Genomic DNA, 70,663 nt, shown 5'->3' with positions numbered 1-70,663 from the left:
ATTTTTCTTATTCCACCGAAGTAAAAAAATAGTAAAATGAAAAAGTCAGAATATATACACTTCAACGTAGAAGATATTAGAGCGTCTTTAGTGGTTTAGGTGAGGGACTTGCTAATAATTTAAATAAAATTGGAGCTAATAGTTCTACCATTATTTTATGTTATGGTTATTTGCTTGGTAGAGCAAAATAGTTCCAACAAAATCAATGGCCCCCACTATTTTTTCAATAAGTGGGAATTGAATAAAAAATTATATATATATATATATATATATATATATATATATATATAATTGACATGTGGGAAATACTCAAGCAAGAGAGTGATATTTTCTTACCATTGAGATGATTGTTGTTTATATAAGTTCTAACTTAAGAAGCTTATGTGGTAAACGAAGCTAATGTGGTATTAGATTACCATTAAAAATGCTCTAACTCCCCACAAATGGAATGATTGTTTTGTATGAATCCCCGTAAATAGTAGTACATAAAAAGTGTAAGATTTCCATACAACTATGGCCAACCAATATTGATTTGACTCGTTCGAGGGAATAAATAAAGGGAAGATATGATGCATTTTTTTTATGGGGTGTGTAAATAATATGATTTTAGAGCAACTTCAATACTAAGAAATGTTCATTCATAACACATTATCAAAATTAATATATTTTATTAAATATCAATTTTATATTATTAAAGGACAATATTTCCACAAAATACTCCAATCTGAGCATTCCTAAAAGTTGTCCACTATAATATTATTTTGATGCATATATTTCTTTTTTATTTTATTTTTTATATTCACTTTATATTACAGTAGTGAGCAGCTATGCTCTATATATGAGCATCATTGTCCTAATGATTATGTCACTATAAATTGTCCACAATGCAGTAGCAATTTAATGTGCTTTTCACCTAAACTCCTCCTAAACATGAGCAATCCTCATTGGAGTTGCTTTTACGCAACACTGAAAATATATATATATATATATATATATATATATATATATATTTTGTTTAGAACATTGTAAAAAAATGTAGCGTTTTTCTATGACATTGTCAAATATATATATTGACATCACAGCTATCGATCGGCGGGAATCGAGGTTGATGTCGCCGAAGATGGACTTGTAAGCCGGATTAAAGAGCGTTTTTCGGTCAGCGTTTTTGAACGTCATTGGAGCTCTCTTTACCAAGCTCATCTTCACCAAGAAAATTTGTTGGTAGTTACAAATATGGGTTTGAGTTTATATATATATATATATATATATATATATATATATATATATATATAGAGAGAGAGAGAGAGAGAGAGAGAGAGTACACGCAACTGACAGAGCATTGAGCATTTGGATGAACGATATGGAGAAGAGAACCTCGCACGACATTGGAACTGGCTCAGTCGTAGACCTTCTTCCTCACCAATTCTAAATTGTTGTGTCATGGCATCACATAGTTAAATTCCAACCCTAAGATTTTGGTTTCTTTTTGTATAATTTGAAATTTGGTGGCATAAATGCTTGCTTTGCTTGAGAGGAGGAGGACTAGGCCGGAGAGGAGGTTCCTGAGGGTGGTTTGAGACCATTCAAAGCCGTCGGTACGACACAATGCTAGTTGTTTTTCACGTTGACAAAAACGTGTCAATTCAACTGAATGTTGTTAAAATAAAATAAAATAAAAAGACAAAAAGCTAAAATAAAACCAACACCAATTATTACGGGAAAAAGATCAAAATTTTAAAAATCAAGGGAAAAATTTTCATCGCTAACGTATTTTAAGGAACATATATATCATTAATTTTTTTTATATAACCTTAAAAAAAAAGTTTTGTTTGAAGATTTTTTGAGAAAATTTTCATAAATTCAAGATTTTTTTAGTACGTCACGAAATTCATGATTCTTTTATAACATTGTCACAAATTCTTAAAACATATTTAAGTTTCGTTAGAATAATTAGTACAACATTATCAAAACAATTAAAAAATGACAATTTTTTACAATGTTAGTCAAATCTCCGACTCGTTGGAAGATTTTTTTTTTTTTTTTCACATTATTTTCAATAAATACTACGAGTATGAAAAAAACCCACATCCAAGAAAAAACAAAACTGAATGTCCAAAATATCTTAACCACACCCGTTTCAACTTAGACAAAACAGTAGTTATGTGATTGTCGTTGACCACACTTAGTAACATCTTACTCTATTTTTCAAACATTTAAACATTCCAAAAAATTAAAAATTAACGAAAGTTATTGGCAACCGTTGATGACCAAGATGACCGAGCGAAGACATTTCACAGCGATGGAGCCAGTAGATCTCAGATGAGCTTCAGTGCATGAGAGAGAGAGAGAGAGAGAGAGAGAGAGAGAGAGAGAGAATTCTCGTTGGAAGTTTTTATTGGCAGAAGATTTTTATGTTTGATAACATAAAACAATTTCGTCGATCGAAGTTAAATAAACCAAACCCGTGGCATGAAGAACCTCATTTGTATGTCATTGCTACTTAAAAGTGAAGTAACATGGAAACAGCAAGAAATTAAAACGTGGTTGATAAAGATGTTCACGAACAAAGCTTGCTAAACTCAAAGAACAAAGATAAAAGACGAAATTTCAGCAGGTAGCTAGAGAATGAAACTTTTGAAAAAATATTTTGGATTTTAATTAGTAAATAGATGCTAAATTTTAGAAAATTAGTTAAATTTTATTTTCAAAAATCAATTTGATTACTTTATTGATAAAGTTGTACTATGCACAAATTTTTTTGGACAATTAGGTCACTAGTCCAATAGCCCACATCTTCTAAAAAAAATAGCTAAAATTTCATTTTATTAGTAAAATATTCCATCAAACCGATCAAACCGAACTAAATACTAAATTCAATTTACTATTTTAGTTTATTTAATTTACTTCTACTTGAACTGTTTTTTAAATAAAATGAAACTTTAACTATAATCTTGATTATAAAAGAAGTTATGAGATTTACTAATTGCAACAAATTCTTCTAATAATAATCATAATAAGGGTGTAAATTGTCACATAAAAATGCGAACTAAATTTTCAAAAATAATTTCAGCTCTAAGATTATTGTAAAAACAAAAATGATTTTATGTGAAACTCAAATTCATGTGGAACTAGTTTATTCATCACGATCGACCCAACTACAACTACAAGGTCCAGCCCCAATATTTTTGTTTTTGCAATCAATATCACTTATCTTTAAAATAAAAAATATATATATATATATATATATAATATATATGCACTTTTGTATAGTCCATACTTGAAATACAATGATTTTTTAAAGAAAAAGAAAGAAAGTCTTATGAAAATGGATTTAGCGTGAAAATGAATTCCCAAATTGCTTTTAACTAAAATAGTAATTAAATGTTCGACACATTATTCAATCCCTATATTGTTACAAAAAACAATAATAACATCAGTAGTACATGATGATCTTTAAAAATAAGAGTACTAATTTGCTAGGGTCGTCATATAAAACTTATTGCAGAATCTTTTTAGTTTAAATTTTTTTTATGTAAAAGTGAAGCATTTTTAAAAGGAAAAGATGGAAGAGGCATAAATGCTTCACATTCTCAAAATAGGGGCACAATGCCATGTCACTCATATCTTCATAGTTCAATTATATATATATATATATTATAAAAAAACCCGATACCTTCTATATTGTAGCATTATTTTTGTTCTAAATTAATTAAATAAACAATAACTCAAAACTAAAATTTATGGAAGTGAGAACATGACTGTGTGATACTGATAACACAGAAAGATGACTTCGAGGCTAAATTTCCAAGCTCATTAACCAAAGCTAATTAATCACTCAAAATAAACATCTTATAGAACAAAATATTACAACAAGCTTATCAAAACACGGTACAAAAATAATTGCTATACACACGGAACACTCTAAACCAAAAAATAACAATAATCTCAATTGAAAAAAAAAGCGCTCAAAAAAGCCGACCCGAGTAAAAGTGCTCCAACAAAGAGCAACCAAGAAAGATAAATATATCATGCGGAAACAAAAGCAAGTAACACCGAAAAAATTATGCATAATCACTAAAACTACCAACCAATAAATCATAGCCTCAAATAGTGGTACCTAGGATAACCTAGTGGTAATTCCACATCACCTCCTGTGTGGAGGTCGTGGGTTCAATCCCCTTTGCAGCGAAGCTGCCTTCAAAAAAAAAAAAAAAATCATAGCCTCAAATATACACGCAGTCTTCACAAAATAAAAAAGTTAGAAAATCTAGTAGCATTAAATTATGATAGTACCACATTATATATAATAGAGACCACGATATTAAAATCTGACATTTATACAATTTCTGAATCAAATCACAAGTCAAAACCCAATATTAATCAACATTCATTCGATACATTAGCATGAGCATTTAGACATTTTTTTTGTCACCATCACGAGTCAACACATAAAACCTAGGTACATTCATTCTCGTGGTTCAATCATAGACAAATATCATAACAAAAAAGAACATTGAACTACTACGAAGCCCACCAGAGAAGAATATCTAAAAGGCAAAATAAGTCAGTCTCCCAATAAACTCGGGACAATTCAAATGGTGGCACAGCATATAAAATTGTCATGATAAACATGCAAGTTATAAAGGCCTACATAGCAAAACACAATACATAAATAATTATTTTAAGTTTTAGAAGATAATTGAATTCAAACGACAGCAGATCATAGCTCAGTATATGGACTCATTGACCCTCTAGGAACAAAGAAAAAATTACCTTGATCATGTCGATGTTTCATATTTATCACTTCAAAAAGAGTCACGCGTTAGGATTGGGTATTCTAGAGCATCAGATAGTAAATATGTCATACAAAGAATATAAACTCTCATCCTAAGCATAGGTCACAATCCATGATATTTATAACACAAGATAGAGGTGGGACCCTAGAAAAGAGAGAGTGATTTTTGGGATACCCATCAATGTACATGACCAGTAAATAGGAAAGATAAATTATATAATAATTATGGAAACGAACAAAGCCTGATAGAGAGCAAGTAAATAGATATGAAAGTGCAGAGAATTTAGAGCACAGGGCGGTTGACTTTGAAAAGATAATAACAAATAAAGAATAAGCTGAAATTGGTCCCGAAAGTGAAAGAGTCAGTAAATTAGAAGCTATTGCATGAAAGTTTTAGCGATAGATGACAAGAAGAACCGGTGGAAGCTGTACTATGAATGAACAGCCTAGATGGTTTGGAAAGTTATCTTGCAAGAGAGTATAACAAGTTCTCGTGATTTGCATGGGAATCTTGAGCGAAGTCAAGCGCTCAGAATCAACCCACCAGAACTGTCATTTCCGGAGTTTCTGCGTCAAGTAATTCTACCACTCCACGCTCTACATGAGATAGTACAATTCCCACATATATTATCTCTGTAAAAAGAATACATTGAAGCAGGCATAAAATCTTATCAAATACTATGAAATGTTAAATATAACCGACCTGATATGGAGGATCATATCTCGCCACCAGGTCTTCAATATTCAACCTGGTTGCATGATATATATATATATATATGGGATCATACCTCTATATTGCAGTCGACTGTAAACATCACTTAAAATAAATAAAAGATAAAAAAAAGGTATAAAAAAAGGAAAATAAAATAAATAATGAAACCGAAATAGAAAAGTCAAATAAAAGATTTAGAATATCATACCTCTATGATATTTTATAATGTTCAGACATAAAATATTCATATAACCAAACAATCTACAATGTGACTTGGGTGTTCGAATTCATCACCACCGTCTTCACGCCCAGGATGTTCTGCAAGCTCTCTTAGCTGTCCCAGTTCAACGTCACGATCTACTCAAACAACAATATCTAAACAGCTGGCATAGTAAGACCACCTCATTTCAATTCCTCATTCCCAATTTATTAAAACTTAATAAGCTCCATAAATAACATTGTCCATCATTTAAACCCACCTGAGAGTTTGTTAGTGCTCGCTCGGGTTTTCCTAAGGTCACTCTTGTAGTGATTATGCCAACACCAAAAGTAATTTTGCCATGCTATATTTATTCTTCCAACCAAACAAACTTGGTATAATATTTGTTTGGCGTATCTTGCAAGTAGAGAGACGATGGAAAATGTGAAACTTATGTGCACATAAATAAGATTCATATACATCAATGGCTTGGTATACGAGGTCTGAACAACCCAATTAGCATTTCGGAAGTGTGAAATAATATATTTCAATGGTGAAAACAGAGCACTCAAATGAAACGACAACATATTTTCAAAGACTCCCCTTCAATGCCAACCACTTTGATCACATATCGCAATCACAACGCGCTAATAAAACAACAAAAACCTTCCTACAATTACTATTCCGAAATCCATCAGAACGAGAGTGCCATGAGTTGAAAGGATTTTGCTAGCTTTGGTAAAAGAATCACAAGCCTTGTAAAAACGCTTTATTCAAATTTCATAAAAAGTTGGCCCTAGTAAAATTCAGATTCGGAAGTATGGAAGTAACATATACCTGAACAAAGCAAAACGGATGAGATGAAGAACCAAGCATGGCTGACCAAACCAGAAATATATGTCTGACCCCTAGACAAGTGGAGTCCCTGCACCACGTCAGCCTCTATGATTTTAAGAGCCATCTTTGTCAACATGGACTGATAAATATTATACTCTGAAGGCTAAAGATATTCTGCAATCCATTATATATATCCATGATGTTTTCTTTTCATTTTCTTTTTGAATCATTAGCTTGAACATCTCAAAACCTGTAAAGAGAGAAGGGATTTTGCTTATTTTAAGAAGAGTCAAAGTGCCCAGAATATGCTTGCCATCCTGAAAAGAGAAGCAACAACAATTTGAAATTTCAATCAGATTCTTTTAGCTCAAAACATAGATGAGAATTACATATATATAATTATACCTGTGCCGTTCAGCAGCAGGAAGGTAACGAACGATGGCCAGAGAACAGCACTGCCAATAGTATTGAGAAGCAAATCATGGCACCGATTAAGATCTCAAAGTAAGAAAACAATAATTAAAGCAAGTGCAGATAGAAATGATACACTACCTTACTCCAACAACTAACTCGAAGTCATCTTCCAGTGAACTTTTGATGTACTTTTGGAAGTCAAATCTTGTCCCATGAGATAAGTGAAACTGTAACTGCGGTATCATCAGCCAAGGAAAATTGGACAAACGGCACAAAAAGTTGCGGAAATTTCAACAACCAAAAACTCACCGTTATAAAGCATCCCTGGAAAATATGTAAGCTTCATTGCCTTGCATTATATCAACACAAAATTTATTTAGTTCTTTTCCTTGCACTAACAAAAAATATAGTCAAATTTCTTTTTCCACACTCAACTTTGTATTTTTTTTTAAAAAATGAACTAGTTAAAAATTCTTAAAATGTAGAAGAAGACGAGAATTCTGGTCCAGAAATGTGCCTCACAAATAACATCTCATAAGCAAGTCAGAATCTTGAAGAATCTACGGTGAAAAAGACGTGTTCGTTATTACAAGAACGACACTGCACTTTATTCCCTTATCTAATTCATAATGAAACGAAAAAAAAAAATCGCAATTGGATGACTTACCATCCGTAATTCATAATCATGAGTAGATGTTTCCTGCTCCCATTTCTTCCATCCACAAATCTGAGAAAACAGCAAAACGGTCACTTACTTCTTGTTTTACACAAATATAAGTTTTGTCTGCTAATTGAATAATATATATATATATATATATATATATATATATATATATAAACCATACCTTTATTCTCCCGAGCATCGTTGTAACACCACTGAACATCACATGAAATAACGCTAAGAAGAAAATGAGAATGTACAACTGGTGCAGCCCATTTACAAAAATAAGTGGCGCACATTAATTACAATAATAGCAAAAATCTTCATTCATTTTTTATTTTAGTCAGAGAGTGGACTGTAAGCCTAATCGAGCCATTCAAGTTCACAAGATATTACATGTTTTTTCAATCGATCTCATGAGCGTGTTGGTTTCTTTTTCCAATCAAATAGTAGAGACTTAAATGATTGCAATGTAGGACTAATTGGAAGTCAAGAGCAGCAAAACAAAGCCCAGAATCATCAGCTTTGGGAAATCGAAACACCCAAAATCACATCATCAGAATTCACATAACTCAATATCAGCTCTGAAAAAAGAGAGCAGAACTAAGTGAAATCTACCTGCAGTTACATTCTCGAGAGCTTAACAGAGCTCAATATCAGCTCTGAAAAAAGAGAGAAGAACTCAGTGAAATCTACCTGCTTTTACAAACTCAAGAGCTTCAAACAGAGCTCTCTTATGCCTCTCAATGAACCACTTAAATGAATATAGTTTAACAATAATCTCAAAAAATGATAACAAAACTAAAATATAACCACTACTCATTCGCCAGTTCAATTTTATAGGTCAATATAATACACCCTGTAACCCAAGAGAGCAAATGAGGTTAATTTAATCAGACTTGCTTTTTTTTTTTTAAGTAGTGTAAAATTTAGTCAACTATACTCTTTGTAAGAATATCAAATACACAAAACAAACTAAATTTCCTTTCAAAACAGTAAAAAAAACTAAACAACATCATTTCCCAGCATCAGATAGAAACACAGTAAGAACTTACAGCTCCGATGTTGTGATGGACTTTCTCTAAGACAATGGAGATGATGACAAACCCAAAACCCAAATCATTTCCCAGCATCAGAAAGAAACTAAGAACTTACAGCTCCGATGTTGTGATGGACTTTCTCCAAGACAATGGAGATGATGATTATGACGGCACAAACTTTGGCGACCGCCCAGGTTGGCGTCCAATCGAGCTTCCCCAACTGACCCATCATCTCCGTCTCCGCCGTGGCGTTCCGACCAAACTCCGAGCACAGCAACAAATATGACAATCCATATCCCATTTTAAACAAATATACATCAATGACTGATATTTAAAAAAAAAAAAAAAAATTAACAAAAATACTTACCTTCAATATGCAAAGTTGGAAAATGGTCCGCTGTTTTTTGACCGTCAAACTATGGCCAATTCAGGATTGCATGAACGTTTGCTAGGAGGAGATGTAATTGTGCACCAACACTATAAAATGTTACAACCATCTTTTAGAGAGAATAAAAGTTAATGATAGAGAGAGGGAGAGAGGACCGAGAAAACATAAAAGTAGACTTACAGGAAGCATATCAGATAGTTGATCACGAGGCATCTAATCTGGATTTTGAGAAAGTGGTTAAATAATCAAATTAGAAACATAACCAAACCATATGAATCCATGCTTTCTATCTTCCAATTTAGTGGAGCACACAATATCAGAGCTTGGTTATAAACCAGAGAAGACTCAAATTCGAACAAAAAATTTATAATTTGGAATAATCTATATACACCAATTTTTTCACTGGCGTATCTGAATCCACCGCCACTGTCTCTTTCGGCCCGTGATGATCAGATAGCATGAAATGAAAGTGAAAATAGAAGAAGAAAAACAGACAATCATAAAAACCAAACCTGAGTTGTGCCAAGTTCACTTATTAACGCTTCTTTTTTATTCTCTGTGCGCTATTTCCAACCACTGCCAAACGCCCCTTGTTTCATAAGCCTCCTTTCCAGAAAAATATTTATGTGGTCCAAGAGCCAAGGCAGATCCAGTAAATGGCTAGGACAGCTTGCTGAGGGATATGGAATGAAAGGAACAGTGGCATTTTCCAACAAAAGTTTTTTTACACAAAAAATTTCAACAATATAAGACTTTGAGCCTGTTAGATTTCACATGAGATTGGCTATCTAGATTGTATTTTGTTTTAGTCTAGCTGAAGCTTTCTTTCTCCCTCTTTTTTTACTTCTAATTTAGTTTCTTCGGGAAAAAAATACATTTAAAAAATAAATTCGTAATGCAACAAGATATTTGTGTTCTTTGTACAGTCTTATGGAATTGATAAATTTTTTTCCCATATTTCTCATGCTTTTTATAACTAAACAAACCTGAGCGAGTTGTTCCGTAGCAAGTGTGTATTGAGCTCCATCTCGTTCCTGCCAAATGCTCAACGAGCAGATTGACACGACCAACTTGAATACGCCGAGCTCCCGACCGGGGTCGACACCGGGACTGTAGGCATTAAATTCAAAATAAATTTCCCAAAATAGTTACTTTTTTCTTCGTAAATTCAAACCTTGGAGGTCTGATCATCACCACAATCATGATTGTATAGCCTTCAACTTCATTAAAACCAAGGCGGCGGGTTCCCGCGGAAGCTCTCAGTGAAGAAAAGAGGCCTAGTTCATGATGCCAAGATCTTGATCCTTGTCTCGGTTGCCTCCACAGCCAACAGCGTTCCCTCGTCGTTGACATTAAATCTTGGGCGTAACCTGAAAACACACACAGAAGATCATAGATGACCAGATCTAAGCAAATACATTAGAGGAGGTCTCTACCGGCACCGAATTTACGAATATTGCAACTTTTGAGGGACGGTGATGCGATCCAACTGTTTTAGTTTATATTAAATTATTTATTGGGGTCCTTTTTCTCAACAATTTGCTAGACCCAAATTTTAATCTCCGCTATAGATGTTCTACTTTTCAAAAGACGAATACTAATGTTTTGCAAAAGCTACCACATCACAGTCAGGGTAAGTAACTCAAAGCAAGAAAAGCTGGTGTTGATTACCTGGAGGAGCATTGGAAGAGTGCTTATGAACGACTTGGCCCTTAGAGAACAGATTTTAAGCGCCCACTTGAAAGCCGCTTGGCTTCCATTAATCTTGTCTATTGGAAAGTTAAACGAACTTAACCATCACTTCCAACAAACTTCCTCGCCTATTTGGTTGCACTATCAACCTGAAATCGGTATAACAAAATTATAAAATCAATAAGAATAATTTAATCTTGTTATTGAAAAAACAAAGAAAGAAGGGAAAAGCTTCGCTGGGCGTCGGTGTGGTCGTGGTTGTCTCTTGTCTCTCTTCTCCAGCCACGATCTCGTCGGAACACCGCTACGCCGCCGTGGTTCTCTTGGCTTCACTGTCACCGATCCAACTCATAGGCTCTACGGACGGGTAACCAATACCCGGCCCGCATTAGCAAGAGCTTCTGAGAGGGACGGGCCGAAGATCGGCCGCTATATTCCGGCGACGACGTCGTGGCTTCCCGGCGAACAGAATACCCAAAAACGGAATCAGATAGAGAAAGTTAACTCTCTAGGGTTTTCGTTCGGCTTTCTAGGGTTTATACTCGTTCTTTGAGGGACGCGACGGGACTGGTTTCTTTCCACAGAAAATCGCGCTCTCCACCCGCGCTTTTAGCCCGATCACCGCCGCTCAGTTCTCAGGCGTCTCCATCACCGGAGCCCCGGCAAAGGTTCTCCGATCCAGCAACCGGAGGGGTTGAAACCTGGAGGTGGCGGCGCGACTTGGCCTCGCGGACGAAGCCGCTCATCGACACCACCAACTCCAGGCTCTGCAGAAGATTGAAAAACCCCTACCGGCGAGCTTGTTGCCGGGGTCGGCGATGACGATCGGCCCTGCGACGGCGTCGGGGTTTGGCGACGAGGCAGACAGGGACAGTCTGGGAGCGAGCGGGCAGAGTTAACAAACCCTAGATCGCCATTCTATAACCCTAAATCGCCGTGAAGTGAAGAGAGAGAATCGAATAAGAAATGAGACGCCTTACAAGTTGTTCAGGTGACATTTTATAACAAGGTTAAGACTTGGGGCTCAATTAACTTCATCATTCATCTTATCACCGTTGGATTGTTTTCGGATCCAACGGCTGTGGTTGTCCATTTGTAACCGTTACTTATATAATCGTTTTTGCATTAGTTTCCTTTTCTGTTTTACAGGGTAGCGTATAATTAACGCCGTTCAAAGATAAAAGAAAATATGGAATAAAGACAAGTTTATTAGTGATTAAAATACTTGATATTTTTAATTTGTTACAATTTAATACCTATTTTAAATTGCGAGAAAAATACTCAATATTACAAAATTATATTTTCGTTGCTGTTTAAGACATTAAAATTAGATACAAATACACGTGTAACAACCGGGTATAAAATTTGACAAAAATAAAATAAAAACCTTATATTTGCTATTTTTCAAACTATTAAAGAAATATTAACTCTCCCAATTTCTCCGTTTTTCACAATGTCAAATAATTTTTTAATCAATCAAATTACAAACTTTTTGACGTGGTTCCAAACTCAAATCAACACTTCACACCTCGGCGGAGGTAGATTTGCTTATCTCGTCGTGTGTTGCATATTTGACGGCCATAATGGGTTTCGAAGCTTTTACGTCGAGTCGAAAATTACAATTTCAAGCTTTTGCTGTAATTAAGTGAAACATGTCAACAAAGAGATGACCAAGAGGAGAAGCTGATGGGTTGCACGGAAGGTGTTTGATAAAAGTTCACAAATTAAACCCACAAAAAAAAGTTTGCACATTTCATCTGTCTCTCTCTCTCTCTCATCAGCCGCATATGAGGTTCACGCGGGAGTTGAAGAGCCGTATAGTGTGGACGATCAGCTTCCATGCCCTCTCCGGCATCTACGGCATGGTCTCCAAAACTTTTGTTAAATCAAAGGGCAGACCCACGTAGCCCATGAGGGGTGGACCTCTATAAATACCTCTTTTTATATGTTAATTTCTTAAATACTTATAATTTGTAGAATTTTTTAACTACCTCATTTATTTTTATAAAATTCTAAAATTACATTATTTGTTTTGATTTTAAAATAATTTTGCTGAAACTATAAATTACTAATAAAATAAAATAAAATAAAATGAAACTATAAAGATTATTAAATAAGTCTAATAGTACTATAATTTCAAGATAAAACTATAAAATAATGAGATATGACATTCTTAAAATAAACGATATGAGAAGTGATTTAGTACTTTTTATTATTTTTAAACGTAATAAAAATAATTTTTTATTGTGTTTATTTTGTCAAAATTATCATATTTTTACGCGTGTTTTTGGATCTAACTTTAACGTTTCAAGTAGTAACGTAGATACGATTTCTTAACATTGAGTATTTTTCTTACAATTTTTAAAATATGAGAATTAAACTATTACATATAAAGAATATTGAGTATTTTTGTCACTGTAATAATTCATTAATAATAAGTATTGTGCTTGGGCACTCACACAAAATCTGACACATGTAGATATGGTAAATTAATTCTAGACCATAATCACTTGCGTATATATTAGTTACTTAACCAATATCTACCAACAGTAAATAACTGTTTAGACTAATTGTTGTTTAGAGATACTTTACAATAAATTGTGTGATATACTAGATAGCAATCTTTAATTTTCTATTAATTACAGTATAAGTATATTATACTTTCAATTTGATACATTTAAAGATCACTTTTTTTTTCGATAGCAAATATATCAAACGTTACTTTTAAGACCACTATTAGCATTCTTGTTGTTAAAAAGACACGCGGATGCAGGATTTTATAAGAATGACTATGTCAGTGTATAAACCCAAAAAATAATAATAATAATAATAATAATAATAATAATAAACGAATATTTTAGAGTCTCGGTTTGATATTAAGCCAATTTCTCAAAAAAAATTCCTTTAATCTTTCATATAATCAAACTTTTTTAAACTAATCATCATAATTAAAGTTTGAAAACGCGTTTTAAAATGAAATGATTTAGTTTCATCTCAAGATTTTTGTTAATGAGAGGCTTTGATTCTATCACAAGCCTAAACTACAATTAACCAAAATAAAATCACCATGTTTCAATTTAATTAGTTATAGTTTTCTTGATTGAATAACCAACACAATCTAATTATGAAAAAGAAAAAATATATATTACGAAATTATAAATGAAGAATCTATAACTAGTCAATTTCTTACCTTTTCTTTAAAATAATAAGTATTTGTTGCAACTAGCTAATCCTATATCTCATTTTAAAGATTTAGCTCAAGTTTCATTTTATTAGAGAAATAATTCATCAGACCGAAGTTAATTAAATTAAGTATTCAGTTAATTTAATTAACTTCGGCTTAGTGAGCTATTTTCTTAATAAAATGAAAATTTGACTATTTTTTTAAAGTGAGTTATTGGGTTATTGACCTAATTGTCCCTTAAAGTATTAGCTCAAGTTTCACTTGAGCATACTATACGGCGGAAGTTTTAAAATGAAATCGAAATTATGTTAGCTTAATTCTTAATATGGCGCATCACATTTCATTTTAGTTTTGGGATCAGTTTGATTTTTCGTTATTTTTATTATTTACTCTTTTAAAAAATGGGTCCATTAGGAAAATAGTCAATTTAAGCATTTGACATTACTAAGTAGCCAACGTTTGATAAATCTTAGGTAAATAAACAATTACTTTCAGACGTAAATTTTAGGGTATATTACTACTTTCATATACCAAACGTTGACTATTTATCCAAGATTTATGTCTGAAAAATGACTATTTACCTAAGATTTATCAAACGTTTGCTATTTAGCAATGTCAAATGTTTAAATTGGCTAATATTCTATTAAAAAATCTATATTATCAATGGCCAAGAGGACCATGACTACACATTTAGGGGACAAAGTGTGCTTTAACGAATTTAGAAATTTGGAAAAAAAAAATAATGATTTATAACGAGGCTATTATGCAAAGACGTTAAACGGGGGGTTCGGACGAGCCCCCTTTTTTGAGATGGAAGCGAAGGGTTCGAGCGAGCCTCGCTTTCTGAGATGGAAGCGGGTCGCTTCATGCCCTTCGGTCAAGTGCCCGAGCGTCCCGCTTTGTTTCTTGGGCAGAGCTTCCCGTGCTTCTTCGTTTTTGGGTTGGGCCTTAATGTTTTTTGGACGAGGAAAAATCCCTCACAACACCAACTATGTCAAACTGACACACAAAAATTGGGGAAGCGCTTAAATATTTAATCTATTGCATCTAATTAGCGATTATTCAACTTAGCTATTGACTATAATTTACACGTGTCAAACGAACAACGAGTACAATCCAATCGATTTAAAATTTAAAATAAACAAGTGAATGGATAAGCTCGGACATTGTGCATGAATACAACGAATAAATCTTTCATGTATGGATAATAAAAAACAAGTTAGCGGGCTAATGAGCTTATAATCATCTCGATACACAACAATCCTATACTAGTTACAATAATCATTAATCCATCAACCATTTCGTACTTACTAAGTATGAGGACTAATTATTGGTGTATGGATTCATTATTTTCCAAAGGAGGATTGGGCCTCAAGTTCCCGAATTCTTAGCTCAACATGTGAAAATCGGCTCATGAGCCTGAGCACCAAAGGCTCGATAGGGCTAAATTGATGCGAAGGTCGATTTCTCACATTAATACTATACATACTTAAAAGAGTAATTTTATTCATTCACCGAGTCCCATCATATTTAACTTTTATTTTAATTAACTAATAAATAAATGACTCCGATAAAGCACAATATTTTAAAGTCTTTTTTTATGTCTCGTCTGTAACTCGAATATCAACTTTAGACTGACATTTGTAGATTACTCATCACTTGCACAACTTCACTTGAGCATACTACACGGCGGAAGTTTTAAAATGAAATTTAAACTATGTTAGCTTAAGTCTTAATATGGCGCATCAAATTTCATTTTAGTTTTGAGATCAGTTTGATTTTTCATTATTTTTATTATTTTCTCTTTTAAAAATGGATCCATTAGAAAAATAGCCAATTTAAGCATTTGACATTCCTAAATAGCCAACATGTGATAAATCTTAGGTAAATAAATAATTACTTTCAGACGTAAATTTTAGATATATTATCACTTTTTTATACCAAAAGATTTACGTCTAAAAATGACTATTTACCTAAGATTACCAAACATTTACTATTCAACAATGTCAAATGTATAAATTGTCTATGTTCTTAATTTTCTGTTAAAAAATCTATATTATTAATGGTCCAAGAGGACCATGACTAATTTTTTTCCCGTGTTACCGTGAAAGTGTATCAATCTTACCAAACGAAGTCAATTTATGTTTTTTTTCCTCCAAAGCATTGTTGTTGATGTCGGTTTCAACAATCTCAAATTATAATATGATATATATATATTTGATTTATTTAAATATGGGTTTCAGAAGACGTCGTGTATGAAGCAACAGAAATTCGAAAGGAAATGGACATAAATGAATATAAATACTCGAAGTTTTTATTAATAATCGAAGAAATTACAAACTAAAAGAGGGCGAAGTGTCGAACTCAACAAAGGCGAACTCAAGGACATAGAGAGGTGATAAATCGAAAATAAGGGTATCAGCTTGCGTGTGCGAAAATTGACATATCGGCTTCTATTTATAGTCGGGGCGGATTCGTTGAAGTGGACACGTGTTCGTCAGTTCGGCTTTGCCACATTGCTAGTTGAAGTCGTCCCAGATTCCAGTCTTCGCGGCGAGGTCCTCTATCCGGTTGTGACCAATTCCCTTGACCGAGTCCGTGTTGGTAATGTGTCTCTTCTTCGGCGAACTGGGCTTCTTATTGGGCTTGGGCCGGCCTTCCGGAGTCGAGCTGGCCCAGACGATTCCTTGAAAACCGGTCGCTTCTTCTGTTGGGCTTTGGTCGATCCGAGGCCCAGCTTAAATGATTTTTATTTGGGGAAAATGATTTTTTACCCCACAATTGCACCTAAACTTGAAATAGACTTGATCGTTATCTTTTGCTTTTTTTTTGTTTATTTCTCTAAATTGACACACAAACAAATGTGTATATTGTTATTCATGCATGTTCATGCATATGAAATAAAAAAGGTTTGGTTCTGTATTCAGTTCAAATTGCGTGGCCCTTGAAAGGAAATGTTAGGGTTATGTGAAATCAATAGAAGCTAATTAAGTTATGAAATTAAGTAGTACGAGGAAGAAATGACATAAGTCGTTATGTGTTAAAATGCATTTTTTTTTTAATAGTAAGATTTAAACCCTAGCTAAAAGACAGTATGAATAATTTAAATCATACAAATACTTACACCATACAAATACAATGGATAGTAAAGTCCAACAAGTCAAATCATAAAGATAATGTACAACTGTACAAGCGATGGTCAAAATTGGATGACGGAGAATGTTTGAATTATAAATCATGTTAGCCAGCGTAATATTCAGTTCTTTTTTAATTAATGTATGAAGTTATATATAATTTTTTAGAACCGAAAAAAAAAAATCTGAGCACATTAATTAAAAATATATATTTATATTATTGAAGACTATCAACATCATCATCTGAATTGGATGTTTGTATTATAAATTTTTCATGGAATAAAGGATGTTACTATTTTTGTTGTTGCATGTAAGATCATCTCTAACCCCATAACACTAAAATGATGTAACTCAATAGTGCAATTGTCACATCAAACTGTGTTTTTTTTATATCTCTAATCCACAACATTAAATCTCACACCAAAAAAAATATTTTATTTTTAAACTTTTAATGTTACTTCATTTCAATCGCATATTAACCACTCTATTAATTTATTATGTCAATAATAATCTTATTAAATATTATATTATTTTTGGGCAGTGTAGATTTATGGCCATTTTCAAACTTGAAATTGCAAAATAGCCACCGTTTAGATAATTATTATTTATTAGCCACACAACATTATTTCCTATCAGATATAGACTGAATTACCCTTTAATTTAAATTTCGTCCAGCGCATTAATTCATAATGAAAAAACGAAAATAAAGATAAAAAAATTAATGATGCGATTAATAAGGCATATTTAATGGTACACGTAACCAATTACACAATTTAAAAAAGAAAACCAAAACATATAAGTCATTCAACACATTAAAATCGCAGAAAAAAGCTCTTGGAGAAGATAAAGGTCACGTATCAATGATAATTAACAATAATTAATTCTGAACAAAACCATAAAAATATTGACGAAAAGAGATAAACAAACACTTATTAACAAAAATTAACGATTATTTACTGTGAAGAACATATAATCTTGAGACCAGTACGTTATTAACGATTATTATTGATTATTAACTGTTATATATTACTAATTATTACTGCGAAAATTTGAAGAAAACATAAAAATGAAACGTGTCCTTTGTATAACGGTTTTTTTTTAAAGTTTATTTTGAAATCATAAAATCCAGATCCTATAATTAAGGAATTTAAAGAATAATGATATTTTTTTAATACGAAAATCAATTTTATTAATTAACTAATAAGGGTATATTCGGTACAAAATAAGTGGTTTCACTCGCCACATCATCAATTTGGCTAATTATCAATTATTAATTAAACGTTGGTTATAATAAAATTAATATGTTTTAAGTGGTTTAGTTGTTAACGATTCTCATTATTTTTCTACATAAAAAAATCAAATTAATTTATATTAATACTGCAAAATTAATATAAAAAAATCACCCTAAAAAATAAACATATTTTGGGATAACATTTATAAAATAAATATTACATAAACATTACATTTCATAGGTAAAATTAAATACTTAAAAAAATTAAAGAAAAATGAAACTCGGACATGAAAAAATAAAACACAAAAACGTTGATACTCGTATTATTTTTATTATAATTGGCGTGCATTTTATTTGATGTGTATTGTGTTTAATTAATGCTATGTATTTTATTAGTGTTACCTTACTTACTCTTTTTTAATTATTGATAAGTAATTTATTTTTATAAATTATTTAAATATGGTCAAAATTATAAATTATTTTTTGTTTGGGGATGAATTGCAATTAAAAATTTTGTTGCACCAAAATGGTGTTGATGAATAGTTTCACGCTAGATTTGGTCTACACTATTCACCGCACCATTTTCACCACTATTTAGGTGTAAAAAATATAGTGGGTTGGAGTAAAACAAACACTTTTCAAACCACTTTGATGTGAGTTGGAGATGCTCTAATAGAGCTTTGACTTTTTTATTATTATTATTTTTTTTTTTATGATGATAAATCTTTGATTGTTTGAAGTATTAACAATAATTGCACTTGTGTGCCATATTTTTCTTTTTCCACCGAAGTGAAAAAAGAGTAAAATGAAAAAGTCAGAATATATACACTTCAACGTAGAAGGTATTAGAGCATCTTTGGTGGTTTAGGTGAGGGACTTGCTAGTAATTTAAATAAAATTGGAGCTAATAGTTCTACCATTATTTTATGTTTTGGTTATTTGCTTGGTAGAGCAAAATAATTCCAACAAAATCAATGGCCCTACTATTTTTTCAATAAGTGGGAATTGAATAAAAAAATTTATATATATAAATGTATATATTGACATGTGGGATATACTCAAGCAAGAGAGTGATATTTTCTTACCATTGAGATGATTGTTGTTTATATAAGTTGTAACTTAAGAAGCTTATGTGGTAAACGAAGCTAATATGGTATTAGATTACCATTAAAAATGCTCTAACTCCCCACAAATGGAATGATTGTTTTGTATGAATCCCCATAAATAGTAGTACATAAAAAGTGTAAGATTTCCATACAACTATGGCCAACCAATATTGATTAGGGAATAAATAAAGGGAAGATATGATGCATTTTTTTTATAAAAAATTAGAAAAATAGCCAACTTAAACGTTTGATATTGCTAAATAGCCAATGTCTGGTAAATACGATGTAAATAGTCATAAATGATGACGTGGCTTAATATGACAGTGACTATTGACTTAATATTTACGTTTGTAAATATATAAAATTGGCTATTTACATAATATTTACCAAACATTGACTATTTAGCAATTCTCAACGTTTAAGTTGGCTATTTTGCTAAATTACCCTTTTTTTTATGGGAGTGTGTAAATAATATGATTTTAGAGCAACTTCAATGCCAAGAAATGTTCATTCATAACACATTATTAAAATTAATATATTTTATTAAATATCAATTTTATATTATTAATGGACAATGTTTCCACAAAATACTCCAATGTGAGCATTCCTAAAAGTTGTCCACTATAATGTTATTTTGATGCATATATTTCTTCTTTATATTATAGTAGTGCTATATATGAGCAGCATTGCCCTAATGATTATGTCACTATAAATTGTCCACAATGCAGTAGCAATTTAATGTGCTTTTCACCTAAACTCCTCCTAAACATGAGCAATCCTCATTGGAGTTGCTTTTACGCAACACTGAAAAAAAAAATATTTTGTTTAGAACATTGTAAAAAAAATGTAGCGTTTTTCTATGACATTGTCAATATATATTGACATCACAGCTATCGGTCAGCGGGAATCGAGGTCGATGTCGCCGAAGATGGACTTGTAAGCCGGAGTAAAGAGCGTTTTTCGGTCAGCGTTTTTGAACGCCATTGGAGTTCTCTTCACCAAGAAAATTTGTTGGTAGTTACAAATATGGGTTTGAGTTTATATATATATATATATATATATAGAGAGAGAGAGAGAGAGAGAGAGAGAGAGAGTACACGCAACTGACAGAGCATTGAGCATTTGGATGAACGATATGGAGAAGAGAAGCTCGCGCGGCATTGGAACTGGCTCAGTCGTAGACCTTCTTCCTCACCAATTCTAAATTGTTGTGTCATGGCATCGCATAGTTAAATTCCAACCCTAAGGTTTTGGTTTCTTTTTGTATGATTTGAAATTTGGTGGCATAAATGCTTGCTTTGCTTGAGAGGAGGGGGACTAGGCCGGAGAGGAGGGGGTGGTTTGAGACCATTCAAAGCCGTCGATACGAAACAATGCTAGTTGTCTTTCGCCTTGACAAAAACATGTCAATTCAACTGAATGTTGTTAAAATAAAAAATAGAATAAAAAAGACAAAAGGCTAAAATAGAACCAACACCAATTATTACGGGAGAAAGGGAAAAATTTTCATCACTAACATATTTTAAGGAACGTATTTCATTAAATTTTTTTTTTTTTAACGATATAAAAAAGCGTTTTGTTTGAAGATTTTTTTGACAAAATTTTCATAAACTCAAGAATTTTTTAGTACGTCACACTCTTAAACATATTTAAGTTTCGTTGGAATATTTAGTGACAACATTATCAAAACAATTAAAAAATCACAATTTTTTTTACAATGTTAGTCACAAAATCTCCGACTCGTTTGAAGATTTTTTTTTTTTTTTTGAAACATTATTTTCAATAAATACTACAAGAGTATGAAAAAAAACCCACATCCAAGAAAAAACAAAACTGAATCTCCAAAATATCTTAACCACACCCGTTTCAACTTAGACAAAACACTAGTTATGTGATTGTCCTTGACCACACTTAGTAACATCTTAACTCTATTTTTCAAACATTTAAACATTGCAAAAAATTAAAAATTAACCACCGTTGATGACCGAGCTAAGACATTTCACAGCGATGGAGCCAATAGATCTCAGATGAGCTTCAGTGCAGGAGAGAGAGAGAGAGAGAGAGAGAGAGAGAGAGAGAGAGAGAGAGAGAGAGAGAGAAGATTCTCGTTGGAAGTTTTTATTGGAAGAAGTTTTTTTTTATGTTTGATAAAATCAGACATTAATTTCATCGATCGAAGTTAAATAAACCAAACCTGTGGCATGAAGAACCTCATTTGTTTGTATGTCATGGTTACTTAAAGCTGAAGTAACATGGAAGCAGCAAGAAATTAAAATGTGGTTGATAAAGATGTTCACGAACAAAGCTTGCTAAACTCAAAGAACAAAGATAAAAGACGAAATTTCAGCATGTAGCTAGAGAATGAAAGTTTTGAAAAAAATATATTGGATTTTAATTAGTAAATAGATGCTAGATTTAGACAATTAGAAAATTAGTTAAATTTTATTTTCAAAAATCAATTTCATTACTTAATTGATAACGGTGTACTACGTACAAAACATTTTAGGGACAATTAGACCAGTAGTCCAATAGCTCATCATCTTTTTAAAAAATAGCCAAAATTTCATTTTATTAATAAAATATTTCATCAAACCGAAGTAGATACTAAATTCAATTAATTATTTTAATTAATTTAATTTACTTCGACCTGAACTGTTTTTTTTTTTAATAAAATGAAACTTTATCTATAATCTTGATTATAAAAGAAGTTACGAGATTTAGTAGTTGCAACAAATTTTTCTAATAATAATATCATAATAAGGTTGTAAATTGTCGCTAATAAAAATGCGAACTAAATTTTCAAAAATAATTTCAGCTCTAAGATTGTTGTAAAAACAAAATGATTTTATGTGGAACTAGTTTATTCATCACGATCGACCCAACTACAAGGTCCAGCCCCAACATTTTTGTTTTTGCAATGAATATCACCTATCTTTACAAAAAATATATGCACTTTTGTATAGTTCCATACTTGCAATACAATGATATTTTTAAAGAAAAAGAGAAAGAGTATTATGAAAATGGATCGTATTAGCATGAAAATGAATTCTCAAATTGCTTTTAACTAAAATAGTAATTAAAAGTTCGACACATTATTCAATCCCTATATTGTTACAAAAAACAATAATAACATCAGTAGTACATGATGATCTTTAAAAATAAGAGTACTAATTTGTTAGGGTCGTCATATAAAATTGATTGCAGAATCTTTTTAGTTTAAATTTTATGTAAACGTGAAGCATTTATAAAAGGATAAGATGGAAGAACCATAAATGCTTCACACTCTCAAAATAGGGGCACAACGCCATTTCCTCTCATATCTTCATAGTTCAATTACATATATATATATATATATGTATTATAAAAAATAAATAAAAAACCCCGATACCTACTATATTGTAGCATTATTTTTCTTCTAAATTAATTACATAAACAATAACCAATAACTCAGTAAAGACAAACTTAAAACTAAAATTTATTGAAGTGAGAACATGACTGTGTGATACTGATAACAGAGAAAGATGACTTCGAGACTAAATTTCCAAGCTCATTAACCAAAGCTAATTAATCACTCAAAATAAACATCTTATAGAACAAAATATTACAACAAGCTTATCAAAACACGGTACAAAAAATAATTGCTATACACACGGAACACTCTAAACCAAAAAATAACAACAATCTCAATTGAAAAAAAAAAAAGAAAAAAAAAGCCGACCCGAGTAAAAGTGCTCCACTAAAGAGCAACCAAGAAAGATAAATATATCACGCGGAAACAAAAGCAAGTAACACCGAAAAAATTATGCATAATCACTAAAACTACAAACCAATAAATCATAGCCTTGAATATACACGCAATGTCATCACAAAATAAAAAAAGTTAGAAAATCTAGTAGCATTAAATTATGATAGTACCACATTATATATAATAGAGAGCACGATATTAAAATCTGACATTTATACTTCTGAATCAAATCAAAAATCAAAACCCAACATCTCAACATTCATTCGATACATTAGCATAAGCGTTTAGACATTTTTTAGTCACCATCACGAGTCAACACATAAAACCTAGGTAGATTCATTCTCGTGGTTCAATCATAGACAAATGTCATAACAAAAAAGAACACTGAACTACTACGAAGCCCACCAGAGAAGAATATCTAAAAGGCAAAATAAGTCAGTCTCCCAATAAACTCGGGACAATTCAAATGGTAGCACATCATATATAATTGTCATGATAAACATGCAAGTTATAAAGGCCGATAGAGACTAAGTAAATAGATATGAAAGTGCAGAGAATTTAGAGCACAGGGTGGTTGACTTTGAAAAGATAATAACAAATAAACAATAAGCTGAAATCGGTCCTGAAAGTGAAATAGTCAGTAAATTAGAAGCTATTACCTGCATGAAAGTTTTAGCGATAGATGACAAGAAGAACCGGTGGAAGCTGTACGATGAATGAACAGTCTAGATGGTTTGGGAAGTTATCTTGCAAGAGAGTATGACAAGTTCTCGTGATTTGCATGGTAATCTTGAGCGAAGTCAAGCGCTCAGAAACAACCCACCAGAACTGTCATTTCCGGAGTTTCTGCGTCAAGTAATTCTACCACTCCACGCTCTACATGAGATAGTACAATTCCCACATATATTATCTCTGTAAAAAGAATACATTGAAGCAGGCATAAAATCTTATCAAATACTATAAAATGTTAAATATAACCGACCTGATATGGAGGATCATATCTCGCCACCAGGTCTTCAATATTCAACCTGGTTGCATGATATATATATATATATATATATATGGGATCATACCTCTATATTGCAGTCGACTGTAAACATCACTTAAAATAAATAAAAGATAAAAAAAGGTATAAAAAAAGGAAAATAAAATAAATAATGAAACCGAAATAGAAAAGTCAAATAAAAGATTTAGAATATCATACCTCTATGATATTTTATAATGTTCAGACATAAAATATTCATATAACCAAACAATCTACAATGTGACTTGGGTGTTCGAATTCATCACCACCGTCTTCACGCCCAGGATGTTCTGCAAGCTCTCTCAGCTGTCCCAGTTCAACGTCACGATCTACTCAAACAACAATATCTAAACAGCTGGCATAGTAAGACCACCTCATTTCAATTCCTCATTCCCAATTTATTAAAACTTAATAAGCTCCATAAATAAAATTGTCCATCATTTAAACCCACCTGAGAGTTTATTAGCGCTCGCTCGGGTTTTCCTAAGGTCACTCTTGTAGTGATTATGCCAACGCCAAAAGTAATTATGCCATGCTATATTTATTCTTCCAACCAAACAAACTGGGTATAATATTTGTTTGGCGTATCTTGCAAGTAGAGAAGACGATGGAAAATATGAAACTTATGTGCACATAAATAAGATTCATATACATCAATGGCTTGGTATACGAGGTCTGAACAACCCAATTAGCGTTTCGGAAGTGTGAAATAATATATTTCAATGGTGAAAACAGAGCACTCAAATGAAATGACAACATATTTTCAAAGACTCCCCTTCAATGCCAAACATTTGGATCACATATCGCAACCACAACGCGCTAATAAAACAACAAAAACCTTCCTACAATTACTATTCCGAAATCCATCAGAACGAGAGTGCCATGAGTTGAAAAGATTTTGCTAGCTTTGGTAAAAGAATCACGAGCCTTGTAAAAACGCTTTATTCAAATTTCATAAAAAGTTGGCCCTAGTAAAATTCAGATTCGGAAGTATGGAAGTTATAAATACCTGAACAAAGCAAAACGGATGAGATGAAGAACCAAGCATGGCTGACCAAACCAGAAATATTTGTCTGACCCCATGACAAGTGGAGTCCCTGCACCACGACATGTCTCTCTATGATTTTAAGAGCCATCTTTGTCAACATGGATTGATATTATACTCTGAAGGCTAAAGATATTCTCCAATCCATTATATATCCATGATATTTTCTTTTCGTTTTCTTTTTGAATCATTAGCTTGAACATCTCAAAACCTGAAAAGAGAGAAGGGATTTTGCTTATTTTAAGAAGAGTCAAAGTGCCCAGAATATGCTTGCCATCCTGAAAAGAGAAGCAACAACAATTTGAAATTTCAATCAGATTCTTTTAGCTCTGAACATAGATGATAATTACATATATATATATATATATATATATATATATATTTATACACACATATATAATCTTACCTTTGTCGTTCAGCAGCAGGAAGGTAACGAATGATGGACAGAGAACAGCACTGCCAATAGTATTGGGAAGCAAATCATGGCACCAATTAAGATCTCAAAGTAAGAAAGCAATAATTAAAGCAAGTGCAGATAGAAATGATACACTACCTTACTCCAACAACTAACTTGAAGTCATCTTCCAGTGAACTTTTGATGTACTTTTGTAAGTCAAATCTTGTCCCATGAGATAAGTGAAACTGTAAAAGCGGTATCATCAGCCAAAGAAAATTGGACAAACGGCACAAAAAGTTGCGGAAATTTCCACAACAAAAAACTCACCGTTATAAAGCATCCCTGGAAAATATTTAAGCTTCAGTGCCTTGCATTATATCAACACAAAATTTATTCAGTTCTTTTCCTTGCACTAACAAAAAAATATACAGTCAAATTTCTTTTTCCACACTCAATTTTGTATTTTTTTAAAAAATGAACTAGTTAAAAATTCTTAAAATGTAGAAGAAGACGAGAATTCTGGTCCAGAAACTTGTATGTGCCTCACAAATAACGTCTCATAAGCAAGTCAGAATCTTGAAGAATCTACGGTGAAAAAGATGTGTTCGTTATTACAAGAACGACACTGCACTTTATCTAATTCATAATGAAACGAAAAAAAATTGCAATTGGATGACTTACCATCCGTAATTCATAATCATGAGTAGATGTTTCCTGCTCCCATTTCTTCCATCCACAAATCTTAGAAAACAGCAAAACGGTCACTTACTTCTCGTTTTACACAAATAAAAGTTTTGTCTGCTAATTGAATAATATATATATATATATATATATATATATATATATATATATAAACCATACCTTTATTCTCCCGAGCATCGTTGTAACACCACTGAACATCACATGAAATAACGCTAAGAAGAGAATGTACAACTGGTGCAGCCCATTTACAAAAATAAGTGGAGCACATTAATAACAACAATAGCAAAAATCTTCATTCATTTTTTTATTTTAGTCAGAGAATGGACTGTAAGCCTAATCGAGCCATTCAAGTTCACCAGATATTACATGTTTTTTCAATCGATCTCATGAGCGTGTTGATTTCTTTTTCCAATCAAATAGTAGAGACTTTAATGATTGCAATGTAGGACTAATTGGAAGTCAAGAGCAGCAAAACAAAGCCCAGAATCGTCAGCTTTGGGAATTCGAAACACCCAAAATCACATCATCAGAATTCATATAACTCAATATCAGCTCTGAAAAAAGAGAGCAGAACTAAGTGAAATCTACCTGCTGTTATATTCTCGAGAGCTTAAAAGAGCTCAATATCAGCTCTGAAAAAAGAGAGAAGAACTCGGTGAATTCTACCTGCTTTTACATTGTCAAGAGCTTCAAACAGAGCTCTCTTATGCCTCTCAGTGAACCACTTAAATGAATATAGTTTAACAATAATCTCAAAAAATGATAACAGAGCTCTCTTATGCCTCTCAGTGAACCACTTAAATGAATATAGTTTAACAATAATCTCAAAAAATGATAACAGAACTAAAATATAACCACTACTCATTAGCCAGTTCAATTTATAGGTCAATATAATACATCCTGTAACCCAAGAGAGCAAATGCGGTTAATTTAATCAGACTTGCTTCTTTTTTTTAAGTAGTGTAAAATTTAGTCAACTATACTCTTTGTAAGAATATCAAATACACAAAACAAACTAAATTTCCTTTCAAAACAGTAAAAAAAACGAAACAAAATCATTTCCCAGCATCAGAAAGAAACACAGTAAGAACTTACAGCTCCGATGTTGTGATGGACTTTCTCTAAGACAATGGAGATGATGACAAACCCAAAACCCAAATCATTTCCCAGCATCAGAAAGAAACTAAGAACTTACAGCTCCGATGTTGTGATGGACTTTCTCCAAGACAATGGAGATGATGATTATGACGGCACAAACTTTGGCGACCGCCCAGGTTGGCGTCCGATCGAGCTTCCTCAACTGACCCATCATCTCCGTCTTCGCCGTGGCGTTCCGACCAAACTCCGAGCACAGCAACAAATATGACAATCCATATCGCATTTTAAACAAATATACATCAATGACTGATATTTTTTAAAAAAATTTTAACAAAAATACTTGCCTTCAATATGCAAAGTTGGAAAATGGTCCGCTGTTTTTTGACCGTCAAACTATGGCCAATTCATAATTGCATGAACGTTTGCTAGGAGGAGATGTAATTGTGCACCAACACTATAAAATGTTACAACCATCTTTTAGAGAGAATAAAAGTTAATGATAGAGAGAGGGAGAGAGGACCGAGAAAACATAAAAGTAGACTTACAGGAAGCATATCAGATAGTTGATCACGAGGCATCTAATCTGGATTTTGAGAAAGTGGTTAAATAATCAAATTAGAAACATAACCAAACCATATGAATCCATGCTTTCTATCTTCCAATTTAGTGGAGCACACAATATCAGAGCTTGGTTATAAACCAGAGAAGACTCAAATTCGAACAAAAAATTTATAATTTGGAATAATCTATATACACCAATTTTTTCACTGGCGTATCTGAATCCACCGCCACTGTCTCTTTCGGCCCGTGATGATCAGATAGCATGAAATGAAAGTGAAAATAGAAGAAGAAAAACAGACAATCATAAAAACCAAACCTGAGTTGTGCCAAGTTCACTTATTAACGCTTCTTTTTTATTCTCTGTGCGCTATTTCCAACCACTGCCAAACGCCCCTTGTTTCATAAGCCTCCTTTCCAGAAAAATATTTATGTGGTCCAAGAGCCAAGGCAGATCCAGTAAATGGCTAGGACAGCTTGCTGAGGGATATGGAATGAAAGGAACAGTGGCATTTTCCAACAAAAGTATTTTTACACAAAAAATTTCAACAATATAAGACTTTGAGCCTGTTAGATTTCACATGAGATTGGCTATCTAGATTGTATTTTGTTTTAGTCTAGCTGAAGCTTTCTTTCTCCCTCTTTTTTTACTTCTAATTTAGTTTCTTCGGGAAAAAAATACATTTAAAAAATAAATTCGTAATGCAACAAGATATTTTTGTTCTTTGTACAGTCTTATGGAATTGATAAATTTTTTTCTCATATTTCTCATGCTTTTATAACTAAACAAACCTGAGCGAGTTGTTCCGTAGCAAGTGTGTATTGAGCTCCATCTCATTCCTGCCAAATGCTCAACGAGCAGATTGACACGACCAACTTGAATACGCCGAGCTTCCGACCGGGGTCTGATAGCCTTAAATTATTGATACAATCAACAGATTGACACCGGGACTGTAGGCCTTAAATTCAAAATAAATTTCCCAAAATAGTTACTTTGTTCTTCGTTAATTCGAACCTTGGAGGTCTGATCATCACCACAATCATGATTGTATAGCCTTCATCTTCTTTAAAACCAATTCTACCCCCTCTTGAGTTAATTTGTTGGCACACTGCATAATGTAAAAAAGAAACGAATAAAGCACCGGGAAAAGAAAAGACTTGCGTTCACATTAGAGGAGGCGGCGGGTTGCCTCCACAGCCAACAGCGTTCCCTCGTCGTTGACAGCAAATCTTGGGCGTAACATTAGAGGAGGTTTCTACCGGCACCGATTTTAGAATATTGCAACTTTTGAGGGACGGTGATGTGATCCAACTGTTTTAGTTTATATTAAATTATTTATTGGGGTCCTTTTTCTCAACAATTTGCTAGACCCAACTCTTAATCTCCGCTATAGATGTTCTACTTTTTAAAAGACGATTACTAATGTTTTGCAAAAGCTACCACATCACAGTCAGGGTAAGTAACTCAAAGCAAGAAAAGCTTATTGAAGGTGTTGATTACCTGGAGAAGCATTGGAAGAGTGCTTATGAACGACTTGGCCTTTAGAGAACAGATTTTAAGCGCCCACTTGAAAGCCGCTTGGCTTCCTTTAATCTTGTCAATTGGAAAGTCAAACGAACTTAACCATCACTTCCAACAAACTTCCTCGCCTATTTGGTTGCACTATCAACCTGATATCGATAAAACAAAATTATAAAATCAATAAGAATAATTTAATCTTGTTATTGAAAAAACAAAGAAAGGGAAAAGCTTCGCTGGGCGTGGGCGTGGTCGTCTCTAATCTCTCTTCCGCAGCCACGATCTCGTCGGAACACCGCTACGCCGCCGTGGTTCTCTCTTGGCTTCACTGTCACCGATCCAACTCATAGGCTCTGCGGACGGGTAACCAATACCCGACCCGCATTAGCAAGAGCTTCTGAGAGGGACGGGCCAAAGATCGGCCGCTATATTCCGGCGACGGCGTCGTGGCTTCCCAGTGAACAGAATCCCAAAAACGGAATCAGATAGAGAAAGTTAACTCTCTAGGGTTTTCGTTTGGCTTTCTAGGGTTTATACTCGTTCTTTGAGGGACGCGACGGGACTGTTTTCTTTCCACAGAAAATCGCGCTCTCCACCCGCGCTTTTAGCCCGATCACCGCCGCTCAGTTCTCAGGCGTCTCCATCACCGGAGCCCCGGCAAAGGTTCTCCGATCCAGCAACCGGAGGGGTTGAAACCTGGAGGTGGCGGCGCGACTTGGCCTCGCGGACGAAGCCGCTCATCGACACCACCAACTCCAGGCTCTGCAGAAGATTGAAAAACCCCTACCGGCGAGCTTGTTGCCGGGGTCGGCGATGACGATCGGCCCTGCGACGGCGTCGGGGTTTGGCGACGAGGCAGACAGGGACAGTCTGGGAGCGAGCGGGCAGAGTTAACAAACCCTAGATCGCCATTCTATAACCCTAAATCGCCGTGAAGTGAAGAGAGAGAATCGAATAAGAAATGAGACGCCTTACAAGTTGTTCAGGTGACATTTTATAACAAGGTTAAGACTTGGGGCTCAATTACTTCATCATTCATCTTATCACCGTTGGATTGTTTTTTGATCCAACGACTGTGGTTGTCCTTTTGTAACCGTTACTTATATAATCGTTTTTACATTAGTTTCCTTTTCTGTTTTACAGTGTAGCGTATAATTAACGCGGTTCAAAGATAAAAGAAAATACGGAATAAAGACAAGTTTATTAGTGACAAAAATACTTGATATTTTTAATTTATTACAATTTAATACCTATTTTAAATTGCGAGAAAAATACTCAATATTACAAAATTATATTTTCGTTGCTGTTTAAGACATTCAAATTAGATACAAATACACGTGTAACAATCGGGTAAAATTTGACAAAAATAAAATAAAAACCTTATATTTGCTATTTTTCAAACTATTAAAGAAATATTAACTCTCCCTATTTCTCCGTTTTTCACAATGTCAAATAATTTTTTATTCAATCAAATTACAAACTTTTTTACTTTTTTCAAACCCAAATCAACACTTTACAGCTCAGCGGTGGTAGATTTGCTTATCTCGTCATGTGTTGCATATTTGACGGTCATAATGAGTTTCGAAGCTTTAACGTCGAGTCTAAAAATTACGATTTCAAGCTTTCGTTGTAATTAAGTGAAACATGTCAACAAGGAGATGACCAAGAGGAGGAGTTGACGGGTTGCACGGAAGGTGTTTGATAAAAGTTCATAAACTAAAACCCACAAAAAAAAGTTTGCACATTTCATAAATACCTCCCCCCCCCCCGCAACTTTTAGAAACTATTCTATAAATACCTCTTTTTATATGTTAATTTCTTAAATACTTATAATTTATAGAATTTTATAACTACCTCATTTATTTTTATAAAATTCTAAATTTACCTTATTTGTTTTGATTTTAAAATAGTTTTGCTGAAACTATAAATTACTAATAAAATAAAAATGAAACTATTAAGATTATTATATAAGTCTAATAATACTATAATTTTAAGATAAACTATAAAATAATGAGATATGACATTCTTAAAATAAACGATTTGAGAAGTGATTTAGTACTTTTATTATTTTTAAATGTAATAAAAATAATTTTTTATTTTGTTTATTTTGTCAAAATTATCATTTTTTACACGTGTTTTTGCATCTAACTTTAACGTTTAAAGTAGTAACGTAGATATGATTTCTTAACATTGAGTATTTTTCTTGCAACTTTTAAAATATGAGAATTAAACTATTACAAATTAAGAATATTTAGTATTTTTGTCGCTGTAATAATTCATTAATAATAAGTATTGTTCTTGGGCACTCACACAAAATCTGACATGTAGACATGGTAAATTAATTCTAGACCATAATCCCTTGCATATATATTAGTCCCTTAACCAGTATCTACCAACAGTAAATAACTGTTTAAGCTAAATGCTGTTTAGAGATACTTTACAATAAATTGTGTGATATAGTAGATAGCAATCTTTAATTTTCTATTAATTACAATATAAGTATATTATATTTTCAATTTGATACAATTAAATATCACTTTTTCGATAGCAAATATATCAAACGTTACGTTTTAAGACCACTATTAGCATTCTTGTCGTTAAAAAGACACGCGGACGCAATATTTTATAAGAATGATTATGCAAGTGTATAAACCCAAAAAATATTAAATAAATATATTTGATAATAATAATAATAATAATAAATGAACATTTTAGAGTCTCTGTTTGATATTGAGCCAATTTCTCAACAACAAAAAAATACTAATCTTTCGTATAATCAAACTTTTTCCAACTAATCATCAAAATTAAAGATTGAAAACGCGTTTTGAAATGAAATGATTTAGTTTCATCTCAAGATTTTTGTTAATGAGATGCTTTGATTCTATCAAAAGCCTAAAATACTATTAACCAAAATAAATCACCATGCTTCAATTTATTAGTTATAGTTTTCTTGATTGAATAACCAAAACAATCTAATTATGAAAAAGAAAAAATATATATTACAAAATTAAAAATAGAATCTATAATCTTACCTTTTCTTTAAAATTACAAGTATTTATTGCAACTAGTCAATTCTCTATCTCATTTTAAAGATTTAGCTCAAGTTTCATTTTATTAGAGAAATAGTTTATCAAATCGAAGTTAATTAAATTAAATATTATTTAATTAAAGAAAAACCTAACTTTTTATAAATGTACGAATATACCCATCTTATCTCACTAATCTTTATCGATTAACTCTAATAAATAAATAAATGACTCTGATAAAGCACGAAATTTTAAAGTTTTTTTTTTTTTTTTTTTTTTTATGTCTCGTCTGTAACTCGAATAACACCTTCAGACTGGTATTTGTAGATTACTCATCACTTGCACAACTTCACTTGAGCACACTACACGGTGGAAGTTGTAAAATGAAATTAAAACTATGTTAGCTTAAGTCTTAATATGGCGCATCAAATTTCATTTTAGTTGTGGGATTAGTTTGATTTTTCGTTATTTTTATTATTTACTCTTTTAAAAAATGGATCAATTAGGAAATAGACAATTTAAGCATTTGACATTGCTAAATAACCAACGTTTGGTAAATCTTAAGTAAATAAAAAATTATTTTCAAACGTAAATTTTAAGGTATATTACCACTTTCATATACCAAACGTTGGCTATTTATCCATGATTTATATCTGAAAATGACTATTTATTTATGATATACCAAACATTTGCTATTTAGCAATGTTAAATGTTTAAATTGATTAATTTCTATTAAAAAAATCTATATTATTAATGGTCCAAGAGGACCATGACTACACATTTAGGGGTCAAAGTGTGCTTTAACGAACTTAGAAATTTGGAAAAGAAAATAATGATTTATAACGAGTCTATTCTGCAAAGACGTTAAAATTGGATGCTGAAAGCTTAAAAACCCCAAATTTCGTAGCTGTGAAAACAAAAGGAAAAGAAAATTGGAATCCTAGTAGAGAAAATTGGAAGATGGGCGTGGAAGAGCAGAGTCGGAGAAAGAAGAATTTCAGAAAGAGAAGTACTTCCGATAACGACGAAGACGTCGACCAAGGCCACGACGACGAACATGAAAGAAGGTCTCTCTCTCTCTCTCTCTCCACACACATAAATTCACAATTAGGATTGAATTTTGCTCTTAATTTTGAGTTCGTCTTAGAAGAGTTTTGGTAGTTTTCTAGTTGGGGAGTTATTTGGTGTAAATTATTAAACTAAGAAGAGACCTACGATTCGCAAAAACAGAATGGCCCTGGAAGAAGTGAAGTTCCTTCAGAAGCAAAGGCAGAGAAAGTCAGGCATTCCTGCGCTGATCAATTCCTCGGACAAGGACTCAGTTTCCTCGGCTTTGACCAACAACGCTTCTAGTGCCAGTGACAAGAACAAGAAGAGCAGCACCGCCGACCAAACCCTCCAAGAGCCCGCCCCCGAAAAGGACAAAGACGACCTCGTCCTCCAAGACACCTTTGCCCAGGAAACCGCTGTCATGGTCGAAGACCCAAATATGTAATTTTTACTCACCTCTCTCTCTCTCTCATTTGGCTTTCATTGTGTGGATTTGTGTAGTTGTGTTATAGGGGTTTGTTTTCGTTCGTTCCAACAGGTTGAAGTACGTGGAGCAAGAGTTGGCGAAGAAACGGGGCAGGGTCGTCGAAGAGCCTGACCAAGCTGAGACCGAGCTGAAGCGTGTGGACGACGAGCTGTACAGAATCCCGGACCATCTCAAAGTCAAGAAGCGAAACTCGGAAGAAAGCTCGACTCAGTGGACTACTGGCATAGCTGAGATTCAGCTTCCGATAGAGTAAAGCCCCTCCGTTTTTTTTTTTTTTTTTTTCTTCCTGTCGTCTCTGCAACTGTGTACTATCGAGCTGTTCGTTGATTTCTCGTGTATGATTGTGTTTCCATTGGCTGTTTTGTGTCTTTTGCAGATATAAGCTGAAGAACATCGAGGAGACTGAGGCTGCCAAGAAGGTTCTTCAGGAGAAGCGACTCACGGGATGCAATAAATCAGAGCTCAGTATTCCTTCGAGTTTTAGTGCCGATTACTTCCAGCGTGGAAGGGACTATGCTGAAAAGCTTCGAAGAGGTTGTTGTTTGCTTTTTTTTTTTTTTTCAAATGTCTAAATGCTCATTTAGACTGAGTGCCTGAGTTAGGAAGTGAAGTTGGTAATTACATTTATTCAATCATGTTTTAGTATAGTTATTTAATCTCTCCGTCTATACTTCTTTACTCATAAACTCGATGCTCTACTAAAGCCCGATGACCCACCCTAATAACGTATTTATGCTATAAACCCTGCCTAACTCAAGTACGAGTTTAACGTAGTCATAATATTCAGGGATGAGAAGACAAGACACCACACGAGTCATAACTCATAACTACTTGTGATTGTTTTCAAATCGCTATCTTCGGTGTCATACCCTATAAAGTCTGTCGATTTTCTCGCTTTCTTTTTAGTGACGAGAAAGTTGAAACTTTGCAGAGCATCCAGAGCTGTACAACAAAGAGAAAAGTTCTCAGGATAAAGATAGCGGCGGCGGCGGTGGATCCAAACAACCTGAGACCGCAAGCACGGAAACAGCGGTGCAAAGACAAGCTGCGACGGACGAGTTCATGCTCAATCGGTTTCGGAAACGGGAGCGTGCTCGAGTCATGCGCCGATAACATGCTCTTTATCTCAGGTACCGAGTTCCCAGTCCATTTGAAGAATTCTCTTTCAGCTTCCAAAGGGAAAGGCTTTTTGGCTGAGATGGTAATAACTTGAACGATGGTTTCGTGAATCCTCTGGAGCCTTCTTGGAGTGACACCATATTCAACTGGATTCATGAGATGGTATCTTGGCATGTTCATGGCTTTTTACATGTTTTCTGTTAAAATTTTTGGATGTAAGAGTTTATTATAGAATTAAAAGCACGTTAATTTATCCTCTTAGATAGTAAAACTATTTCAACATGTTATTCTGAAGCCGCAAAAGCTGGGAAGATATGGCTTCTGATATGTATGGAATGATATGGCTTCTGAGTTCTGATATGTTTGGGAAGATATAGCCGCAAAATTAATTTAACATCCATTTTGAACTTGGACATTGATTGAATCGGTAGTCTAAAGCATCCCCGTGTAGCCGTATACTTCTTTAGATTTCCAGAGATTTTAAGTTTTTTTTGGCAGACTCCGAATCTCATACCTGATGCAGTGGGATTGAAGATGATATTTCGGTTGATTTGTGTTATCTTAAGGTTGAATTATTGGAGAAGGCCAACTTTTATATATTACATAATATTTTTATTCAAAAAGTAAATCCAAAATACTTGATGAATAAAATTGTAAACGGTGTATAAAGTTAGATGGAGCCCAAAAAAAATAAACATAGCATATTTTTTGTTCAAATATCAAGGAAAAAAAAGAGCGTTTACACAAAAATTGTTGTTGTTTTTTTTAAACAAGCTATTTTTTTATAGAGAAAAATACAAAAAAGGCTACAAGAAACAATTGTCAGATTAACTCACTTATGTAAAGATTAATGAAATAAAATATGAAAAGAGCACTCGAACATAAAAATGATAAAATTCTCACCCATGATTAGTAATTCGCACTATAAGATAAATCAGCTTACTTGTACATAAAAAAAAAACATTAATATATATCAAGAGTAAGTGGCGGAATTAGGAATTCCCATAAAAAGAGCAAATTTAAAATAAAAATTTAGAAGGGTTAGATTTAAAAAATATATATAAATCTAGGCTAAAATTATAAAAATTTATAAAAAAAATTTAGCTTAAAAAAACATAATTTTAAAAATCGAGGGGGTATTAGTATTAGATCCCTTGGGTCTAAAACAGCTTCGCTTTTGTTAGCGGTCAACACTATGCTGGCGAAAATTATATTTCATATAGAAATGTTTATGATCTTAATCTAATCAAACTTATGTTCGACTCGGTAAATTCTTCTTAATTTGTCAACTGGCTATTGTAATATTCTTATCATCTAATGCATTTTGGTTAGAAAAAAATTCAAAGAACATAAAAGGTTACTACTTATACATTATTTTATTTTATAAATTGTTACTACTGAAGCTAAAGAAATATACAATAGGAATAGGCAGAGGATTGTCCAAAAAAGAAAAAAAAAAAAAAAAAAAAAGACAATAGGTTGACGGAGTGCTTACGGACCATTGTAATCTTCCTATTAAATGCTTGTGGTTAAAAAAAAATCGAAGAAGATAAATGGTTACCATTTAATTTTGATTTGTTAAATAAAGGGTAAAATGCTACTATTTAAGTTTTAAAAATTAATAATACGTTTTCTTTTAAGAATTAGTTAAAATTATTAAAATGTTTACTAATCCATAACATAGTTAATAAGTGACAATGGGTCTCTAACTTTTATCCTGGTGCCGCCACGTGGCGCCTCCAGGAGGCGACACGTGGCGGTACCAGGAGCCTTCCCGTTTTTTTTTTGTTTTTTTTGTTTTTTTTTTTTTTTTTTGTTTTTTTTTTTTTTTTCCTTTTTTTAGGGAGCCTTCCCGTTTTTTTTTTTTTTTTTTTTTTTTTTTTTTTTTTTTTTTTTTTTTTCCTTTTTTTAGGGAGCCTTCCCGTTTGTTTTTTGTTTTTTTTTTTTTTTTTTCCAATTTTGAATTTTTTTTCCCTTCCAAATATCAATATATTTTGTATAATTTTTTTATGTATATTATAATCATAATTACCAATACTATATCAATAACATATATTATCATTTTTTTTCCCGATCTTTAATTTTTTTTCCCCTCTCTCATCAATATATTTTGTATATATTTTTATTTCAACTTGAATCCTGATGTCGCCAGGCAACGACACGTGGAATCCATTTTTTTTCCCTTCCGATTTTGATTTTTTTTACTTCCGATTTTGATTTTTTTCTTTCCAATTTGATTTTTTTTATATTTTTTATGTATATTATAATCATAATTATTAATAATATATTATACTATATCAATAACATATATTATCATTTATTTTTTTCCGACCTTGTAATTTTTTTCCCACTCTCATCAATATATTTTGTATATATATTTTTTTCGAACTTGAATCTTGGTCCGCCAGGCAGCGACACGTTGAAGCCATTTTTTTTTCCTTCCAATTTTGTTTTTTTTTTTCCGATTTTGATTTTTTTTTTCTTTCCAATTTTGATTTTTTTTCCCTTCCAAACATCAATATATTTTGTATGTTTTTTTTTATGTATATTATAATCATAATACTAATACTATATTATACTATATCAATAACATATGTTATCGTTTATTTTTTTTCCCGACCTTTAACTTTTTTCCCCTGTCTCATCAATATATTTTGTATATATTTTTATTTCAACTTGAATTCTGGTGCCGCTAGGCAGCGACACGTGGAACCATTTTTTTTCCCTTCCGGTTTTGATTCTTTTTTTACTTCCGATTTTGAATTTTTTTTTCATTCTTTCATAAATATATTTTGTATAATTTTTGTATGTATATTAATTTTTTTCCTCCCTCTATTATCAATATATTTTGTATAATTTTTTTATGTATATTATATTTAATACAATTAAAAGTCTAAACTTATTTTATTTTACTTATTTTTCTTTTTAATTATTTTTTTTTTAAATATTGCTGACTCGCGCGTAGCGCGCTTTTTCAACTAGTAAACTAGAGAAACATATAGGGCTTACCAAAGGTTTATCAAAAGGCGGGAAAACCCAGTCAGCAGTAGTCTCTTTCTCTCTCTCTTAGAGTCCCGGAAACGGCATAACTCGCACTTCCTGTGCTCTCCCCAAACCCAAACCCAAACCAATCGATCAATCTTTCTTCCTTTAAATACCGATTCAAGAGCAATGACGGTTTTACGCTCTCGCGAAATCCCCCCAATCGCTAAAACGACACAGACAGCCCACAAAACGACGCCGAAACCCTCGAAACCCCCAAAACCCATCGAACCCTCCACTCCGAGCCAGACCAAGGAGCCCGCTCAGCCTCTCCCCACTCCGATGGACTCCTCCGCCGCTCCCAGGCGCAGCCTCCGCATCGCCGTCCGCCGCCGGACGAGCCTCGCCGGCTATTCCGACGAACCCCTGGCTTCGACTCCGGATTCATCCGGGGCTCACCGCCGCGTCCGGCGCCGGACGAGCGTCAACGGCGATCACGATGTTCCGGAGGATCGGAATGGTGACCCTCCGGTTGACAAAGGGAAAGGGAAGTTTGAATCGGAAAGAAATTCCAGCGAAGAAGAAGAAAAAGAAGCCGTAATCCTCGAAGAAGACGGTGGTAAAGAAAACGGCGGTGGAAGCAAGCTCACTCGGAAAGAGAAAGGAAAAGATATATTGGCCGTCCGGCGCCGGACGAGCGGCAACGGCGATCACGATGTTCCGGAGGATCGGAATGGTGACCCACCGGTAGACAAAGGGAAAGGGAAGTTGGAATCGGAAAGGAATTCCAGCGAAGAAGAAGCCGTAATCCTCGAAGACGGTGGTAAAGAAAATGGCGGTGGAAGCAAGCTCACTCGGAAAGAGAAAGGAAAAGAGATATTGGTCGAAGAAGATGATAGCGATAACAGAGCTGAAGAGGACGAACCTAGTCGGATTAATTTGGAAGAGTACAGAGAGAGGGCTAGGGAACAAGCTCGATGGTTCGCTCGGAGCATTGCAGAGGAGATCCCAGAGGTGGCGGTCGGCGAATCAGAGGAGGACAGCGATTCAGACGACGATTCGCCGGAGGATCAGCCGAGGGGAGTGAATAGGTCACGGCTTTGGCGTTACCCTCCTCGCTATCTTGACCTTGCTCGTCCCGGCGGGGATGGTCACCGCCGCGAAGACGGCCCGGTCGCGGAGAATTGGCCGGGCCCGATCTCGACCGCTCTGGGCATTATCAGGGACCGAGAGAAGAGGGCCGAGGCTCCGCGGGAGAGCGGAGTCTTGGCCGCCGGAGATTTCGATTGGACTCCCAAGCTTCGCGAGCTGTTGCAGGGTGCGCAGCCGGTTCCGACGCTCTTGGATCTGTGCATGAAGGTCTTGGTCGACAACGCCGAGAGCTTGGTCTCGCTCGAGAATGTCCCCGAGGCTTTAACGAACCGGATGATACAGATGCTCTGCGGTTCCCGGAGGATGACCGCTCGTTTCTTGAGGATGCTGGCCCGCACGTCGCCCGCAGAGATCTTCTTGGCGGATTGTTCTTGGCTGTCGGAAGAAGATTTCGTCGAGGCTTTTCAGAGCTTTGATTCAAGCCTCTTGACGGTAAGCTTCGTGATGGCTTTTCTTGAAACCATTGGTTGTCCAAGATCGATTTTTTTATTTTATTTTATTTTATTTTTAATTTACCCGGAATTGAGGGCTGATTGATTATATCAAGAATGCTGTTGATGATATTTCTTTTTCTTTTTCTTTCTTGTGTGTTTGTAGTCTCTAAAACTAGATCAATGTGGGCGTTGTCTTCCGGATCATGTAGTCCTTGCCACTTTGGGTCGGTTACCGAACTGTTTGCCTGTTCTAACCACTGTATCACTTTGCGGTGCCTGTCGGCTCTCAGACATTGGACTGAGCGCTCTTGTGCGTTCAGCTCCGGCGCTCACATCTCTAAACCTCAGTCAGTGCTCACTTATCACCCACAATAGCATCGAGGATCTTGCCAAATTCTTAGGCTCGACCCTGAAGGAACTCTATCTTCAAGATTGCCAAGGATTAGATGCGATGCTTGTACTGCCAGCTCTGAAGAAACTCGAACAGTTGGAAGTTTTGTCTGTGTCTCGCATCGAAACAGTTTGTCACAATTTTATCAAAAGATTTGTCGGAGCTCGTGGCGGTAACATGAAGGAGCTCATTTTGGCTGGTTGTGTGTAAGTTGGTTTAGTTTATAGATTTCCTTGTGATGTGCTTGGTGATTGGTGTTAGCTCAATAGTCAATACAAAGGCACGTTTTTTTTTTTCTATTGGTGATGGGGTTTGTTTTCTTAACATTGTGCAGAAAGTTGAGGAATAAATCTCTGAAGGCTATTGGGGAAAAATGTCCTGGCTTATGTGCGATTGACCTTTCAAAATGCAATTTGACTGATTCTTCCTTGGCATACCTTGCCAGTGGTTGTAGGTCGATTCAAAGATTAAAACTCTCATGCAATTCATTCAGGTCAGTTATCATGATTTACTGTAGAGAATGTTGCATTATTATTTTAAGATAACAAGCTCTAATATTGCCTCATTTAGATGATTCAATAGTTTTTCATATTATTGTGTTTTACTCTTGAATGTTTTTTTGTAATGAATTTATGATTTTTCCTTGATGGGCGTAATACCTTGGGAAATCTAGTTTAATAGTGTGCTTTCTAAGATTATATGATGCTGAAACACACTGAGATCTCAACCATGTATGCTATGAAAATAACATTGATCACATGCGCTGAAAAATTATAATCAAGTCATTGAGTTGTGGGATCTCGTACAAGCCCAACACTGAGATCTCATTCGATATTTTTATTTCAGTGTCTGATAATATAATATGGCTTGAATGACACAGTGATAAAAGTATTGCTGCTTTCCTGGAGACCTCTGGAGAGCAACTTAAAGAACTTTCATTGAACAACGTTCAAGAGGTATATATAATTTGATATATACATTCAAATGGGTATTGGTGTTAATCTAGACGAACAAATTATATCGTACAGTTCAGTTACTGCATTAAAATCAGAGTATTGCAGTATAATATGTAATTTCTGTTTGAAGTTTCGATCTGTGATAAAAGTAGAAATATATTTCAATTTCTCACATAACCAGTTTTTCCATGTTCAGGTTGGTAGCCAAACTGCATTATCAATTGCCAGGCGTGCTAAAAAGTTGCAAAGTCTCGATCTATCATGGTGTCGAGATCTGACAGAGAATGCACTAGGTCACATTGTGGACAATTGCCCATCGCTGAGGCTGCTCAAACTCTTCGGATGTAGTCAGGTATATCTCTTAACATAAGACAAATAGTATATACGATTTCTCTGGATTTCCCTTTATTCTTAATTTAATGGTTCAAAACAGTAGTTTGTGTACAAAGGATATATTTACCCTGATATATCAATGTACCTATTTTTCTCTGCAGGTTACATATTTTTTTGTCAATGGCCACTCAAATGCGAACTTGAAAATCGTTGGCCTGGAAATGACTCTGCTGCTAGATGATCTCTAAGAGCCGGTATGTACAAACTCGGCCGTGTAGTTCCCTAATGGCCACTCACTGGAATTTCCAAGATACCTGTATATGCTTTTGGCCTGAAGGTGGAACAAGCCTAATCCGTTAGGCTAACATTTTTGGTTTTTTTCTAGTTCAGGCGTTCTGCAATTTTTTTGCTTTGAGCTCTATTTCCATAGTTGTAATGGCTCTCATTAGTATTTTTGGAATTTCATACCATATTTTGCTTCAACCTCTACTTTTTTTCCTGGCACAGTTGCTCGCATCCTGAAAATTATGAACTTTCATACAGCATAATTGAGCATCCACAGAATTGATGATCTGCTTCTTTATGTTCGAATTGAGAATTGAGATGTTCACTTGTTTCGGAATATCTTTCTTAACTAGTTTTGTCGGTGCAGGTCACTCCTAATGATTTAGTACACGTTTGACTCTTGAAACCACCTTGCTGTTTGTACCATATTGTTTCTTGTAGCTATAGTACATATTTCTGCTCTCTCACACTATTTTTCTGTCACTGAGAGCAAGTGAATAATTTTTTTTTTTGCAATACCGTACTTTTTTTCGGAAAAATAAAATAATGCATTCTGTAGATTATTGGAAAAGACAGCTATAGCGATTAAAGATCATATTGAAGGTGATCAAAATCCATTAATTTTTGATACATTTTGGGTGGTTTATTATGAGGAAAACTTCATAATTAACTTTAAAACATGGATTTTTTTTTTTTTTTTTTCATATTTGATAGTTTCAAAACATTTTATTAGTAATCGTTTCTCTTTTTTTCGGATAAAAATACCCTCATGTTTTAAAAATTTAGTCAACAATTATTAAAATCTGATGACCAATTATTGAAATATGATCAATAACTATTGAAATATGGTTAACTGTTATTGAAATTTGGTTAACAGTTATTGAAAATGGTTATTTATGAATATTAGAAGGTTCAGTAGCTAATATTGAAAAAATTACGAAAATGGTTACTTTTGACTATTGGAAATTTCATATCTAATCTAAAACATGCGTTATTTTTCATATTTCACTCATATTTTCAAAATATTTCACCAGTAACCGTTTCTCTTTTTTTTTTGTACAAAAATACCCTCATGTTTCAGAAATTTAGTCAACAATTATTGAAATCTGATCACCAATTATTGAAATCTGGTCAACTATTAAAATCTGGTTAACTGTTATTAAAATCTCGTTAAGTGTTATTGAAATTTGGTTAACTGTTATTGAAATTTAGTTAAAAGTTATTGAAATCTGATCGATAGTTATTAAAATATGGTCAACAACTATTGAAATCTGATTAACTTTTATTGAAATGTGGTCAACAACTATTAAAATTTGGTTAAATGTTATTGAAATCTGATTAGCTGTTATTGAAAACAATTATGAAAATTAGAAGGTTCAACGGTTAATATTAAAATAAAGTTACGAAAAACGGTTACTTTCGAATTCGACTATTTATACAACAACTTCTATAAAAAAATAAAGGAAACGGCGGCAAAAAGACCAAATGTTTACGGCTTGTAACACTTAAATACACAAACTTGAAAAGTTGTGGGAAAAGTACCCAATGTCAATAATTTGTCCCTCCGTTACAACCCTTGACGTTAAATCAAATGACATGCCACGTGTCATAATCTGATAAGTTTGACTGAATTAAAAAAATTAAAAATCTCTCTCTCTCTCTCTCTCTCTCTCCGATCTGATATTTTCTCGTAATCCATTTCATGAAGCTTTGCCTTCTAAACTTAGCCTTGGCCACGGGTTCCGAAGCGATGTCGTTTTTATTATTATTAGCACGGTCATCCTTCTCCGGGAACCAATTTACAACGAAGGTGGATGGAGTTTTGCTGAGAAGATAGCTAGAAGAGTCGTCGCGGCGGGTCTTGGGATCATAAACATCGGCGGAGTTTCTTCGACGACCTAACTCGTTACTATTTTTCTTGTTGGCATTATTGGTGGTGGTGTTATGGGTAGAGCAAGAAATGCTTTTTTTTTTTTTTATTATCATTTTGGAAGTGGTGAGGCTTGGGGTTTATGGGCAATAGTTCGGAGGAGCAAGGGACGAAATGGCTGTTGAGAATCTTGTGCATCGTCGAAGAGCTTGAACTTGAACGAGGGCTGTTTTGTTCGAGAAGGGTTTTATGGCTTCGTCGGACGAGAGAGAGAGAGAGAGAGAGAGAGAGAGAGAGAGAGAGAGAGAGAGAGAGAGAGAGAGAGAGAGAGAGAGAGAGATTTTGATTTTTTTAATTCAGTCAAACTTACCAGATTATGACATGTGGCATGTCATCTGATTTAACGTCAAGGGTTGTAACGGAGGGACACATTATTGACATTGGGTACTTTTCCCATAACTTTTCAAGTTTGGGTACTTTAAGTGTTACATGCCGTAAACATTGAGTGTTTTTGCCGCCATTTCCTAAAAAAAATATTAATAAAATATTTAAAAGTTTTTCCCAATTAATAATAGTTGATGGTCGTTAAATACTGTACTTCTATGTAATTTTTCAAATTTTTCTGATATATATGTACCAAAAATTATCGATTAAATTGGAACTTAACTACAACTAAAATAGCATTTCCGATTTGTACAAGAGCTGGTTTTTTTTTACTCCATAGTACATAACTAACTAAAACTCTCAAACAATGATATATTAAAAAATTTATAATATTATTTAGAAATAAATTTATCAATTTAGTAACCGCATGTCTGTGTATAATATACACTTTTCTTGTTTGACACGGTACTGTTACAGAAATTTCATGATAAATCATCATGTCCTCTCAGGTCGAAAGCCGGATCCAAATGTCGATCGAACCATCTTGATAAATAAAGGAAGCTGTAGAAAAATGAAAAGCCCGACAGGGACAGAAGACAGGAAAACAGTCGGGGCAACAATCCATTTCAGCCTCTCTTCGAGCACGATCGAAAGAGTTGCTCCAAAAGAGACCATCACTGTCGTTATTGCCAGGAAGAGAGACGCAAGGCCTATGACCAGCCTCTTCGGTAGAGACTCCATGAAATCTTCTTCCGCGTAACGAGCGGTCATGATTGACAGGAACATCAAAACTGAAGTTAGAGAAGAAAAGAGCGCGAGGGCATCCGAAACAGCAAACACCAAGAACGCATCGGTCCATAGGAAGATCGGGATCCCAGTTTCGCTCTTGTTGCCTCCAGGGACCTTAAAAGCTGCCGCGAAAACAACCGTCGCGATCAGAGTCGAGACGATCATGCACGAGTTTGATGTGTCCTTCATCCATTTCTCACCTGCCTCGGCTAACCCTTTGTGCTCCTCCGAGAATAACTCTCGTGGGGTTTTTCCTTCTCCGTTTTTCTTTGTTCTAAAGTAAGGATGAACTAATTTCTCAACCTCCTGAAAAAATAGTACGGCCCGAATTGAACAATGTCTCAGTATGAACACAAAACTCGTAGGGCTATGTCAGGAAGTCATGGACGCAAGTAATTGTAAAACAGTAGAATTTGGTTGAAATCTGATTTTAAAATGATTATCAGTATGCTAGTCTATAAAAGATAGGATTGAAGCGAATAAATGCTACAGATCTTTTCAAAGTTTGAAATCTGTCTCTGTACTCTAATTCATTCAATATTTATTTCATACGAAGATAAAGTTCTTATCGGGTGAGAAGAACCAAAAATACCTTGAACCACTTCATCTCTTGTTGCATTTGTAAAGCGGCACCGGATACGGCTGAGAGTTGCTCGAAAGGAGCCAATTTTGCTGCATAATGCATTATGGTGGTCCCAGATGCGGTTACCTGGTCTGACTGTATTTTGTTGCGTGCATTCTTTTTGCACAAAAGCTTGAAGATGTTTTCCCGCCGATTTTCTACGGCGGTGTGAATTGGGAATTTGTCGCCTTCCAATGATACCCACATTAGATCCGGGCAGATCTGAAACATTATCTCTAGAATTTCTATTATTCCAAGAGATGTGGCTTGGTATAGAATGCCTCCTTTGTTGATGAAATAATCGGTCAGGAAACCATTTGTTTCGCTAATCTTTGCGCATACGTGCTTAAACAATTTGACTGCACAGTAGTGTTTATGTTTTGCTCTTTGAAGTCGCTTGATGCAACTTGGCGCTTCGTATGAAAAAAATAGAGAGAGGAGATATAAGTACATACTAGGCAGCTTAGAGCATTAACCTGGTGTCAAGTATACATGAAAAAAAGAGTAAATGGGCGTGAAGTCAATTTCATACGTACTTAGGTGTCTGATAGATGCAAAAAAAAATCTTCGTGGCAGCTGCAGAACTGCGAAGAAACCAATTCTACTGTCAGTCAAAATTTGTTGCAATTATATTTAGGTGCAAAAAAAAAATAATGTTAACTTTATGATACCTTGATGTAAAAATTTTGTACATTTTACTGGATATTGTTGAGAAACTTCCGCTCGAGATTCCTCCACAATACTTCTCACATAGTCCGGAGCTTCGTAACTCTTTTGTGTAGGTATAACTTATGAAGCATAGAAAATATAAATGACACATTAAATGCAAAAAAAAAAAAAAAAAAAAAAAGCAAGAAAAAAAATTAAAATTTAAAGGACTGTAGAGGATATAAACAATTACCACCTACTAATCAAATTCTACATACCTGAGTAAATTAAACTTTCCCAAAATCCGAGCTTCGTTCCACTCAAGAAGTTTGAAGGAGTGACTGCTAAGAGAGAGAGAAGTGAAGCACCCTCTGCTGTGGTAGCAGTAGCCAAGCCATCATATTTTTTAAGTAGGTACAACAAAATGTCTGCACAAGTAAAAGTTCAATGCACGAATGATCACTGAAAGCCAAAAACTCTACCCATAGGCTTTTGGCTTCATGTTTGACACAAATTGGCAGGAGTGGCTCTAGTCCAAGTTCAGGCTCAAGGAAGAAAAAACTCTTGGTGCCCCATTTGTACAAGAAAATAAAAAACCGTGGACCCTTTGGGTATGATCAGCAATAGTAGTATGATCAGCAATTATGGTTCTTTGATTAGTAAATGAAGTAATGAATTGTTTCATTTTAGTATTAATCAAAGAACCATAATTGCTGATCATACCAAGAGAGCCTGACAAAACGAGCATAAGAACGAGGTCCATAGCAGGGGTACCCGTGAAAGGGCTGCCTGGTTCGTCATCCGTCACCATGGTCAGGTACCACAGAACATCATAGTTCCCATACACAAATCTCGATGCGACAAGAAGCGGAGTTTGTCCCTTGTGATCTAGGATGTTGGTCAAACCACGATTCTTCTTCACCAGAGCCGCGGATGCCCTCACGCTGCCGGCAATGGCAGCATGGTGGAGGGCCGTGTAGCCCGCCCCATCCTGCAATTCGAGATCGTCCCCCGAAATCAGGCTATCCATTTCCACCATTCTCTCGACGAACTCGTGGCGGCCTTCCCCGGCCGCAACGTGTAAGGCTGTCATTGAGTTCCGCGTGATTCTGGCAGTGGCCACGGCAGGATCATCTTCTAAGAGTTTCTTCGCGGCTTTCCAGTTTCCTTTAAGAGCAGCGAGGAACATGGGCCGGTAGCGATCTTCCGGGTTTATTTGCAATCATTGACAAAGTTATTTCTTTAGAAAAAGGGAATTGGGCAATCTTTTCGTATGTAAACTGCTTACCTGTGCCTTGATGGGAAGTGGTAGCATCACCTTCGGGTTCTGTAATGTTGCTAATACTCACTGCAGATTCATCAAGAGCCATATGTAGTGTCGCTTTTGAACAACAAAACTTTGGGTGATCAAGAATGAAAAGACACCGTGAGCTTCATCTACAGCTACACACAGTGGTACTTCGTTTGCTATCTGTTGACAAATCTTCCAAGATCCAATATCAAGAATAAGAACAATAATTTTTCACTTATTGACTTTTGTATATTTAATATGAGGTCTTGTTATATTTGGTACAGGAAGTCACCTTATTTACATGGAATTTTGAGACCCATGATTACATATTAGATCTAATATTAGAAAGGGAAAATATCAATAGTATCCTTCGTGTTTAATCGAAATGCGAGATTTATCCCCTCTATTTCTAGAAATATCAGACATATCCCTTTAGTTTAATATAAATGACATATACATCCCCTAAAAAAATGTTATATTACAAATATCACCCTTTTTCGTTTATTTTTTACAAAAAATAATTTGAACTCCCCAAAATACCCTTAATGAAATAATTTTTTATTTTCTATTCTATATAAAAAAAAAATAAATTAAAAAATTTCTTTATAAAAAGTTAAGGATTTTTTTTATAAAGAGGGATTTTGATTTTTTTTTAATAAAATAGTAAATAAATATTTATTCTATTAAGGATATTTTGAGGAGTTCAAATTATTTTTTTGTAAAAAATAAACGAAAAGGGTGATATTTGTAATATAACATTTTTTTAGGGGAGGTATATGTCATTTATATTAAACTAAATGGATATGTCTGATATTTTTAGAAATAGAGGGGATAAATCTCGCATTTCGATTAAACACGAGGGATAGTTTTGATATTTTCCCTATTAGAAAACATGTGATCAAGGTCAGTGAACAAAATGTCATGTGGCAACTTGGGACCACTACCCAATTCAGTGGTAATTGAAACTAATAAACAATCTTGAAGTCTACCAGTTGACTTCTATTGTTTAGATCTCAATCTTGTCATAATTAAATCTTCACGCTCTTCAGCAAAAAAGGAATAGTTAGTAAACAAAAACAGGATGAATGGAAAGAGAAAAAAAAAAAAAAAAAAAAGAAGCGTCATTTCGATCCCCTAGAATCGGGTTGAATTACAAAACATACTAATGTTGAATTACAAAATTAAGGGTTAATATGGTGGGATCTGATGGCGAAAAGTGAATTCAAATGTTGATTGTACCATACTAATAAACAGAGGAAACTGCTGCAAAGCAAATATAGTGACTGGAAAAGAGGCAACCAAGATAATTGGGACATAAATCCAATCTAGTCTCTTCTCAAGCGTAATGGAAATTGTGATACCCAAAGCTACCATCATTGTTGTAATTGCAGAGAAGAGCAAAGCCAAGCCTATACACATCCTTCTCGGTAAGGGTTTGAGGAAATCTTCTGTGTCGTACCTCGAAGTTAATATCGAAAGAAATGTCAAGACAGAAGTTAGAGAAGAAACTAACGCGAGAGCATCGGAGACTATGAAAACCAAGAGCGGCTTGGTCCATATGAAAACCGGAACGTTGTGTCTTTGGGGGACCGTAGAAGCAGCCGCGAACATAACCGTCGCGATCAAACTCGAAACGAACATGCAACACTTGGAAGTGTTTTTCAACCACTTTTCACCAGACACAGCCAAGTCTTTGTGCTCCTTTACAAACAGCTCTCGTACAACCGTCCTCTCTTCGATTGTCAACATCAACGAATAAGGGTCAACTAACTTCTCCACTGTCTTAATACAAGAAAACAGAAATGAATTTTATCAGATACACATAGTTAAGACCAATAAAGTACAATTCTTTGGTATTGTTTTTCTCACCTTGAACCACCAAACCTCTCTTTGCATTTGAAAGGCTGCGCCGGGTATTTGCGAAAGCAGTGGGGAAGGAGGCAAATTCGCTGCCAAACGCAAGATGTCCATAGCTCCCGATCTAGCTTCAGGACCGTAATCTATTACTAGTAAATTCTTCTCCCACAAAAGCCTGAAAATCTTCTTTTGCCGATGCTTAATAGCTATGTGTATAAGGGACAGAGTACCGTCGATGCGGACGTTTATGAGATCGGGACAGAGTTCGAGTATTATAGTCAGAACCTCAACTAGGCCGGTGGATGTGACCTCGTAAAGGAGATCAGCATCGTTAAGAAAATAGTCTGTGAGACTACTGTGTTTTGAGCAGACTTGTTGGAACAATTTGAGGGCACAGTGATGTCTAAGTTTCATGTCTTTGAATCTCTTGATGCAACCAGGTGCTACGAACAATACCAAATGTTGTAAGTTTTACTGAGCTTTCTAAGAAAAATAAACTATAATCAGCACGAAGAGGTGATTGTATTTCGTACTGATTCGTCTCGAAACTACGTGGATCAACCTCCAGAACCTATTGATTAGCGCTGCGCAGTAGAAGAAACTGATAAAAATGATTAGGAGCTTGCAAGACAAATTAATCATGATTGAGATTTTTATTTTAATCCGTACCGTAGTCCTCTACACTGTCCACAGCTCTGCGAGAACGCTCAACAATGGATGTCACAAAGTACGGTGGTTCATTTCCTTGTTGAATAGGGATACCATCTGAAAATTAAGACCAATGCTTCAAAATTCTGCAAAAATTAAATTACAGCGGTAGAAGTTCTTACAATATAGACAGCGCTCCCAAAATCCAAGCTCGTTGCCGGAGAAGAAATTGGAAGGAATGTGAACCAAGTCAGAAAGAATCGAAATCCTCTCCAGAGTAGCCAAGTTAGGATAATCCAACAGTAAATACAACAAAACGTCTGCAAAACATTACTTGCTCAATTTTAACTTAATCAGAAACCCTAAATTCGACGATCGATATCAGTGGTCGTTACCAAGATAACCTCCGGCGATGAGCATGCGAACGAGTTCCCCGGCGAAAGGCCCAGTAAAGGCACGGCCGGGACTCTCGTCCGTGGTCGAGAGAGCGAGGAACCACACCAGATCGCTGCCGGAGACATACCTGGCGGCGGCGAGGAGCGGAGTGATGTTCTTTCCGTCCACGGCGGCGACCAAGCCCGGCTCTCTCCGGACCAGAGCCGCCGCGGCCTCCAGGCTCCCTCCCACGGCGGCGTGGTGGAGCGCCGTTTGCCCCTCGGCATCGAGCGCAGCCACGTCACACTCACAGGCCGATGAGGAGAGCATCTTCTCCACGAACTCGCCGTGCCCCTCACCGGCCGCCACGTGTAGCGCCGTCAGGGATAGTAGGGTGATCGCTGAACTCGCGGCGTTTGGATTTTGGGTCAGAAATCTTCTGGCGGCTTCCCAATCTCCTTCCAGCGCAGCTCTGTACAACGGCACGTAGTGATCTGGTTTTTCAGCCATCGATCACCACCAGAAGAATAATGTATTAATGACTGTTTGTGAGGAACCAAGTGTCGTACAGGAATTCGGTGAAAGCTTACCGAAGTTTACGGCATTGTTAGGCATATTGATTCCGGTTTTTTTTTTTTTGCGTTGATTATGTCGGTTTAACACCGACGGATATCTGCTTCACACAATTTTATTTTAATTTAACCGCTGTAAAGTTAAAATCGGAAAAAAATAATAATAATTATATGACACGTCAGAATGACTATTTTGCAATCGGAAACTTGATAAGCAAGTTTGATAAAACACGTGATTTGAAAACCAAACCATGTTTTGGTTCTCTTAGAAAAATCAAGCATCTCACAATGTAAAATGTTCAAATTACCCTTAAATGATTTTTTTTTTCAAAATCAATCCTTCACTCACTCACTCCCCTTCCCTTCCCTTCCCTCACGTGTGGTTTTTCAATTCTGAAACAAAAAAAACGCACAGCCCTCCCATACCTTCCCTTTTCAATTCAAAACCCAAAAAAAAAAAACCTGCTCATCCCGTCCCAAACCCCCACGCACGGCCAACCTCCACGCACGGCAAACCCCCACGCACGAATGGGTAAGTTTCGATCCCTAATTCGACGAGTTTTTGTATTTTATGTGTTTGATTTCCTGAAAAAAAAGAGTTTGAATTCGTCATGTTGGATCCAGAAAAAAGTTCGAAATTGTTGTCTGTAATTTCGAACTTTATAGCTGTTATTTCGATTGCATTTCGAAGGTTACGATGCCCACGCCCTAATTCGTTTAAACTCAAATTTTTTTAGCCTTCTATGTAGTTAAACAGTTGAGAGAAGAAAAATGGGTAAGTTTCGATCCCTAATTCGATGATATTTTGTAAGAGAGATGTTTGATTTCCTGAGAAAAAGAGTTTGAGTTCGTCATGTTGGATCCAAAAAAAAGTTCGAAATTGTTGTCTGTAATTTCGAAGTTTATAGCTGTTATTTCGATTTCATTTCGAACTTTTTAACTTGAAATTGCTGTCTGTAATTTCGAAGTTTATAGCTGTTATTTCGATTTCATTTCGAACTTTTTAACTTGAAATTGTTGTCTGTAATTTCGAAGTTTATAGCTGTTATTTCGATTTCATTTCGAACTTTTTAACTTGAAATTGTTGTCTGTAGTTTCGAAGTTTATAGCTGTTATTTCGATTTCATTTCGAACTTTTTAACTTGAAATTGTTGTCTGTAGTTTCGAAGTTTATAGCTGTTATTTTGATTTCATTTCGAACTTTTTAACTTGTACAGATTTGACTTCTAATGTATACTTTTTAACTTCTTAACAGGTTCAAACGTTAATATATGTTGTTTATTTGATGGTACTTGGGTGAACAAAGGTACAAAATGGGAATATACTAATGAATCGCGATTCGAACTGCGTGCACTCGCGAAAGACATATCTCGGGCGGAGCTATTAATCGCTATGTACGAAGCTTTTTGTGTCGATGAGTCGTTATACGATTTGAAACTTGTTTATTTGTTTCCACAATTTTGGAATGTTATTTAAGAGATTTTAGGTTTTCTGAGAAGTACATTTCGAATATTTTAGTTGATCTAATATTTATGTTTCAAACGCTTTGTTTTAAGCACGCGAGTATCCTTCATGCTATACCGGTTGTGTATCCAGAGTGTTATCACGGGATCTGCTACCAGCATCTAAGTATGAATGTTGCTCATGTGTTCAAAACCGATGTTTGTGGCCCAGAGATGTATGGCGCATGTTATGCTTGGAGAAAATCTGTTTTTCATGCTCAATTTGAGAAGCTAAGGTGTAAAGATCCAAACCTTGCTAAATATCTGGAAGACAGTTAGTTTATGTGCTTGATTTCAGACATTTCATAGTATTTTTGTAATGGATTTCAGACATTTCAATTATTTTATGAGTTTGATTTCAGAGTTTTCAGTTAGTTTATGTGCTTGATTTCAGACATTTCAGTTCATTTTTGTAATGGATTTCAGACATTTCAGTAATTTTTTGTCAAGGATTTCAGAGTTTTCAGTTTGTTTATGTAATGAATTTCAGACATTTCAGTTATTTTATGTGTTTGATTTCAGAGTTTTCAGTTAGTTTATGTGCTTGATTTCAGACATTTCAGTTCATTTTTGTAATGGATTTCAGACATTTCAGTTATTTTTTGTCAAGGATTTCAGACATTTCGGGTTATTCATGTATACATTACAAACCAAAATATTATCCAAAAAACTAGTCTCCAAAACTACCAAAGTAATTATCAAGAAACATTACAAACCCAATTTTCATCCAAAAAACTAGTCTCCAACACTATCAAAGTAAATTTCATCACCCCTTTTTCAGGCTTTTCAGTTTGGCTGTGTTCAACGGAGTGTAATCATCATGCTTTATGGGCCGCTTGCTATTTCTCTTCGAAACTACACAATCCAACATAAAATAATTAAAAATCACATAAACCATGAAATATAGGCAAAACAGTTTGAAAATTGAGAACTTACCATAGACGCGGACAGATTCTTTCGCCGGAGGGTTGACGAAGTCGTCGTCGTCGTCATCGGGGACTGCCACAGAGGTTGCCGTCGTGGGGGCTGCCACGGTGGTTGCCGTCTCTTTCGCCGGAGGGTTGACGAAGTCGTCGTCGTCGTCAACGGGGGCTGCCACGGTGGTTGCCGTCACGGGGGCTGTCACGGTGGTTGCCGTCTCGGGGGCTGCCACGGGGGCTTCCGCCTCGGGGGCTGCCGTCTCGCTTGCCGTCTCGGGGGCTGCCGTCTCGCTTGCCGTCTCGGGAGCTTCCATGGTGCTTGTCGTCTCCGGGGCTGCCACGTTGCTTGTCGTCTCGGGGGCTGCCATCCCTCCGTCATCATCGTCTTCATCTTCTTCCTCTTCATTGCTGCCGTCACCTTCATCCTTGTCTTCCTCACCATCATCGTCTTCCTCTTCATCATCTTCATCGTATAACGACTCATCGACACAAAAAGCTTCGTACATAGCGATTAATAGCTCCGCCCGAGATATGTCTTTCGCGAGTGCACGCAGTTCGAATCGCGATTCATTATTATATTCCCATTTTATACCTTTGTTCACCCAAGTACCATCAAATAAACAACATATATTAACGTTTGAACCTGTTAAGAAGTTAAAAAGTATACATTAGAAGTCAAATCTGTACAAGTTAAAAAGTTCGAAATGAAATCGAAATAACAGCTATAAACTTCGAAACTACAGACAACAATTTCAAGTTAAAAAGTTCGAAATGAAATCGAAATAACAGCTATAAACTTCGAAACTACAGACAACAATTTCAAGTTAAAAAGTTCGAAATGAAATCGAAATAACAGCTATAAACTTCGAAATTAAAGACAACAATTTCAAGTTAAAAAGTTCGAAATGAAATCGAAATAACAGCTATAAACTTCGAAATTATAGACAACAATTTCAAGTTAAAAAGTTCGAAATGAAATCGAAATAACAGCTATAAACTTCGAAATTACAGACAACAATTTCGAACTTTTTTCTGGATCCAACATGACGAACTCAAACTCTTTTTCTCAGGAAATCAAACATCTCTCTTACAAAATATCATCGAATTAGGGATCGAAACTTACCCATTTTTCTTCTCTCAACTGTTTAACTACATAGAAGGCTCAAAAAATTTGAGTTTAAACGAATTAGGGCGTGGGCATCGTAACCTTCGAAATGCAATCGAAATAACAGCTATAAAGTTAGAAATTACAGACAACAATTTCGAACTTTTTTCTGGATCCAACATGACGAACTCAAACTCTTTTTTTTCAGGAAATCAAACACAGAAAATACAAAAAATCGTCGAATTAGGGATCGAAACTTACCCATTCGTGCGTGGGGGTTTGCCGTGCGTGGAGGTTGGCCGTGCGTGGGGGTTTGGGACGGGATGAGCGGGTTTTTTTTTTGGGGTTTTGAATTGAAAAGAGAAGGTAAGGGAGGGCTGTGCGTTTTTTTTTTGTTTCAGAATTGAAAAACCACACGTGAGGGAAGGGAAGGGAAGGGAATGGGAGTGAGTGAGTGAATGATTGATTTTGAAAAAAAAATTCATTTAAGGGTAATTTGGACATTTTACATGGTGAGATGCTTGGTTTTCCTAAGGAAACCAAAACATGGTTTGGTTTTCAAATCACATGCTTTATCAAGCTTGCTTTATCAAGTTTCCCTTTGCAATCTAACATTTCAATTGACTTTTTTTTTTTTTAGGAACGTGGGCGGTGCCACGGAGATTTCATAAAAGCCCTCACGTATGGCGGAGGAAAACCGTGGTCTTCTTAGTTCCTGTAATTTTTTTTATTAGAAAAATAATATTAAAACTGTTTAATTAATTTTAAAAAGAGATCTTGTTTCTCAGGGTTAAAGCTGTGTATGATCCGATTCGATATAAAACCGGTCTCCAAACTAGATCAGATGTTTTGGAATGTCTAACTCATTAATTAAATGTCTAACTCAAATTAGTTCATTCAAATCTTTTGGAATTATATAAAAAAAATAAACCTAAAAATTTAAGACCAGACTGGTCTTATCCGGTCTAAATCGCGATCTATAAATTTTCAAACAAGACCAGACCGGATTAGACAAAAATCTTTTTAAATCGGACCGACGGTTTAAAAAACCGATGCTCCGGTCCAGTTTACGATTTTCCTCCAGTTAACAAGAGTGATTCGTCACTATATATTTTCTGCTATGAAGAATACGCAATGCTACGGTCAATAGAAAATAGTGTGTCAGGCTGATAACAATTTCGGAGGCTGCTGAATTTCAAGCTGCCATGAAAATTGCAGCGGAGAAGACTCTAGTCAATGAGTGAAGATCAAATGGACGCCTCCGGTCAAGTCCTCTTATGTACGCTATATTACTGAGTGTATCGCGATGTGAAAATGAAGTTGGGCCTTCGTTTTGCCAAGTTGTACGGACTCGCCATAGACGTGGTGGAGAGTGATTGTCTCCTCGCAGTGAAAGTAGTTGGGTCACAGTTCCATCGACGGTGGATGTTATTAATGTGGAGATTCGGAAGCTGATAGGTGAGTAAGGCGGTGGTACGTGTAAGTTTGAACGTCGTGAGGAGAATAAAGTTGCCCATTCGCTCGCTCACGAAGTCACAAAACTTACGATCGATGTTTGTTGGCTCTACGAGTGTCCAACCTGTTATAGCCGATTTGGTTGACATTTTTTAATAAAATGGGTTATTTTTATTAAAAAAATTGAAAAGGGCAAATCAGTCGCTTTGCTTGAGCATATCAAGCAATCACAAAGCCATTTTCTTTTTAAAGCTCTCGTCTTCTTCCGGGGTATTTTCTCCAATATCCATGTCCGTACATGCTAATGGAGATTTTTCTTACAAAGAAAAACTCACACGACGCAAGCGCACGTGCCGTCAAGTAGTAAATGTGCAAAAGACACGAATATCGATGCCACGAGAAACTCGCCTATTTTTCGATATAAACTAACTTGAAAATCTTTAAGAGTTATGAAAATGTATAAAGTGGGGTTTTTTATTTGAAATTAAATAAAATGCAAACAATAACAAAATAAATAAAACAAAGTCTTGACAAATGATAATGAGAGCAAAGAGGTGCAACTTCATTGGGTTCTTTGATTCGGTTGGTTCTAAGGATTCTCTTATAGTAATGGCTATTGTTTGGGTAAACCTAGTCTAATTCCCTCTTGAATACCCATTAATCTCTCTCAAGTAGAAACGGACCTAATTATTTGATGAATTTACACCTCTCGGCTTGGATCTTATTAAAAAAAACAATTGCATTTGCTACGAGATTTTAAACAACTACACAAACTCTCTAGTCTTTCATAGGTATTTGGGTGGGAGAACGAGTTTAGCAGACTCGATTATCTCATCTCGGTGTCTAAACGGGTCCAGAGATTCACTACCTATAGTTAGCTAAGCCAAACAATGATATTAACCACCTCAATTCTCTTGATTACCACAAACCAAACAACATTTAAGCAAAAACCTAGAATAATCTACTAACTGAATCAATTCACCCAATTACATTGCACCCCTCCTATGTATTTAGTTACTCATGAATATGATTAAGCAAAACAATATTGAAATGAACATGAGCATAAACACAAGGAGAGACATTTTCATTCAATAATCCACAAAAAATATTCAAATCCAAAAAATATCTAAAATAGTCTCAATCAAGATCAACAATAGTTATCTCAAATCAACTAAACGAGATTCAAGCTAAAATGGAAATGAAACACATTAGAGTTCAAACAATCAAATAAAAAGAAGAGAAGAGTTAGAAGGATAGAACAAATAGAGGTTGTAGTGTGGTGATGCTTGTCACTAGCTTCTCCTCCTTCTCTCCAAGTCCTTCAATGGCGCTCTCTCTCTCTCTCTCTCTCTCTCTCATAAGAGATTAGCTCTCATCTCTCTCTCCCAAATCAAGTCTTGTGTAATATGTTTTATGTGAATTTAGACCTAGCAAAGAGTATTTTGTATTTCAATGAATATTTTCGGAGCATTATACGTCCTTGGATATGATCCAAGGGTCAAAGTTAGCACAAAAACACGAATTTGAAGTCTGAGTCGCGTCTACAATGCGCCACGTCGATTTTGACCCAACGATCGTGTGAGAACGTGTCCAGAAATGCTTCTGGGCGTCGCGTCAACTTTTGAGCCGGTGCACAACAATTTTGGATTGGTTGTAACTTCTTGCTCTATATCCAAATTTTGCAACTAAATAAGCATTGGAAAGCTAAAAGAAAGCTCTATTCAATTTCGTGAAAGAACTCATCCAAAATTTCCAATTAAGAATCTCCAAATCATGCAGAAAAGAGCACTAGGTTTCTTGTTTTGCTCTAAGTAGTCCGGAAAGTTTTCAATCACCACGAAATTCCACAACCATCAAAACACTATTTTTAACTCGAAGACCTGGAAATCCAATAAAAACTACAAAATAACATAAAAAATCCCAAGATGAAATCTCGATTTACTCTCGAAAAGCATTGGTAAGTGTAAATGAATTGCACTTATCACATGCATATAATACGCACACGCCCAAATACTCAAACCCACTTCTTTTTCTCAATTCGAATCTTTTTAATTAGTTAGTAACAATGTTATAGCTTGAAATTCTACTGGAACTCTGTCAATGGATATTGCTTTAGATTCCTCGATTCTGAGCTCTAAATCTCTCGCCTTCTTGAACTACAATTGCCGAATTACGTACAATCTCAACCGAATATAATACTACTTGAACGATTATGTATACTTGCATACGGAAATATTCCAACAAACGTTCAAATGGCTGAGAAAAAGAAGACTTCCAAGGAACCGATGAGTGTGCAGTTCAAGTGCTCTTTTTGCAAAGCTTGCATCCGAAATGATCACACAAGTCTCGTCCATCGCCGGAAATTCAAGAATGGCATAGCTTTCTATAAGCACCATTGTTAGCTCCGGCAGCTGCCTGAATCCGTTATATGCTAAGACAAGTATTCAAACCTTACCATGGATCAAAATTTAAAAACATTGAACATGCTTATTATAAGCAAAGGCCCGTAGAAAAGCTAAACCAAGAAATAAAATACATTCCCTTATATATTCTTTTGGTATGGAAAAACTAATATAGATAACTGATGTGGGATTTTTTCTCACTTGATTATCCATCAATATAGTTTTATTAAATCTTTAGTGGGAATGGGTACATGAAATATTAACCTGACTTGTTAACCCAATGACCCGACCCGTTATAATTTTATTTTTAAATTCCTAACATAGTTACCTTTTTAATTGCTTGTGTTATAACTATAAATTTTAATTTTCTTTGGTAGTCTCACATTAAATTGTATTAACATTTTAAATTATAAGTTTTTAACTGGTATTCATTTATTTTTATTTTTATTTTTATTTAGGCTAATGGATACACGACTTTCACATTCGCTATCTGATAAGTACCCGGTACCCGACCCATTTACGAAAATGTTAACAAATACGGGTTAACATGTAAAAATAAGAAGAAGAAAAAAAAAACACTCATTTTTCTCTCTCTAGCGGAGAATAAAAAAAAGTCTTATGGAGGGAGCCTTTGAGTTTTTCCAACTCTTTCTCTCTTCTTTGTTAGTTTTTGTTACTCTCTTGGTTTCGCGCCAAAATTTTCTTGATTCCCGCGGCAATCTAGATTCAGGCCATCGAAAATATCCGGCAGCCTCTCCGCAACTTTGAGGTTGCACAAGTCCGTTGTTCTTCACCGATTGGGTTGGCAGCTCGTCGTAACCCTCCTTCGCCACTCTCTTTACTGGTTTCCAACTTTGGATGTTTTTTGGCAGTGTCAACCTACCGTGGCGGTAGGTCTATTGTTCCTAACACCCTTGCTGCCCTCATCACGTGGATGGAAACTCGGTTTTGCTTAGAGACGAAGATGGCGCTTGGCTACAATTTGGCGTGTGAAGATCCGGTTAGCTGCGGTGATTCTCGGTGGGGGTGTCCAGTCTCGTCGGGGCTTTCGAGCAGGAAGGTGCTTGTGTGTGTCGTTCTCATGTATCGTCTGGTGTCAATGTAAAGAGTATTTCTTGAGTGGTGCTTTGTTTTAATAGTTTCTCATGTTTGTAATTTTTTTTTGTTTGTTGTTACGTTTTGGTTCATATTGGGAACAGATTAGTCGTCGCCCACCATTCAGATTTGGGTTTTCTGTTAAGTTCGATGTACACCTAACCTAATCTAGAGGCATTGTGATCCTGATGAAAAGGAAATCTACACAATGATCTTAGCTGAATGATCAATCCTTAAGCTCCATTTTCCTAATTTTGTAAGTGAATTTTGGCTCAAACTTGCCTTAAATATGAGATCCTCTCACTTTCACTAATACTTTTCACCAAGTGTTTGATTCACGTTTATAATAGTACACGTTCTACAATATCTCGAAAAACAATCTCAATCTCTATCACTCACAAATAAATGGTATACCCAAGACAGAGGTTAACGCATTAACATAAACAAAACAGTTTTCGTTCACAATCCTTCTCGAAAACTCACAATGCGTAAAAATGCTCCGGTTTTGATAAAGATCGCAACTAATTGATTTGGTGAAGATAATCTCGGAAACAAATCTCTTCATGAACAACATTTATGGAAAAGTTCGTAGCGAATCAAATCTTGTGCGATTTCGCTAACAGGCCAACATGTTTTTCAAGATGTTAGACCGATTAGAGGCATCTTGGAATAGTTTTTCCAAATGATAAACCAACCAATCAATGTAACAACACACCTTAAAGAAATGACCAGACAAACCAAAAATCACAAAAATAAACAAAACACAATGTTAAATTTTTCCATATCCACTATATATTCTAAATTTCATGTTTTAAGCACACATATTCAATCAAATTTATTCATTGTAAACATGACGTGGAAGGGTTTCAGTCATACAAACATACAATAAAACCTTTTAGAAGATCTACTTATAACGCCGAATGAGTGTACGCACAAATTTAGCTTTTCAGATCTTCTAAAAAGAAAAGTCAATAATGTTGAAAATAAATATTGGAACCGAAGACAATCGCTAAATCTGCACCAATTTATGCAGAGTTCTTTATAGGTTTTAAATTGAGAATCACCAAGGGCTTTTAGGACTAAAGATGCTGTTTCCGAAGGTGGATCGAAACAGTTGGATAAACAAAGGAAATTGCAACATGACAAAGATGCTCACTGGGAAAGAAGCAAGAAGAATGATGGGAACAGAAATCCATATAATCCTTTCTTTAAGCATGATATAAAGCGTTGCGGCGAAAGCAGTTGTCATCGTTGCTATGGAGAGGAAGAGAGCGGCGAGGCCTATCACGAGCTTTTTGGGCAGAGACCTGTAGAAATCTTCTATGGCATAGCGGGCAGTGAGGATCGAGAAAAACATCAAGAGAGACGTGACCGAGGAGAATAAAGCCAAGGCGTCGGATATAACGAAGACGAGGAACGGCGTGCTCCACAAGAAGATGGGAATTCCTTGGCTGTTGTTGCCTCCGGGGACAGTGAAAGCCGCGGCAAAAACAAAGGTCGCGATGAGAGTCGAGACGATCATGCAAGAGTTTGACGTGTCCTTCATCCATTTCTCGCCGGCCTCGGCTAAACTCTTGTGCTCCTTTGTGAATAGCTCTTGAGGAGTCACTCCGTCTATGTTTTTGTAATTCACCATCATTGGCGGGATCAATTGTTCAACGACCTGAGAAATAAGACCTATCATTGCCAATATTCCCAAACAAGCACATTCCCATTTTTGAAACAATTAATTTAAGCATCAAAATTTGGAGATTTGCTAAATAACAAACTTTTTGTAAATTTTAAGTAAATAGTCATTATGATAATGTGACATTGTTTGAGCGTTTTTAGCATTACATTTACGCCCAAAAAGTCTAATGATCATTTACGATTATTAACGATTACTTACAATAATTAATGTCTTTTAGATTTGTTAATAAAATTTCGTGACTATTTATTTAAAATTTACAAAAAATTGAGTATACGACAAAACTTGAATTTTCATATGAATATAGCCATATTTAGTGAGCCATTTTTTTGAAATTTGTTTTCTACAATTATCTCATTTTATTTCATGAGTACTTCATTTCATAGCTATTCCTTATTTACCATTTCTTTGACTCTTTTTTTTTACTCTACAATTTTCATATAATTTTTTTTAGTTGTTTTCCAGTTTGATTTAAAATAACAAAATAAATTTATGAAAATTTGAAAGGTTGTATTTATGAAATTTTTGGAAAAATGAGTTATTGAGGAAATCAACATCTTCAAATGAGATATTTGTTGAATTTCTCTCTAAACAAAACCCAACCCTATTTTGGTAGGAAAAAGAAAAGAAATTACCTGGTATTTTGACTTTTCAAAACTTATTTCACAAATATCTAAAGAAATTGTTTAATCTCAGAAATATACAAAATGTATACAATTTATTTAACGGTAGACAATTATAATGTTCACATTTGTTCTACTTTTTATAACTGTTTGTCATTTCATTTTGTTGTTTTTTCACAATTTCATTTAGAATTATGATTGGTTAGAGTTTCAATCTAAAAAAAAAAATTTGGAAGCCTGTATGGAGTCAAAATATACAAGGTCGTCAGTTACTTTTCTTATCATTGTCAATCGATTTGAAAAAAGAAGCATATAATTGTTGCGAAGTGAAACATCAAAATATATTTACTTGCAGAAAACAATACCTTAAACCACTGCAACTCTCTTTGCATTTGTAGCGCTGCACCAGAGACGATAGTGAGCTGTGAATGAGGTGCCAATTTCGACACCAAATGCAACATAGTTGTCTCTACGCCGACGACGGGACCGGCTTTATGGCACGTCATGCTGTTGGAAAACAGATTGAAAATCTCCTCGCGACGATTTATGATGGAATAGTGGAGCAAAGATTGCTTATCTTGATCCAGTGAGTGCCATATCAGATCGGGACAAAATTCTATCATGATCTTGACGATCTCGGTGATGCCGAAATACACAGCACCCCCGAGGACACTGTACTCATTGAAATGATTGTATATTAAAGAATCGCATCGGCAAATTTCTCTGCACGCCTTTCGTACTAAATCCTCCGAGCATCGATGTCTGAGCTTTGCTTCTTGAAGCCGCTTGAAAGTATTAGGTGCTGTAATATAAATTGTTGTTATTGAGATCCAAATTCCTAACAAAATGTCCATCATTAAGGTAAGAACAGTAAAAAGATAAAGGATAATTATTGTGTACTTAGTCTCTTAAGAACGCCTACAAGCAGCCTTTTTGTCCAATGTTGCTCTGCAGTTGAAATTACAAGTCACCATTAAGATCATCAACCAGAATAGTTATAATTAAAGACATACTGTACCTTGGACCGAATCCAGTGGCATTGCTACTGAGACATGAGTTTCTTCCGCAATCGATTTGATATGCGTTGGTGGTCTATTGCTTCTGTTAACAGGGATTACTGGAGCCAAAATGTAAAATGAGTTAAACAATATATAACCAAATGTAAAGGTTAAGAGTGATAGTATGTAGCTGAAAAAGTTGGTTTAACTAAGTGCGTACGCGAATAAATGCAGGTTTCCCATGGACCAAGTCTACTACCGCTGAAGAAATTGAACGGAGCCGCCGATAATGTTGACAGAATTGAAACTCCATTACGCGTTCGAGCTGTAGCTAAATTCTCATAAGTCTCCATCAAATACAGCAAAATATCTGCAGAGCAAGATTTTTTTTTTTTTTTTTTTACCACTTGATAGTAAGGCATAATGTTTAAGTGGATTGTTGATTGTAAAATTATATTAAAGCATCACGGTACCCTCTCGAAACCAAATGAGAGGTGTTTTTTTTATAAGGAGCACAAACGATACATCTCCAGTCAATGTGGGGTATTCTAACAAATTATGATATACTAACAGAACTTCATAAGGATGAAAACCAAGATCTCAACTTGTAGTTCGTGTGCCTTCTCCTGATACGTCACTAATTAAATGGGAAAAGCGGAGAATATTACCAAAAATAGCATAGTTAAGACAATTTCGTATGATATTGCAGGGTAAATAAAAACACAGAATGGCCACAGTGAGACTAAAGAAAATCCATGAGTTTCGGTGTCCTTGCACAAATTTGGACTAGGTGCGCAAGTTTAGGCCAAGGTGATGAATTTGGTTGATCTAGATCCATACATTTTTGTTGATCTCGGGACATATTGACAGCTTTTGAAGATATCGAATCGAGTATGAAGCGTGTGATGCACATGAAGGCCTTTTCACTGCTTTGAGGCCGCTTCTCGATCTCATCGACCCTCGACACCTCACGAGGGTCGAGGATCAAGGCAACTCTATAACAATGATCAAATGGTGTCTGATGGATAAGATAAAAATAATTTCCCAATTAGTAGTGTCATAACTCTAGCTCTTAGGGTCCGTTTGGAACACCGGAAAAAAAATAAGAATCCGTTGTGATTTTCTAGCTTTGTTTGAACTGAGGAAAAATAAGAGAGAAACGACAAAAAGTTTTGATTTTCTCATGCATTCTCTGTACCATTTTTCACTTTCCTTCAAATTGCATGATCTTACGTACCGAGATAACCTGCAGCGGCGAGCGTAAGGCATAAATGGCCGGCCAAGACGCCGGTGAAAGGGCAAGAGTCACCGTCACCGCTTTTGGTGACCAAGCAAAGATACCACAGCAAGTCCTTGTTCTTGAAGCCATAGAGGGCTGCGAAGATGAGCGGGGTCCACCTGTTCCTGTCCACGAGATTCGTCGAATCCGGACGCTTCTTGACAAGCGGGACCGCGCAGCTGAGGCTCCCAGCGTGGGCAGCGTCGTGGAGGGCCGTGCGGCCGAACATGTCTGGCAGCGAAGCTTGCTCGGGGGTCATTCTCGTCAATATCTTCTCCACAAACTCGGCGTGCCCTTCGCTGGCCGCCACGTGCAGCGCCGTCTCCGAGAACACCGCCACCTGGGCTGTCACCGCGCCCGGATTTTCAGCCAGAAATGCTTCCGCTGCTTTCCAATCTCCTCTGAGAGCAGCCCAGTACAGCTCTCGGTATGGATTCAAATCAGCTTCAGACAAATCAAAAAAGACAATTGTGATCACTTTCTGTAATTATGATTATTCAGCAATCAAAAACTAAAAAAAGAAAAGAAAAAAAGGAGCTACATTAAAAGGAGTATGGCTTACCCCATTGTTGGCTAGCAGTAGGACTAGCATTGTGAGGCGTTTCGGCTCCATGTTCTGAAGATGATGCGCTAAGATAATTACTACGTTGATCTTCTGTGTCGTGAGTAAGAAAATCCAGATAATCACTAAGTTGACTCGCTCCACTCTGTTCCATAAGTTTGCGTGTCTTTGCTTGTTTTGATCACTAGTAAGTTTTCATATACACAAAGCCTTTCAATTTTGTTCAGTTGCCTTAAAAAATGGTATAGAGAATGGGTCCAAAATCATGCCTGTACGACGTGTTGCTAAGGTTAGGAGCAATAATATGCTAACTGATTAAATTAATCCTTTTGAAGTTTCAATTGGTGTTTGTTAATTGCAAATTGTGTTTTTTTACTCATGCAATTCCGAACTTCCCTTCATATTTTAAACTTCATTACAAAGAGAGAGCAATATCAAATGTTAGGCCAAGTCAAAACGTATGCAAACGCCTTTGGACTTAGCCTAGACTAGAGAAAACAAATTCTTTGAAATAGTCCCACCGCTGTTTTCAAATAAAATTAGGAGAGTTAACGATTTTAGACCGTTTATATTAAAATTAATCTAATTATATAAGGGTCCATTAGGACAATAGCCAATTTAAACGTTTGACATTGTTAAATAATCAACGTTTGGTAAATCTTAGATAAATAGTCACTTTCATATATTTATAGACGTAAATCTTAGATAAATACTTAGTTCCATATATTAGGTTACGTCATCATTTACGATTATTTATGTATGATAAACGTTGACTATATAGCAATACCAAACGTTTAAATTGACTATTTTCCTAATTTTTTGAAGAGAAAATGGCGGCAAAAATACCAATTGTTTTCGTTTTTATACAGTTTGCTACCTATTCTTTTTTTTCGTCGGCGAAAATACCAAATGTTTACTTTTGGTGTCGCCGTTACTACCAAAACCGTTAAATACAAACGGATTTACACGTGGCAACATCAACGACTCATCTCTTTCTTCTCCCTTTGATTCACTATGCTTGCCCACTTCCAGATATCGTGGAGGTACCACGAATAATCCCCGACCCTCTGCACGTCCACCGCCATGTAGTTCACGATCTCTCCGCTCGTGTGGTTCTGTTTGGCTGTGCTCGAGAGCCTGAGACCCTTCCGGTACACCATGCCCAGAATGCCCAGAATGTCAACGCCGAGATACCACTGTCGACTTCCTTCCGGAACGACTTTGGGATCGCCCACGCCAGGGAAGCTTGCTTCCTCGGCTCCTCGGCCTTGATTTTCTCCCAGTTCGAGTTCAGGACCTTGTAGTTGGTCTTGGCTCGGTCCGCGGGGGCGAGAAGAGGAATGTCCTTGAGCTCCAAAGGCCTCTTCGCCCCGATCGAGAGAAGAGGGTTCAGCCACGAGAGCGTGGCGAGGCTGAGAAGCCCGGCGTCCCCGTACGGAGAGACCTTGAGGCACCCCGAATCTTCCTCGTGGTGGATCAGCAGCGGATCCTGAAGATCGGAGTTTCTTCGAGAGACCTGAATTCCCGAACTACCCCTAACCGCGACGAAGCAGAGGAAAGCGCCGGCGAGCTGGCCGAGGGGGCGGGCGCGAAGTCGCAACCGGGTTCGAAGCGGCCTGGTCAAGCGCGAAACCCGGAGCTCGGCCGGAGCGAGACAGAGCAACGATTGGACCTGGAGCCCGGGCGCCGCGCGAACTGTGAGATGAGATCTGGGAAGTGGCAAGCGCCGAGCCCGACGAGCGGGAATGAAGATGGAGGCCGCGTGAAGATCTGGAAAAGAGAAGAACTGGGGCCGAAGACACCAGTCGCGCGCCAAGAGAAGAGCCAGGCGAAAATGGGTTCTCTTTTCTTTGGTTCAGTAGGACGCATGAAGTGGATGAAGTGGGCAAGCACAGTGAATCAAAGGGAGAAGAAGGAGATGAGTCGTTGATGTTGCCACGTGTAAATCCGTTTGTATTTAACAGTTTTGGTAGTAACGGCGACACCAAAAGTAAACATTTGGTATTTTTGCCGACGAAAAAAAAGAATAGGTAGCAAACTGTATAAAAACGAAAACAATTGGTATTTTTGCCGCCATTTTCTCTTTTTTGAATATATAATACCTCAAACTAAGACAAAACATATGTTCATCAAACTATGTGAAACATAAGCATGAATTAGATTATATCCTTAATAAGTAATTTTGTTATAATTTTAATTGAAAATAATTATTCAATATTTGATATAATTTATTCTTAAAAAGTTAGTTTAATCATATAAACATAAAAAATATAATACAATATGGCGCATATTATAAGATAGTTAGATACAATGTACGGGATCATATAGGCCATTTGTCTAATGAACATTTGTATCATTGTTTAAGAATAGATAGATAGGGTCAGCTTTATTGAATAGTTTTGCATTTGACTTAAATAAATTAATTAAAGATTTATTGATTTCTTGTCTTAAAAATATTGTATTAAAACTCTTTCTCAATATTATAAAATACATCACTCCCAATTTAGACAAAGATTTTTCATTCTATAACATACTCACGCAATTACCTCATTTGTTTATGTAACTACTAGAACAACCTAAACAAATGTAACTTGCAAATAAGCTAATAATGAATATCTCTAATTCACTACCAAATCTTAATTCTTGGTAATTCCACACCAGTTTTGTTGCGAGGTCTTAAAAACTCGCTAGACTACACATATATGCTATTTATAGTAATAGCTCCACGTTGCAAAGAGATCGGACTGCATTATCTTCCTCGTATCCGACATATTAATAATTGTTCTCATTTTGTAAATATTTTAAAATCAAAACACCGTACCTGTTACAATGTTTAACCAAATTGTGTAGCTTAAGCGGTGAGCACATTCGCCGCCCACGTCATTTCGAGGTCATGGGTTACTACCACAACCGATACAAAAGTCCTTTTCTTTATAATAATAATAAATAAGAAATTAATTTTTTTTTTCTTCATGCAAATACCCGACTAACTTTTTACACACCCTTGCGACGGAAATAAACCATTACATATTCACAATGTCATCCGACGGAAATAATCTTCCTGTTCATCAACACAAGCTCGTAAAAATGGCTTGAAATGGAATTATAATGGCTTCAAACTCTGTCGTCTTCTTTACAAGGACACAAACTCTGGGAATTTTACCCTCCAAAACTTGGGCTTCCCATCGGAATGAATACTGTACTGTGCATTCATTATACACACCAAATCTTGATAAAGCTTGATGGGTTTGTTATTCACATCTTGAAACGAAGTAGAAACATTTTCTCCTCTAACAAGTGAGAGCTTGCTTGCCCAACAATCTGATATGACCCAAAAACAAAATAATAATAATAATAAATATGATAAACTGGCTCTTCTTTAAATAAATTAAAAGTCAATACCACATATCGAAACTGAAGGCAAAAGAGAGTAACACAAATTGTACCTCAAACCCGGCTTTCCGATAAAGCTCCAGCGCACCTTCGTTATGTTTATGCACGTGCATGTATATTTGTCCAACGCCTGTTATGAAAACATAATAATGTTTAGCCTAACTCTCTTTTCTTTCCATGGATGTTTTTCTAAATCCCTTCATAAAAAACTAGACTTTCACACGAGTTCTATGTATTACCATCTGATATGGCCGATTCCACAGCAAAATGCAACATATTGGTTGCAATCCCCTGTCGACGAACAGAAATTACAACACACACGTTTGCAATATAACAATATCTATTTTGGGGCGTTCTCTTCACACTGCAAAACGGAGGAGCATTCACACGTTCCTTTTGACAGAAGAAATTAAAAAGAACACGGTTTTAGTTACTAGTTTAGAATGCAATACTTGGCAGTAGAACAAACATGAAACATGAATAATAAATGAGAAAGAATAATATATAAATAATTACCCCGGGAAAGGTCTCTCCAGGAAGCATGTAACGGATGCTCAAATCGAGTGTCCCAACAACGCTTTTAAGTATAGTTCGTTGCACATTTGGAACTGCCTTTCTTACCTGATAAATTTCATGAGACTGCCGAGTTAGACGTTGAAGCGAACGCACAATTTCCATCGAACTGAGAAAGGTTTTCCGTGCAATGATATGATAAAAAAAATAAAAAATAAAATCTTCTGACTTCGTAAAGTTAATCAACGGAATTCAAACAAAGGAAGCAAGAAAAACAGAAGAAGAAAAAAAAACACTCAAACAACAGAATAAGGATTGATAGTCATACCGCGACGATACATGTGCCCTTCTGCCCTTGTTGCCATATGCTTCGTTTCTTAAGCTCGTTGAATTCCTGAACAATAAAGAAAGCATTCCCGATCATGTACCGATAAATAAATAAAACTACCTAAATACAGAGGAAAGAACAAGAGGGAATGAGATGATCCTACCTGCTCTGCGAATTGCCTTTTGTGATTATCAACGAATCTGTGTTAATGAAGTGTAAGTTAGAATTAGCTTTCTCAAACCTTGTGCTTCAATGAATAAATAGAGCAAGTCCTTTTTACCCAATGGTTCTTTTTATAGTTATGTTTCACACACCTATCTTTTACCCTATTTTCCCAATGACTTTCTGCTCTAATCCATGCTGCGGTCTGCCACAAGTTTAAAATCACAGTAAATCACACACTACTATCGATAAGACAAATTAGTGAAACTGAAAAATGTGCACCAAAAATATCACTGATTAATATATTCCTCAATGCCCTTTACAGAAAATCAAGACACCCACCCAGTATTCTTCATCAAGCATGGCCTCCCGTGCAACGAATGATCCGAACTCGTGCTTTGTTTCTTTAGATAGCCCATCCTCCGACGGCTGAAGCCGATCGAATTGCGGAGATGTAAACAATGATTCGCGACGAGGAACAGGTAAAGGTGTAGAAGGAATCTGTACAGAGATTTCTTCGACTTTCGTTCTTTCAGAAGATTTTGAATCTATTGTCCTATAAAAGTTCAGAGGAAGAATATAAAAAAATAATAATAATAAAAATTCAATAAAAGTAGATTAGGTGATTTAAAAAAAAAAAAAAGAAAAAAAAGCTAGAATTTCTTCCGCAAAAAATTGAAAACATATACATAAACTCACATCCTAACTGTTGCAAAAGTTCCGTAAAACCTTGTACGCGGATTGACTTCGCAGCGGTTGAAGCTCAAAGACTCGAGCCCGAGAAACGAAATCGTCGACATTAGATCAGTAATTGTAAAGCCCAAACAATGGTTTCCAAGTAGCTTGTAAAGCCTCTATTCTGATCCCAGTCACATGTATATCCCGCGGGTTAAAACAATGAAAGAACAAGAGCATAAAGAAGAAGAAGAAGAAGAAGAAGAAGAAGAAGAAGAAGAAGAAATTATTGAGAGAGATAAATGAGATATGGATTCAAAGAAAGAACGGTTATAACGACCTGTTTGACAGATAGTGGACAGACAGACCATGGAAAATTTAAGGATAAGACAAAAGCAGCACATGGAAGTGGCTAAGCCACGCCCGCAGTTTCACGTGGGACCCACAGTATGGCCGGAACAATGTGAATCCTCCAATTATACACATGTGACCTGTGAGAGGCACAAAAAAATATCAGCTTGAATTTGGTGTGAAAAAACTCAACAAGGTCTATATTGGACATCGCACTAGTAATTAGCTAATGATGAACTGTTGTTAGGTCACGAGTCTAAAAAAGAAAAATTAAAAAATAGCCATGACCGTGTTTGGTGGTAACGAACCGTGGATAAGAGGAGGAGGCTTCAGGAGCTATCGATGCTGACGGAAATGGACACGAAATTGACTGGAATTCAGCGCCGGCGAAGGACTACGGTGGAGAAGATTATTCACGGAGGTCTCCCATGGCGGTTTCGGAAATAGTTGAGGCACTATCGGCGGCGAGGGTTAGGGATTGAGAGGCTGTGGTGGCGGAGGGGAAATCGAGAAGAGGCGGTGCTGAGGTGGCAGTGATTCCGGGGCGGAGCGAGGCGTGTCGGAAGCTGATGATGGAGGAGTTTGGAGGAGTGGGCTAATTTGGGTGAATAAACGACTGTCATTTACTCAAAATAACAGCCCAAAGTCGTCTTATGTTAAAAAGGGAGATTTGGATGTTTTTGCTTCGTTGGCAAGGCAAGGCAGCGTAATAAATATCTAAGTTTGTCTCTAATTCAATTGTTAAAAGAGTAATAATAATAAATAAATGATTTGAACGCGCTCTTATTTTTTTAAAAATTGCAAATGTAGGAATCTACCATTAAAAACAAGTGATCGCGTCTCTTCTACATATTTTTAACA

At 35.5% G+C, this 70,663-nt stretch overlaps 6 protein-coding genes and 2 long non-coding RNA genes across 12 annotated transcripts; 2 read left to right on the top strand and 6 right to left on the bottom strand.

Annotated features, from left to right (window-relative positions):
• Positions 1–6,951: 6,951 nt before the first annotated feature.
• LOC149400092 (uncharacterized) lies at positions 6,952–9,343 on the bottom strand. Of its 2 annotated transcripts, XR_016296593.1 has the most exons (4): positions 9,227–9,343; positions 7,267–9,135; positions 7,096–7,184; positions 6,952–6,998 (listed from the first exon to the last, which is right to left on the bottom strand). It is a non-coding gene; the product is annotated as an uncharacterized LOC149400092 (long non-coding RNA). The 2 variants fall into 2 exon arrangements; XR_016296592.1 differs by having other exon boundaries at positions 7,096–9,135.
• A 14,868-nt stretch (positions 9,344–24,211) lies between these two features.
• LOC149400091 (uncharacterized) lies at positions 24,212–26,838 on the bottom strand. Of its 2 annotated transcripts, none has more exons than XR_016296601.1 (6): positions 26,466–26,838; positions 26,286–26,345; positions 25,932–26,189; positions 25,761–25,849; positions 25,614–25,663; positions 24,212–25,485 (listed from the first exon to the last, which is right to left on the bottom strand). It is a non-coding gene; the product is annotated as an uncharacterized LOC149400091 (long non-coding RNA). The 2 variants fall into 2 exon arrangements; XR_016296602.1 differs by having other exon boundaries at positions 25,932–25,971.
• A 6,486-nt stretch (positions 26,839–33,324) lies between these two features.
• Positions 33,325–35,653, top strand: LOC149400090 (integrator complex subunit-like protein). Its single transcript, XM_089610327.1, has 5 exons — positions 33,325–33,574; positions 33,738–33,998; positions 34,096–34,293; positions 34,421–34,578; positions 34,976–35,653. Exons 1-5 carry the CDS (start codon positions 33,468–33,470, stop codon positions 35,155–35,157), a joined length of 906 nt encoding a protein of 301 aa, XP_089466453.1. The 5' UTR covers positions 33,325–33,467; the 3' UTR covers positions 35,158–35,653.
• A 2,526-nt stretch (positions 35,654–38,179) lies between these two features.
• Positions 38,180–42,072, top strand: LOC149400089 (F-box/LRR protein). Its single transcript, XM_089610312.1, has 6 exons — positions 38,180–39,729; positions 39,895–40,328; positions 40,457–40,615; positions 41,003–41,078; positions 41,275–41,430; positions 41,573–42,072. The coding sequence occupies exons 1-6, from the start codon at positions 38,335–38,337 to the stop codon at positions 41,657–41,659; spliced, it is 2,307 nt and encodes a 768-aa protein (XP_089466438.1). The 5' UTR covers positions 38,180–38,334; the 3' UTR covers positions 41,660–42,072.
• A 2,201-nt stretch (positions 42,073–44,273) lies between these two features.
• Positions 44,274–47,862, bottom strand: LOC149400088 (uncharacterized). Of its 2 annotated transcripts, XM_089610901.1 has the most exons (8): positions 47,593–47,862; positions 47,298–47,492; positions 46,733–47,212; positions 46,288–46,437; positions 46,033–46,149; positions 45,898–45,945; positions 45,332–45,774; positions 44,274–45,045 (listed from the first exon to the last, which is right to left on the bottom strand). In XM_089610901.1, exons 2-8 carry the CDS (start codon positions 47,377–47,379, stop codon positions 44,446–44,448), a joined length of 1,920 nt encoding a protein of 639 aa, XP_089467027.1. In that variant the 5' UTR covers positions 47,380–47,492; positions 47,593–47,862; the 3' UTR covers positions 44,274–44,445. The 2 variants fall into 2 exon arrangements, with proteins under 2 accessions (XP_089467027.1, XP_089467028.1); XM_089610902.1 differs by having other exon boundaries at positions 46,784–47,212; positions 47,298–47,862.
• Positions 47,863–47,997: 135 nt separating this feature from the next.
• Positions 47,998–50,837, bottom strand: LOC149400087 (uncharacterized). Of its 2 annotated transcripts, none has more exons than XM_089611078.1 (7): positions 50,771–50,837; positions 50,201–50,674; positions 49,988–50,125; positions 49,827–49,922; positions 49,691–49,741; positions 49,170–49,600; positions 47,998–49,082 (listed from the first exon to the last, which is right to left on the bottom strand). In XM_089611078.1, the coding sequence occupies exons 1-7, from the start codon at positions 50,793–50,795 to the stop codon at positions 48,489–48,491; spliced, it is 1,809 nt and encodes a 602-aa protein (XP_089467204.1). In that variant the 5' UTR covers positions 50,796–50,837; the 3' UTR covers positions 47,998–48,488. The 2 variants fall into 2 exon arrangements, with proteins under 2 accessions (XP_089467204.1, XP_089467205.1); XM_089611079.1 differs by having other exon boundaries at positions 48,940–49,078.
• Positions 50,838–60,291: 9,454 nt separating this feature from the next.
• On the bottom strand, positions 60,292–64,534 carry LOC149400086 (uncharacterized). Its single transcript, XM_089610386.1, has 7 exons — positions 64,381–64,534; positions 63,777–64,262; positions 62,760–62,870; positions 62,560–62,658; positions 62,442–62,489; positions 61,907–62,343; positions 60,292–60,894 (listed from the first exon to the last, which is right to left on the bottom strand). Exons 1-7 carry the CDS (start codon positions 64,532–64,534, stop codon positions 60,292–60,294), a joined length of 1,938 nt encoding a protein of 645 aa, XP_089466512.1.
• Positions 64,535–67,037: 2,503 nt separating this feature from the next.
• LOC149400085 (Acyl-CoA N-acyltransferases (NAT) superfamily protein) lies at positions 67,038–70,448 on the bottom strand. The gene is made up of 10 exons (XM_089613836.1): positions 70,111–70,448; positions 69,476–69,942; positions 69,119–69,332; positions 68,929–68,981; positions 68,778–68,814; positions 68,615–68,680; positions 68,290–68,394; positions 68,013–68,166; positions 67,827–67,903; positions 67,038–67,701 (listed from the first exon to the last, which is right to left on the bottom strand). Exons 2-10 carry the CDS (start codon positions 69,574–69,576, stop codon positions 67,636–67,638), a joined length of 873 nt encoding a protein of 290 aa, XP_089469962.1. The 5' UTR covers positions 69,577–69,942; positions 70,111–70,448; the 3' UTR covers positions 67,038–67,635.
• Positions 70,449–70,663: the final 215 nt, after the last annotated feature.

The sequence above is a fragment of the Urtica dioica genome, chromosome 4, assembly GCF_054948205.1.
Source record: "Urtica dioica subsp. dioica isolate 48M chromosome 4, U.dioica_male_clone48M_v1_H2, whole genome shotgun sequence".
Classification (NCBI taxonomy): Eukaryota; Viridiplantae; Streptophyta; class Magnoliopsida; order Rosales; family Urticaceae; genus Urtica; species Urtica dioica.
This window is presented reverse-complemented; position numbering and strand designations above follow the sequence as displayed.

Bases quoted from the DNA above. Each gene is read 5' to 3' on its own strand.
- LOC149400086 (XM_089610386.1), bottom strand. From the start codon at position 64,534: ATGGAACAGAGTGGAGCGAGTCAACTTAGTGATTATCTGGATTTTCTT. The intron at 62,659-62,759 runs GTACGCACTTAG...TTTTGGCTCCAG, and splicing joins GGAAACCTGCATTTATTCGC to TAATCCCTGTTAACAGAAGC. The intron at 62,490-62,559 runs GTACAGTATGTC...TTTCAACTGCAG, and splicing joins GCCACTGGATTCGGTCCAAG to AGCAACATTGGACAAAAAGG.
- LOC149400085 (XM_089613836.1), bottom strand. From the start codon at position 69,576: ATGTCGACGATTTCGTTTCTCGGGCTCGAGTCTTTGAGCTTCAACCGC. The intron at 68,815-68,928 runs GTGTGTGAAACA...TCATTAACACAG, and splicing joins GAAAATAGGGTAAAAGATAG to ATTCGTTGATAATCACAAAA. The intron at 68,167-68,289 runs GTAATTATTTAT...TTCTGTCAAAAG, and splicing joins CTGGAGAGACCTTTCCCGGG to GAACGTGTGAATGCTCCTCC.
- LOC149400088 (XM_089610901.1), bottom strand. From the start codon at position 47,379: ATGGCTCTTGATGAATCTGCAGTGAGTATTAGCAACATTACAGAACCC. The intron at 46,150-46,287 runs GTATGTAGAATT...ATGCTTCATAAG, and splicing joins GGAAAGTTTAATTTACTCAG to TTATACCTACACAAAAGAGT. The intron at 45,946-46,032 runs GTATCATAAAGT...GTTTCTTCGCAG, and splicing joins TACAAAATTTTTACATCAAG to TTCTGCAGCTGCCACGAAGA.
- LOC149400090 (XM_089610327.1), top strand. From the start codon at position 33,468: ATGGGCGTGGAAGAGCAGAGTCGGAGAAAGAAGAATTTCAGAAAGAGA. The intron at 33,575-33,737 runs GTCTCTCTCTCT...TCGCAAAAACAG, and splicing joins GACGACGAACATGAAAGAAG to AATGGCCCTGGAAGAAGTGA. The intron at 34,579-34,975 runs GTTGTTGTTTGC...GAAACTTTGCAG, and splicing joins TGCTGAAAAGCTTCGAAGAG to AGCATCCAGAGCTGTACAAC.
- LOC149400087 (XM_089611078.1), bottom strand. From the start codon at position 50,795: ATGCCTAACAATGCCGTAAACTTCG. The intron at 50,126-50,200 runs GTAACGACCACT...AATGTTTTGCAG, and splicing joins CATCGCCGGAGGTTATCTTG to ACGTTTTGTTGTATTTACTG. The intron at 49,923-49,987 runs GTAAGAACTTCT...CTTAATTTTCAG, and splicing joins TTGGGAGCGCTGTCTATATT to ATGGTATCCCTATTCAACAA.
- LOC149400089 (XM_089610312.1), top strand. From the start codon at position 38,335: ATGACGGTTTTACGCTCTCGCGAAATCCCCCCAATCGCTAAAACGACA. The intron at 40,616-41,002 runs GTCAGTTATCAT...TGAATGACACAG, and splicing joins CTCTCATGCAATTCATTCAG to TGATAAAAGTATTGCTGCTT. The intron at 41,431-41,572 runs GTATATCTCTTA...TTTTCTCTGCAG, and splicing joins AACTCTTCGGATGTAGTCAG to GTTACATATTTTTTTGTCAA.